Source organism: Castanea sativa, chromosome 3 (genome assembly GCF_040712315.1).
Source record: "Castanea sativa cultivar Marrone di Chiusa Pesio chromosome 3, ASM4071231v1".
NCBI lineage: Eukaryota > Viridiplantae > Streptophyta > Magnoliopsida > Fagales > Fagaceae > Castanea > Castanea sativa.
In genome coordinates, this window is record NC_134015.1 from 58143043 (window position 1) to 58204590 (window position 61548).

The 61548-nt window shown below is 34.5% G+C and overlaps 2 protein-coding genes across 2 annotated transcripts; both read left to right on the forward strand.

Moving 5' to 3' along the window:
• The first annotated feature begins 14052 nt into the window (after positions 1 to 14052).
• LOC142627152 (cytochrome P450 78A5) lies at positions 14053 to 16983 on the forward strand. The gene is made up of 2 exons (XM_075800952.1): positions 14053 to 15108; positions 15847 to 16983. The coding sequence occupies exons 1-2, from the start codon at positions 14140 to 14142 to the stop codon at positions 16453 to 16455; spliced, it is 1578 nt and encodes a 525-aa protein (XP_075657067.1). The 5' UTR covers positions 14053 to 14139; the 3' UTR covers positions 16456 to 16983.
• A 15513-nt stretch (positions 16984 to 32496) lies between these two features.
• On the forward strand, positions 32497 to 60649 carry LOC142627947 (serine/threonine-protein kinase 1-like). The gene is made up of 18 exons (XM_075801847.1): positions 32497 to 33384; positions 34193 to 34281; positions 34374 to 34481; positions 34572 to 34679; positions 34884 to 34974; positions 37027 to 37079; positions 46282 to 46344; positions 47511 to 47555; positions 48686 to 48721; positions 52151 to 52206; positions 55939 to 56020; positions 56608 to 56736; positions 56882 to 57032; positions 58585 to 58738; positions 59161 to 59386; positions 59800 to 59985; positions 60074 to 60159; positions 60295 to 60649. The coding sequence occupies exons 1-18, from the start codon at positions 32586 to 32588 to the stop codon at positions 60392 to 60394; spliced, it is 2562 nt and encodes an 853-aa protein (XP_075657962.1). The 5' UTR covers positions 32497 to 32585; the 3' UTR covers positions 60395 to 60649.
• The last annotated feature ends 899 nt before the right edge of the window (positions 60650 to 61548 follow it).

Genomic DNA, 61548 nt, shown 5'->3' on the forward strand with positions numbered 1-61548 from the left:
AAAAAACTAAAACTACAAACTATCTTATAAACTGTTAATGTAATGTTTTCTCAAAAAAAAAATTGTTAATGTAATAAATAATTATTGATAAGTAAAAATATAATATTTTTATTGGATATACACCACTGTAAATTTATTTTTAAAAAAACCTTATTCTTTATTCTTGTATGTGTGTTAAAAATACTTAGTATTTAAAAAAAAAGATAAAACTAATAATAATATTATAAAGGATTTTGTTAATGTATGTCTTTAAGGCACACAATAATTAATCATTTAAAAAAAATTTGAGAATTAAAAAAGTATTGAAATTTTTTTCAATTTTTAAAATTTTTTTACTAAAAATAGATGATTTAGAGCACACATTAACCGACCCTATTATAAAATAGTCTGTAAATTTAACCGACAACCATTAATGCGTTTGGTTGGATCCTCCATTCATTAAAGTGTCACTAATGAAAAAATATATATCACCTAAAATAGTACTCCTGAAAAAACACGTGTCTTCTATTCTCTTATATCGAAAAAACCCAAACACAAGAACTGCAATTACTCCTTCATGTGCCTTTGTTTTTTTTTTTTATAATTCGCTTCTTCATCTACCTGAAAAGGACTTGTTCATGCATGGTTCGGGGCTAGGGCACTCTCCCAAGTCATAAAAATCTTCCAATGAATGGTCCATTTCACATACTCACATGGTGACATTAGGTTCACCTAGCCTCAAAAAATATGGGGAAATGTTATGCGTGTTAAAGTTTCCCCAATATGGTCTTATGTAATAAAATAAAAAAAGATAAATATAAAAATTTAAAAAAAAACGTAAAAGTACTTATAATTCTAAAAAAATGACATGAAGTTGCAAAAAAAAAAAAATTTGTCAAGAAAGAAGTCGAAAAGTTGTTGTTAACAAACATCTTATGGTACCCGTTAACGCAATCTAAAAAAATATAAACAATGCCATTGGTTCGTGACTATAAAACAAAGCTCTATGTCCCTTTAAAAAAAACAGAGCTGTATGACTATCAATTGATTAAAATAGTACGTAGTGTATAATAGTATACAACTTACATCACCTTCCTTTAAAAACTATTGTGACTTTTGAGTAGGGTAGTGTATAATAGTATAAAACTTACATCTCCTCCTTTAAAAATTATTGTGACTTTTATGTAGTCTTTATAGTGTGTTTTTGTGTTATAACTCATTTTTGTTATTCCATCTATGTGCGTTTCTAAAAGAAAAGAGTTCGGGATAGTTGCTTCAAGGACTAAATTGTAAACAATTGCTTATTACTTTTAAAATAACTCACTATTTTTTAGCCACTACTCATAATATGTTACATTAATTATAGTTGTGGCGTATTAGATTTTTTTGTCTTCATATAAACAATTTATAAAGAGAGACACATCAAGGCTGTATAATAAAAATTTTCGAGTCTTTTGGCTAAAAAATTGGTAAAAATGGAGTTTATTTGTGATATATGTACTATTCAAAGTTATTTAGCTGTTTGAGGAGAGAGATAAATTTCAACAATACCATTGCCAAAATTGTTTTTCTCTCTCCTCTCCCTTCACATTATTTCTCTCTCATCTCTCTTATTTGTTCTCACAATTTTGGCAACACCATTGCCAAAATTCATCTCTCTCCTCAAACAGCTAAATAACTTTGAACAGTACATATATCACAAATAACTCTATTTTTACCAATGATTAGCAAAAATTCTAGGATCATATAAAATACCATAACTTTTGGAGTCTTTTTGTTAAATATTGGTAAAAATAAAGTTTATTTGTGATATTTGTACCGTTTAAAGAGAGATAATTTTTGGCAATGATATTGCTGAAATCATGAGAAAAAGTAAAAGAGATTAAAGATAAATGATATGACAAGGGGGGAGAGAAAAGTAACTTTAGCAATGGTATTGCTGAAATTACTATTTGTTGGTGATATATTAGACATATTTGCCCAATGTAATAGGTCCAAGCTCATACTTACTTGTACTAGTAGTTTAGGGTTTAGTCGTCTATATATATACTCATGTTAGGGTTTATTGTAACGTAGACTTTGTACTATATTCTTACATAATAAGGATGTAGTCCTTAAGAAATTCCTCCGTGGACGTAAGGTCAACAAGGCTGAATCACGTAACCCTCGTGTTCTCAGTGTTCCTATTCTATGTTTCCCCTTCTACATCCACTCTAGCATATACAATATGGTATAACACATTGTGTTGCTAATATATTTATCATGGTATTAGAGACAAACTTTGTTCTTGACATCAAACAAACATCTGTATACAACAAAGAAGTTTCCCACGTGCACAACAAAGTTCCACCACAATGCCATTGCTTGCCCACAGATCTGGACTCCACAGCATCACACTACTCCCAAAGAACCACTGTTGTTGTCTCGCTACCAAGTCTTTGATCTCTCAAGCATGTCGTGCCTCCCCTATCAGATTTGTGCAAATCAAGCTTTCACTCAGGGCCAACCCTTCCACTAGGCGAATTAGGCAATTGTCTAAGGCCCCCAAATAGAAGGGAGGCCCCAAAATTTTAGAAAAGAAGGGGTAGTAGGGAAAAAAAATTTTGGGTTTCTGATGAATCTAAAAAAATCTGGCACATTCTTTTGACCAAAAAATAAAATTTTTGTTATACTGGTTAAACTTTGGTAGCATAAAAAATATTTTTTTGGTCTAAATAAAATCAATTGTCCCAAAAATAACATCATTATCCTCTAGACAAACCAAAATTCAACAAAATAAATTACAAATCCAGTCTAAGAATGTAACCACAAAACAATCAATAATCAAAATAAATAAAAAACCTCAAATCCCTAAAATTTTTAGGGTCTCTTTCTCATTCTTGCTTTGTTTTTTTCTCTCAACTCTTGCTCTCCGCCTCTCTCATTCTTTCTCTCTACTGTTGTTGGGCGCCTGGGCCTGGCTGCCTGGCTCAAGCAATCAAGCTTCCTTTTTTTTCTTTGAGAAGTCTCCATTGTTACTTGCCGAGTTGATTGACTCTTTTTTTCACTGCTGCCATGCCGTGCTGCATTTTGATCCTGGCATTTTGCATATGGGTTTTGACTTTTGAGCTTGAGGAGGTATAACTTTTTTTTTTTTTTAGAGTTTCAACCTATGGCATCCGCTTCTAATATTAGACAAAGACACTAATCAGTTTTTGGTGTAGGCGGGGATTGAACTCCAGATCTCTTATACAACCATCAAAGACTTTACCAACTGAGCTAACTGAAACTTACTGAGGAGGTATAACTTATAAGGCTTGGCATTTTACTTTAAATTTGTTAAGAGGATGGGCTGCGCTGTGGCGGTGTTTCACGTGTGGGCCTTCTTCTTCTTCTTCTTCTTCTTTTTTTTTTGTTAAGCTTGCGTGGGTTTTTATTTTTTTTAATTTTTTTTTGGGTTACAAGTGGTGTAATACAGATACAATAATAGGATTTGTTTTATGTTTATTAGGGGTGGGTCTTGGCAGTTTTTTTTTTTTTTTTTTGTTATAAGTGTAATAGGATTTGTTTTATGTTTTTTGTGGGTGGGTCTTGGCAGGCATCTTCTTGGCTGTGCTAAGCTTGTTTTAGTTATGGTTGTGCTTATTGTTATTATTTTTAAAATTTTAATCTTGTGTTTATATATATATATATATATATATATATTAGTTATTGGTAATATAATGAATAAATCTTTATTTATGCGACTTGAGATTGCTAAAACTTGTTATTATTCGGTGAAACTACAACAATACTTTTTATATAAATCAGGTTCTATTTCTTATTTACTCTACATTTGAAAGTTATTTTTTATTTTAGTCTTTATAAATACATTGTTTGATTAGAAATGTCTTAAACTTGAATATTTTCTCAAACATGAAGTTTGTTATGACATTGATGGTTTAGATTTATTTTCAAAGTTAAAGGATTTAAAAGAAATTTTACAAATAAAAGATTATACTCCAATTGACATACTAAATTATATAAAAAGATTAGATTCATTTCCAAATACATGCATTGCTTATAGGATTTTACTAACACTACCTGTCACAGTAGCTTCTGCAGAGCAAAGTTTTTCAAAATTTAAATTAATAAAATCATATCTAAGATCGACAATGTTCCAAGAAAGATTAAGTGGATTAGCTATATTATCGATTGAAAATGAGATATTAGAAGAACTTGAATACAAAAATTTAATTGATCAATTTGCATCTTAAAAGGCAAGAAAAATATATTTTAAATGAAATATATTATCATTTAAAAATATTAAACAAATATTAATTTAATTAATACACAAGTATAAAAAAGGCCCCATTTTAGCTCTCACCTTAGGCTCCAAAATGTCTAGGGCTGGCCCCGATTTTACTAGATGAAACCAACCATACAGACGTGTTGTATGCCATACAACGAGAAAAACACAGAAGTATGACCTCTACTGAAAGCCGCACGTGCCCCCAAGCGGTGCCGTAGTTTCAGTGGACTTCTCCACGCATTGCCTCATATTCCTCAGGAGCAAATCCTCCTCTAGCAACACGTGCTGCCTTGACGACCTCGTAACCCGCCGATCTGCCAAACCAGCAAAGTCCGAGCATCCATCTCACTCGCACAGGCCTACATGCGCCATCGTGAGTTCCTGCCATGCGCCATTGCCGTCATGCTCCAACCATGCACCGAAGAACTACGTCAGCCTTCCTCTAACGTCATTTGCTGACGTCAGCAAAAGCCATGTCACTGCTACGCAAGCCTCGGCACGTCAACGAATCACGACGTCAACACCACATCATCTTTGACAGCTGATCGAACTGACCCGACCCGAAACACCCAGATTTGACCCGTGGGCACTGACCGTTGACTTTGGCATTCTGTTAACTATGACTTATGTGTTAACCAAAAATCAAAATTTTTGAAAGGGTTTATCCTGCTCAATTTTTCACGTAGATTCCAATTTTGGATTCTGTTTCTTCATTTGAAACTCTAAAATCGGTCAATTGGCACATTCTTCATCATGGTTTCTTCAAAGGCATTCTTCAAGGCATCTTCTCATGCTTATTTTACCTCAAGCCTTCATCAAGCTTCCGCCTTAAGTTTGAGGGAAGATATTAAAGATATATTCGACATATCAGTCCAATGTAATAGGTCCAGACTCATAACTACTTGTACTAGTAGTCTAGGGTTTAATCAACTTAATATACTCATGTTAGGGTTCATTGTAACACAAATTTTATACTACATTGTTACATAATAAAGATGTAGTCCTTAAGAGATTTCTCCGTGAACGTAAGCTGACAAGACTGAACCATGTAACCATCGTGTTCTTGGTACTCGTATTCTATACTTCCCCTTCCCCTTCCCCTTCCACATCCACTCTAGCATATTGAACATGGTATAACACATCGCGTTGCTAATATATTTAACACTATCAACCAATAAATTTGTATTATGGTAATACAATTGCCGAAATATTTGAGAAAAAGAAAAGAAAAGAAAAAGATTATGACAATGCAAGTGCCGGAATAGGAGAAATGAGAGAGGAAACAAATTTTTTTTTTTGGCAATCACAGTGCCGAAATAGGAGAGAAGAAAGATAGTTCATATATCCGAATATTATATACATATTTATATAGTTTCAGCCTAACATTTTTTTTTTGATGACGTAGATTCTAAACCTATTGCCATGATATATATATATATATATATATATATAGAATATAAAAATTGGAATCTCTCTTCGGTAACATTCAATGTGCAGGTAAAGTATCAATATACATTTGTGTGAACTCATATTCAGTTGGAACATGTAATTAACTCTTTACCTCGATGAATGAAAAACATGGGCTATAAACAGGTTTGGACTAAGTCAAGCATTCACATCAGTGGATGCAAAGTCTTGCATAATAGAAAAATTAACTGATTTTATACATTTTGAGTAAAAACACACCTACATCAGAAGGTGTAAAATTGTGCATAAATATACAAGAACTACAGTAATTGTGCATATTTGCACTGTTACTGTAGCTCTTGCATTTTATATTTTTACAATTCCTAATTTGCTCTTTTTTTTTTCTTTCTCCATATGCAAAACTAACATATTCTCTCCCACATCATGTTCTTTCTTCCTCGTACACACACTCCCACAAACACAAAATTAGAAATCAACTACAAAAATAAAAATTTAATCACAAAATCAACCACAAGAACAAAATCGTTGGATCGGCGATCGATGATCTTGGATCATGAATTGGAGAGGCGATTTGGATCGGTGATTTGTAATCGTTGGATCAGTGATCGGTGTTGTGGGTTTTGATCGGTGATGTGGGTTTTGATAGTTGATCTGTGATGTGGGTTTTGATCGGTGATATGAGTTTTGATCGGTGCTTCTGGGTTTTGATGGTTGTGGTGCTTGTGATGGAGTGTTGACGGAGATCAGTGGATTAGAGAGACGTTGTGGTGCTTGTGATGGTTGTGATGTTGATGGAGTGCTAGTGATGGTGCTTTTGGGTTTTGGCTGTGAGAGAAAGAAGACAAAGAAAAGAAAGAGGAAACAACAGATAAATAAGGAAAAGGAAAGAAGAAGAAAGAAAAGGAAGAATAGGAAAAAGAAACTGAAGATAAAATAATATTAAAAAAAGATATAAAAATATTATTTATATAAAATATAGTGTATAATAGATGAACTGATGTAAGTATTTTGTAAAAATAAATACGTAAAATAAAAAAAGTTAATTTTTTAATATATAATAAATGAAAAGTTTGCATGTAGATGCTCTTAGATGAATTTTGTTTTTTTTCTTCTTTTATCGCTCAAAGTTTTTCACATAAATAATTATGTGAAAAGTCAGAGTATTTTACGTGGTTGTGTAATTATTTTTAGGACGGGAACATTGACCCCGACAAGTAATGCGGCGCCGTACTATTCATGGCTGCAATGCTCCTTAATTAATTAACACTAGCCAGAAGTGTACGTAATGTAAATCTACGAAAGATATGATGTTAATGAATTGATTTGCTTCTGACTCTTTCTCTCCCTTTTGAAAAAAAAGCTGTGTATATTGCTAGGCCTATTAGCTGCACGCCTGAACTGCACACAGTGATTAACTTGCTGCATGGGATTGGCCATTGATATATATAATATCGAATCTTCCTGCAGTCTGCACTCTGCAACGCATGCTTCACCCAAATCCTTGGAAAAGGAAATTGCACCATCATATATGATAGTATGTCATTCATTACTGCATAAATTTAATGTCCTACCAAGGGTCCCTCGTTTCTTGACTTTCGAATTCTTGTTTATAATATTTTTTTTGTAAGACATACGTATATGCTTTTGATTTAAGGGTTAATACGTACAGCTTGATGCTAGGAGTTATTATAGGGTCTATTTGGTAATGTTGTTCTAGTAACGTTATATGTATTTTTTAAAAATACCTGTAAGCGAAAAAGTGTGTGAAAATAAGTGTAATTTTGTCTAAAAACTAAAAGCATGTATTTAAATACACGTACCAAACATAACATATTATTATCTTGTTAAATATATTCATAAAATAAAAAATTCATCAATATTATATTGTTTCATATAGTGGGCTTTTAGGTTTATGAGGCCCCTTTACAAATCTTATTTTTTATTCCAACTAACAAAAAATCAAGAGTATATAAATGAATACGTCACATTATTTATACATAAATTTTACAATAAAACCTAGTTGGTAAGCATTCAAGTAGTCACATCGGTTCGTGTATAATAGAGTGTAATAGAAAAATGCATAAAATTTACACTAGAATTTACCCATATTAGTCTATGCATGATTTTGTGAATTTATAAGTTTGCTACAGTAACCGTGTAAATTGACACTGATTTTATTCATTTTCTATTTAGTTGTTTATTCTTTATTTATGTATCTCGAGGATGAAGGAAGAGAGTGGATGGTGGTTGTTGTGTATGAAGAAATAAAAACAATTTAAAAATAAAAAAAATTAATATTTTAATGAAATGTAGTGTAAAAAAGATAATCTGATGTACCAAAAGAAAAAATTCATCAATATTATATTGTTTCATATAGTGGGCTTTTAGGTTTATGAGGCCACTTTAAAAATTTTATTTTTTATTCCAACAAACAAAAAATCAAGAGTATATAAATGAATACGTCACATTATTTATACATAAATTTTACAATAAAACCTAGTTGGCAAGCATTCAAGCAGTCACATCGGTTCGTGTATAATAGAGTATAATAGAAAAATGCATAAAATTTACACTAGAATTTACCCATATTAGTCTATGCATGATTTTGTGAATTTATAAGTTTGCTACAGTAATCGTGTAAATTGACACTGATTTTATTCATTTTCTATTTAGTTGTTTATTCTTTATTTATGTATCTCAAGGATGAAGAAAGAGAGTGGATGGTGGTTGTTGTGTATGAAGAAATAAAAACAATTTTAAAAAAATAATAATAATATTTTAATGAAATGTAGTGTAAAAAAGATAATCTGATGTACCAAAAGAAAAAATTCATCAATATTATATTGTTTCATATAATGGGCTTTTAGGTTTATGAGGCCACTTTAAAAATCTTATTTTTTATTCCAACTAACAAAAAATCAAGAGTATATAAATGAATACGTCACATTATTTATACATAAATTTTACAATAAAACCTAGTTGGTAAGCATTAAAGTAGTCACATCGGTTTGTGTATAATATAGTATAATAGAAAAATGCATAAAATTTACACTAGAATTTACCCATATTAGTCTATGCATGATTTTGTGAATTTATAAGCTTGCTACAGTAATCGTGTAAATTGACACTGATTTTATTCATTTTCTATTTAGTTGTTTATTCTTTATTTATGTATCTCGAGGATGAAGGAAGAGAGTGGATGGTGGTTGTTGTGTATGAAGAAATAAAAACAATTTAAAAATTAAAAAAAATATTTTAATGAAATGTAGTGTAAAAAAGATAATCTGATGTACCAAAAGAAAAAATTCATCAATATTATATTGTTTCATATAGTGGGCTTTTAGGTTTATGAGGCCACTTTAAAAATCTTATTTTTTATTCCAACTAACAAAAAATCAAGAGTATATAAATGAATACGTCACATTATTTATACATAAATTTTACAATAAAACCTAGTTGGTAAGCATTAAAGCAGTCACATCGGTTCGTGTATAATAGAGTATAATAGAAAAATGCATAAAATTTACACTAGAATTTACCCATATTAGTCTATGCATGATTTTGTGAATTTATAAGCTTGCTACAGTAACCGTATAAATTGACACTGATTTTATTCATTTTCTATTTAGTTGTTTATTCTTTATTTATGTATCTCGAGGATGAAGGAAGAGAGTGGATGGTGGTTGTTGTGTATGAAGAAATAAAAACAATTTAAAAATAACAAAAAATTAATATTTTAATGAAATGTAGTGTAAAAAAGATAATCTGATGTACCAAAAGAAAAAATTCATCAATATTATATTGTTTCATATAGTGGGCTTTTAAGTTTATGAGGCCACTTTAAAAATCTTATTTTTTATTCCAACTAACAAAAAATCAAGAGTATATAAATGAATACGTCACATTATTTATACATAAATTTTACAATAAAACCTAGTTGGTAAGCATTAAAGCAGTCACATCGGTTCGTGTATAATAGAGTATAATAGAAAAATGCATAAAATTTACACTAGAATTTACCCATATTAGTCTATGCATGATTTTGTGAATTTATAAGCTTGCTACAGTTACCGTGTAAATTGACACTGATTTTATTCATTTTCTATTTAGTTGTTTATTCTTTATTTATATATCTCGAGGATGAAGGAAGAGAGTGGATGGTGGTTGTTGTGTATGAAGAAATAAAAACAATTTAAAAATAAAAAAATTAATATTTTAATGAAATGTAGTGTAAAAAAGATAATCTGATGTAAGATATTTTGAAAAATAAGTATGTAAAATAGCAAAAATAGGTTATTATGCTGAAATAGTTAAAAAATTTTGCACAGGCTAAAACAAATGCTATTAACATTAGGGATCTAAAACCTCCCAAATTACTATCTTACACCCCATACACTAAAAACATGCTTTACCCAAGTGCATAAATCCAAAAAAATTTCATTGTAGCTAATTTATAAAGGTTTTTCATTCTCAAATATTGTCTCTCTCTCTTCTCTCTTTTGTCACATCATTGTAGAATTGATTTGTTTATATTATTCGTTGGTATAATTTATATTATTTTTTTGGGCAAAACTTAGATACAGTACTTAAGTGATATTCCTTAGATTCCCCTTTTAAGATTCTGTCATATGGTTTTTTTCTCATGGAATGGAAATGTATTTTTTAGTTAAGTAGCCATAAGATAGAATCTTAGAAGGGGAACTGAAGCAACAACACATAAGGTCTTGTATATAAGTTTTATCTTTATTTTAATGAGTTGTATGTAAAAATAGAAACTAAGATGTTGGATAAGTTGTAAAATAGGATAGTAAAATAGATAGAGTAGATTTTGAGAATGTAACTTATATAGTTTTTTTTATACCCCGGATGTTAATGCTCTAAGTTATTAATAGTGAATAAAACGGTTATGTTACTAACGGATCCAAATTAGAACCAATAACAATTTAACATTTAAGTTTTGTTCATATAACAATCTAGCACTTAGGCTTTGTTGTAAAATTATTGTGAATACATTATGTCGGTAGCATATATATTACTCTAGTCATAGTTTATATGAGCATGAAAATAAACCCTACCACTTCCTTTACACTTCAACCTAATTTATATGTTTTGATTTTGCAATAGTATTAATTGGTCTTCATCGTGTTACAAAATGAAGGATGTCTAAGTAGTTTATGATTATTTTGTAATTTGTACTACAATATATTGTTATTCTTGGCTAGTAAAAGATCCTGCCCCATATATATTTGTTTTGGAATTATTTAAATATAGTCTAATTTGAATGTTTTCTTCTAACATTATGGTAACTTGAAAATATTATAGTTTTGCTTTAGCCAAGCTGCATACGAATGCTAATTCTGTTGTTAACAATCCTGCTGTTTATAACTCTGTTGGACCTGTTTCATAGCTTTCCTTCTTCCATAGGCAACCTTGAATCCTTTGTAAGCTTGTGCTTTCTTGTTCTTACTATTTGCTCAAAAAGAAAAATAATTCATGGACAAAATTAATTTTCATAGTATTTGAAACTCATGTCACCAAAAAATAACAAGCAATAATCTGACATGGAATTATATATTTAAGAAAATCGTCAACCAATTCATTTGTTCTATCTGCCTATGTCTACTGCAAGAGCTATTGTTTGGAATCACTTGGATTTGCTTTTAGCTTTCAATTGTGCTCTTCAACAAATCAACAAAAAGTTTATTCAAACAACAATAACAATCAAGTCATAATTCTTATTCACTTTTCACTAGCTACATCTAAAGTTTGATGCAACCCTGCACTAACGAGGGAATTTTACTCTGGTCTTTAATGTAATATAAGTTGGTATCAGCTTTAACTTTTAACTCTTAGCTATAGTTTTTATGGATATCTTTTTAAAACCTTACTTTTTCAGTTTTTTTTTTTTTTTTTTTTTTTCTGTTTTTTTCAAATTTTTTCAATGTACAAGTATATTTTCAGTAAAAAGAATTCAGCAGAAAGCTAAATAAGCTGTTTCCAAATGGATACTAAAACTAATTTAGGATTAGCTTAAAAGTTAGTTTTTTTTATTTTTTTATTTTAGATTTTACGTACAATTTTTTAAATTTTCACTTTTTATTTTTCACTTTTTTTTAGGTAGAAGTATATTTTAACACATTTTTATAAAAAATAAAAAAAAATTCAATTAAAAACTAAATAAGTTATTTCTAAACGGACACTAATAAATATGCCGACACATCATATTTAAAATTGTTCCAGTTCTACCCAAAAATGTTAGAAAAGACACCAAATTAAAAACGACAAAAACACTTTTTGCTAATATTATCTTCTCTAATGATGATAATAATAGACGATATTTAGAAGCACACAAAACAAATTATGCTATAGAAAAGAACAACTATACACTTCCTGAATAAAGTTGACGGTCCTGATTATCCTATCACTATGATCCGATAGCAATAAGTGGGACCCTAATCTCCAAAAACTTTAAATCTTAAATTCTTTATATATACTCACAATATTGCCCACACAAATAGTATCCCAATCAATATCCTTGATAAAACTTTAGCATTTTTTTAGCTGTGGGGATGACAGAAAAGACAGGCTACGATTTAGAAATTGATTCGCATCCCCCAAAATCTGTACTTGTTTTGTTTTCATGTTTCATTTTTTGCAATTTTAACCACGGTTGAAAATCTTCTAAGTTTTAACAAATCTATAACTTTTAGAAATTGGTCTCCATCATGGTTGCAAACAAATTGAGTCGAATAGAATATTCAAGATTTAGACTTTTTTTATTTTGAACACGAGCTAAGCACACGCTTTGTTTCACACTCTCTTTTTCAACTTTTTACCTTAACATGGCCGTCGATTGTCCACGGTCTTTGCGTCTCCTCTATAGTTATTGATCATACGCTTTGTTCCACACTCTTTTTTTCAACTTTCTACCCCAACATGGCCGTCGATTGTCCACGGTCTTTGCGTCTCCTCTATAGTTGTTGATCGTCCCCCTCACTTGAGTCATCATCGATCATTCTCCTTTATCGTCTCGATGAGAGGACTAAAGCGATTATTGGGTTTGATTTGAAGATGGATGAATATTTTGGTTTGGAGGCGGAGGAGGTGGATTTTTAGTTTGATTTGGAGGTGGATTTTTCGGTTTCAATTTTGGGTGAGAATCTCAATGTTTGTTGAGAAAACAAAGGATAGCTAATGGGAACAAATTTTATTAAAAAATAATATAAAATAATGAAAAATGATTATTTAAATTAAATATAACGTATAATAGATAACTTTTTTTAGGTTAATTTTAAAGAAGATGGAATAGATAACCTAACTTGGGTATTTTGGGAAATTTCTTAGGTAATTTTTTTTGGTTCTAAAATAGACATAAAATTTTGCATGAGTTAGTGCGAATTCTATAACAATTAAAATTCAAGTCAGGCTCCAACCGTAACCTCAAATTCATGAATTCATTTTTTCAAGTAAACATTTTCTATCCATTAAAGGATTTGATAAGTTTTTCTTTTTTATTTTATTTAAAAAACATGTTGCTAAAATGAGAACTATATATGTTCCGCTCTTATTAGTTCACTTATACTCCATTAATTACAATATGTATTTAGTAGAATATGCAAAATAGACTAATAAGGGTGAAGCAATAGACTTCTAGACTTTTATCCCATTTTACTCTATATATTTACATTTAATTTGTTTTGAAGTAAAATACTTTTCATAAAATGTTTTCTCATTTTCAAGTGTATGCTTGTAAGTAAAATGTGGTCAAACTTGTAAATATTTGTCTTTGATCATAAAATCATTTATAAAAAATTGTAAAACGTTTTACCTTAAAATTTTTTGTAGGATAATTGGTAAAATATTTTACAAAAACATATAGTGACTTCTCTCATCCCATCTAGTTGCTAGGTCACCAGTTCGGTGAGATGTGCAGCAGAAGCCGCCACTCCGATTACTGGTGCTAACGGTCTAATCATCGAAGACATTGTTTTGACGATCGATGTTAGAGGCTGTTCCAGTGGTTGGAGATGGTTGGAGACACTGTTTTCAGTCACTAGCAATTTGGTCAATAGAGACACTGCTCCAACAGCGGTCACTTGTAATTAGGTTCCAAAGCCCGTTACCATTTCAGGTAGTTTTGTCATCGAACCTTTGGCACTAACGGTTTAGCTTAAGTATCAAATAGTTAAGAATATTTTATTGAAAATGTTTTACGCGTTAAATTTTTTTACCTTGTAAAATTACCAACGTACCCTGCGAGGGTGCAGCTTGAAACAAAGTAGAAGTGGAGGACCAACTATACAATTTTTTAACCTCACCTTTGTGTACCGACTTCCAAGCTCTATTTATTGAACACCATTCCTTACTGTCTACTCGTGCGTCGTCTCAACTTCTCTCTCTCTCTCTCTCTCTCTCTGTGAAGTCTGAACCAAAGACCTTTTCTTGAACGTCTATCGTTGAGAATGTCACTAGAAAACGAGTTTTTGTTACTCATTCCCAGGATGTTTCATTCATCCATTATTAGCTACGAAGCTCTTCTGGGCTTCATGCTTTTCATGGCCATCTTAGCTTTCTGGTTGGCTCCAGGAGGGCTAGCGTGGGCTCTCTCCAAGTCCAAAACTCCTTCTTTCATTCCTGGTCCACCAGGGTTCCCACTCACTGGTTTACTCACTGTTTTCACTGGGCTAACCCCACACCGAGTTCTTGCCAAACTTGCACATCGCTTCAAGGCCACGCCTTTAATGGCTTTCTCTGTGGGGTTCACTCGGTTTGTCATCTCTAGCCACCCTGAGACTGCTAAAGAAATCCTCAATAGCTCTGCTTTTGCTGATAGGCCTGTGAAAGAGTCAGCTTATGAGTTGCTCTTTCATAGGGCTATGGGGTTTGCTCCATATGGTGAGTATTGGAGGAACCTAAGGAGGATCTCAGCTACCCATTTGTTTAGTCCGAAAAGGATTGCTGGGTTTGAGGGTTTTAGAGTTGAAGTAGGTCTTAAAATGGTGGAAGAGACTAAGGCTTTGATGGTTGAGAATGGTGGTGTCGAGGTTAAAAAGGTGCTTCATTTTGGGTCTTTGAATAATGTGATGATGACTGTGTTTGGAAAGTGCTATGAGTTTAAGGAAAAGGGAGATGGGTTTGAGCTTGAGAAGTTGGTGAGTGAAGGGTATGAGTTGCTGGGGATATTCAACTGGAGTGACCATTTTCCTCTCCTGGGTTGGTTGGATTTGCAAGGTGTGAGGAGGAGGTGCAAGACTTTGGTCTCGAAGGTGAATGTTTTTGTTAGAAAGATCATAGAGGAGCATAGGACGAAAAGGGTTGGTGGGAGTGGGACTTTGGCTGATAAGGAAACTGTTGGGGACTTTGTTGATGTGCTGCTTGATTTGGAGAATGATGAAAAACTCAGTGACTCTGACATGATTGCTGTTCTCTGGGTATTTCTCTTTTTCCTTTACAAAGTTTTTACCTTTATACTTAGTTTAGCTTCTAGGACCTTTTCAAATCCAACTTCATATTGAACATTTGAACATATGTTGTCGTTGGTGGTGTTTTTATGCAGATATATTTTTAACATGATAAGGAAAATAGTATCAAAGTTTTCAACTTTATGTTAGTTCTAGCTTTACTTTATGTTAGTTCTAGCTTTCTAAGACCTTTGTCTAATCTAACTTTATGTTGAATATATTGTTGGTGACAGATGTTTCAACAGATAAACATTAGGAGCTATTTTATTCACACTTCATATTTGATAAAACTATGAAAAGTTTTTCCCATCAAAAAAAAAAAAAAACTTTATGTTAGTTTTAGCTTTCTAAGACCTTTTTCTAATCTAACTTTATGTTGAATATATTGTTGGTGCCAGATTTTATTTTTTTAATTTTTTTTTTATGAATAAAGGGGCCAGGGTGGTGGCTTACCTATAGTGCGTGCCCTAATAGGAACCTCTTTAGATAAAAAATGTTAAATTGAATCATAATTACTGTATAAGATGTTTCACCAGATAAACATTAGGAGCTATTTTATTCACACTTCATATTTGATAAAACTATGAAAAGTTTTTCCCATAAAAAAAAAAAAACTATGAAAAGTTTTAAACTTTATGTAACTTTCTAGCTGTCTATTCAAGCTTTCTACGGTCCAATCCCGTACTAAGGTGTATTGTTGTTATGTAGGAAATGATTTTTAGAGGAGCTGATACAGTGGCTATACTCTTGGAATGGATTCTTGCAAGAATGGTTTTACACCCAGAAATCCAGCTGAAGGCTCAGGCTGAAATAGACAACATAGTTGGAAGCTCAAGGGTTGTTTCTGATTCTGACATTCCCAACCTGCCTTATCTGCAAGCCATTGTCAAGGAGTGTCTCAGGGTTCACCCACCAGGGCCTTTGCTCTCATGGGCTCGTCTAGCTATCCATGATGTTCATGTTGGCGACCACTTTGTTCCAGCTGGGACAACAGCCATGGTTAACATGTGGGCTATCACTCATGATGGGAAAGTGTGGTCAGAGCCAGAGATGTTCAAGCCAGAGAGGTTCATTGATGAAGATGTGAGTATCATGGGGTCTAATCTAAAGTTGGCTCCTTTTGGTTCAGGAAGGAGGGTCTGTCCTGGAAAAGCAATGGGTTTGGCCTCTGTGCACCTCTGGTTGGCTATGTTGCTTCAGAGCTTCAAATGGATTCCTTCTGATGACAAAGTTGATGTGGACTTGTCTGAGCGCCTTAAGCTGTCTATGGAAATGAAGAGTCCATTGCTCTGCAAGGCTATTCCTAGGGGTGCTTGACACAGGTTGTTCTGGGGTTGGGTTGTGCTAAAAAAAATTGGGTCTGGTTCTATTTCCTATAAACTAGGTCTAGGTTTTAGTAGTCAGTTATCTTTCTCGGCTTTATATATAGTACGTCAGTATTTATGTATTTCAGATGTATGCATCTTCATACTCACACGAGCGTGAGTCTTCTCAGAGTGAGCCCTATATAAGTATAAGGCTCACTCCCATATAAGTAGGAAGTTGCATGCATTTAAAATACCTTGTAATTTCTCGAGTTTATGGGTCTGAACGTGAAGTTACATGTAACTTCTACAAGTTATACTTTCTTAATGCGGACCTTATTACAGCTGCAGCATGTTTGTTTTGTCTCTTTTTTGGGCTTATGTGTGTAGAAATGGAACTAATGGTGGCCCCAGCACAGCGGTACTTATCATATGGCATTGGCAATTAGGATTACAAGTATGCATGGCTCTGTAGTCTCCAAGTCTGTACACAGTTTCAAATGCTTTGATGTGGAATGACAAACTTATGTATATCAGTCTATTGTCCTATCTAGTGGTAGTTTTATTTTTGTCTCTTTTGTTTTAGTTTTTGGGAAATCTTTAAGATTTCACTTAATGAGTTGCGGTAATAAAAATGATAAAAAATTATTAAAAATGTTGCTAAAAAATATTTTTAAAAAGTTATTGAAAAAGAAAAAAAAGCTGCAAAAAGTATATTAATACTCTAAAAAGCTGTAAAATATTTAAAACAACCCTTAGTTTTTTAGTCTGGTCACTCGAAACAATTGGACTCTGGGAGGTCCAACCCCTAAATGTTAGGAATAGTTTCATCGTATTAAGGTCGTACGCATGGGAAAATAAAGGCAAATTGCGTGTGTTTATTTTGAAGGTACAAATCATAACAATTTAGTACTAACTAATCCATTCCAACAGTAACTCCAACACAGAGAGAGAGAGGTATCTTTCTTATATGGTCCAGATCGAAATTATTAATATTATTTTGTTACTTTATGTAGGTCATATTGTCATAATTTGGCGTGCTAAAGACAGATTTGAAAGAATGAGTACTCTGCGAATGAGAACCTTCATCTACATAAAATGGATGAGAATATAACAAATAAACAAGTCTAGCTTGTAATGAAAACCAAATAAACAATATTGGGGCTGGCCCCAAGAAACACAAAAGAATGTGCTATAAGCAAAAATTAATGGAGAAGAATTGTGTCAAGAAAATTCTCAGCAAAAATATCTTCTTGGTTGCAATTATTTAACTCCTAATAATCTCTCTCCACAAGTTGTTTATAGTGCGTTGTGACTTGTGACTCGTAACCTTTAAGCTTACAGTGATTCAGCCAATTAGAGTGAGTGCCAAACAATTCATATATTTCAAAATTTAGTGCATTCCGTGAGAGTTGCTACACACAATATTAACATTGATATAGTATGTTACTATATACTAATATTGCCAATAGCATTCTCATTAGGCTAGTGAAACTAACTTAATGTTAAAAATATAGTAAACAACCACAAAAATCCTATATATCAAACTAACCCAAAAAACTTAACAATGAATAGTGCTATGCCACATGTAGTGACAAACGGTTCATTTCCAAAGACAAATTTTTTTTTTTTAAATTTTATTATCTCTCTCTCTCTCTCTCTTAGAAAATCAACCCAATAATCCCTCATTGCAGCAACCCAAGCAAAAATCAAGCCCAAAAAAAAAAAAAAAAAACCTAAAAATCCACCACCGATCTAACCCATCACCAATCTCCACCTAAAATGATGGCAACTGCCTATGCCCATGCGCTATGGCCCACTGTTTCCTATATGATCTAGAGTTCTAGACTCCACCCACTCTTCAACCCGCGAGCGACGGCCCCAAGACCGATGGTGACGAGTGGTAATTCACAAGGAGAAATGATATGTCCACAACATTTTTACAACATTTTTACAACAAATCCTAAGTGGCAGGATGTTACTGGTTGTTATTGTTGGGGCAAAAAAGTAATTTTAGTGTTAGATTCAAATTTGAACCAATAACAACTAACCACCTATGATTTGTTGTAAAAATGTTGCGGACGTAGCACCTCTCAATTCACAAGTCGATTTTGGGTTGTTCTATGTTGTGGGTGTACTGAGTCGCAAAAATTTGGAATTAAAAATGCGAACGTACGTAAGGAAATGATATTTGATTGCAATATTTTCGTTATGTAGCTAGTATCAACGTTGATGTATGTGTATGAAAAAAATAATTAGTTAAACTAAAAAAAAAAAAAAAAAGTAGAGTTTCTTGGATTAGTTTAATTAACTAAAATTATGAGAGGGCCGACGTGAGTTCTATAATGACATGGATTTGGACGTAAGGTATCGCTTTCATGAAGGATCTGTAATTTAAATTGATAGCAACATGCATTTACGTTATCCTCAAATTAAAGACCATGGAGCAATGACAAAAGTTGGCTGCCTCTAATATATTGTAAGAAGGACTACAACTAATTATATTAGGACTTTTAAAATACTTACTGGTCAATATAAAATTCATGTCAGATTATTATTATTATTTTTTAAACAATAATTTGTTCAATGAGTATAAAATTCATGTTAGGTTATCTCTTTTGAACATATTTTAAAATTTGCATCCACTAAACAAAGTTCTAACTGGTGACTATTTCTCATTCTACATAATTATGGGATGAGAATTTGGTCCACAACATTCTCTCCTTCTGTTTTTTGGGATCCACTTGAATATATATATGAGAGAGAGAGAGAGAGAGATTCTAAGGTTCAATTAACATAGCTACTTTCTTGTGATTCTTTTTTTTTTTTTTTGATAATTTGATGGTACATGAGGAAGATTTGAACCATAAACTATTTGGTTGAAAAAACTAGAAAGTACCGATTGAGTTGCAAAACTCTTGGCAATTTTTTTCGTGAGTTAAAAGATCAGCTTGTTTGGTATTCCATTTTGGAAATGTGGTACCAGAGAAAGCCATTTTCATCATGTCCACATTAAACAACCTTATCATTCTGTTAGCAAAACAGCTAGCCAAAAGGAATGTCCAATTGTCCATTCCTTGGCATCACATGTGTACTCCCTTTCCTCTGCCTTTATTCTTCTTTTTGGTTCGTGCTATGTATCTTTGTCCTTGGCATAGCATTTTCATGGAAACTAGATGCCAACTACTAATGGTGCATATTCTTTTCAGGAGGACATATTGATTTGCAATCACACAAATAGTATAATGTTACACAAACATAATAATGAATCTTTTTCTTAGTCTTGTAACACTCAATTTTGTTCTTAATTATGGTATAGCTAATGGTAATTTGTAACTCTTAGAAGAATCAATGTCTATATCTTGTGATTTTTTATTAACAAATTGAAAGCAAAGTTGAAATAGTCAATCGGAGATGAGAACAAAAAACTCCACTGGGGGGGTTTAGGAATTAACTAAGTTGAAAAGGAATGATTGACATATGTAATTAAAATCAAAACCAATACTTACCATATAATTAAGTCATTCTCACTTCAAGAATTTGCCTCCAACCATAACAAAAACAACTAGCCTTATGATATGCACTTCAGGCATTTTTAAAGGCTTTTGTTTTATTTTTATTAGAGAAAGATCATTCTCCCTAGTCCCTCCTAAGAAGGAAAGAAATTATAACAAATAAAAATAAAGTTTTAAAATCGCCAATTGAACAATTTAATACATAACAGTGTCACACATTCAGTAGCATAAATAAATAAATAAAACTAACATTTTTTAAAATAATATAACTTTTAGCTTTTCTTGATTTTGTCACACATTTAACATAAAAGCTACCAAAATTTATATCTTTTGATAAATACTATGAAAGTATACTACCAAAAACTACGAGATACCACCACCGCACACCCTTGGTGCAGTGGTCACTCCACAAGTATAAGTGCTTGTGGGGTGTGGGGGGTAAGGGCCGGAGTTCAAGTTTCCAGGAAGGAGTTTCACACACATATACACTTAGATTAGGTTAGAATATAAATTCTATCTTGTATAAAAAAAAAAACTACGGGATACCCAAATGACACTAAATAAGAGAATTAATAGATATAAATTTCATACTATTAAGAGTTTTGGAGAAAAGTTAAACACTGCATGTTATGGTAAAAACATGATCTAAGATCAATATATATTTTTAAATTTTTAAAAGACTTTTTAAATATTTAGTGAAGATAGTTTTGACAAAACAAAACATTGAAAAACAAAGAGTTTTATTCTATTTCAATTATACCTATAAAATAGATAAGGATAATAATGGAATAAATTAAACAAGGACTACAAAGAAAGAGTAGAACCAAGTAAGATTCCTTATAAGTGGCTGTCATTTTTATTAGTTAGAATTAAACCTATTTTAGAAGTTCATTATTAGGCAATGCATGCACTTTATAGTATTGCTGATCAAATGATTAAAAGAATAAGAACCCAAACACATATTGATATAGCTAGTCACAGCCTGCTTTTAAAGGAATATATCTTGGAGGACTTTGTTCCTTGTAAAAGCTTACTACCTTTTTCCCTTAAAGAAGATGCATTTTAGATTTGAGTATCCATTTACGGACCATATCAAACTTTAGGTGCCAAAGAAGTGAAAGCTGCTTTTTTTTTACTCTATTTTGATTGATTCTCATATCTATACATATTATCTATCATATGTTGTGCAGTACAATTCCCGAATCATAGATTTGTTTATTACAATATAATAGGGCTAGAACTGTACCAAACTATTTATAATAACTTGAGCTCAATTTTGGAAAAATGTTTGCTTATGTTTATTTTTTTTAGCAAATAAGTTAAGTTCAAGCTTAAGTTTAGGCTTGACTATTGAATAAGCCAAGCTTAAACATATTCATGTGTTTGTGAACCAACTCATGATGAACATGAGACTTTATTTAATTATATATGATGTTATATTTTTATATGTATATTTGTCTAAAAATATATTTATATAAACTAAAGATTAGACTGTGTAAATTTAAAATTAGGTTCATATGATATCAAATTATGATTAATTAAAAAAAAAAGATATTCATATTGGAATAAATGAGATCAATAAAAAAAAGTCTCAAACGAATAGGACCAAAAAAGAAAAAATATGTCCCTCATTGAGGGAAGCCTTTTCAGTTTATTGATAATATAATTTGTATATTCGTAGTAAAAATCTATTGATTTGTGAAGGGATAAAAAATTTTAATCATAGTTTTATTATATATGGGAAAAACATAAGTTAATTAAGTATGTAGTTCATGAATATGCTCAAGCATGTTTGATAAGAAAATGAACAAAACTTGAACATATAATTTTGGTTGGTGATAAATCGGAGCTTAACTCATTTTCAAAGTAAAATTTAATGAACACGTAAACATTTAATACTTAGCTTATTTATAACTCTATGCAATAGTAAGAGAGAGTAAAGGTTATCTCTACCTAATCCATATATTCTTATTATAGTGTAGTATGATATTGAGCTTTTACATGGTTTGCTTTACTAGCTATAACCATTTATATATGGCATGAGCAGATTTTTTTTTTCTTTCAACCATTACGAGGAAAATAATTAATATCCTTAAGAAGGACGAATAATACTTTAAATGATTAAATTTATTATTTCCAATAATTTAAATTTTTGGGACAAATAGTCGTTTATCAAGTTTTAACTACATTATTAAAATGATTAGTTAATTAAAGGTTAGAACTTGTGAATTCCAGTTAGTTTAATTAGTAAAGTTGATGGTTGAATAAGAGATCTGAGATTCAATTTTCGCCTACACCAAAAATTTATTGATCTTTTGGTCTGATAATAAAGAGCAATCATTGAGAGCAGACGTGATATATTAAAACTTTTTCAAAAAAAAAAAGAAAAAGTTAGAACTTTCACAGTACTGCTAAACATCCTAACGTACCCCCACTTCTTGATGTCATCAAGTTTGACATGCATGTGGAGAATCTTAAATTGTTGATTGGATTTGCTAGCTGAACATTAATATATAGTGAATATTTTTGTTTGGCAAGTAATGAGGACTAACATCAAGATAGTCATTTAATGAGGTTTGTTTTAGTAAATTCTTTATGTGATTACTTGAAAAAGGACTGTATCAAATTGAGAATTGATTTCTCAACAAAAAAAAAAAAAAAAAAATTGAGAATTGGAATGGACTTTCAATTGTAACTACAATAATCTTCTTTAGCAATAATTTTCTTGTGGAGCAACTGTACAACTTTCATAACTCATAGTCACAACTTAAAAAATATATATTTGTAAACTATAAGCATAGCCTAGATTTATAAGCAATTGATTGTTTATGTAGAGCTTTGTAGTTTAGTTGGCACTTCCTCATGTACGAAATGTTTGAAAGTTTAAGGAAAAAAAAAAGTTTGTACTGCAAGAATATAATTTTAAAAATAAAAAATTTATATGGACAATTTAGTGTAAGTTCACGAATTCCTCAATTATATATATATATATAAAATACATATCCAGAATAGACTAAAAAGACATGAATCTAAATGAATACTTTGGTATGTTTCCCCACTTTGAGGTCCATCTGGGAATTAAAAACCAAGATTTGAAGTGACACCACCAAGTTCACATCCTACTTCATAACCATGCATGAATGACTTTTTTTGTGTGGATATGACATCTGTTTGAGCTGCAGAAAATGCATGTTTGGATGAAAACAAATTATGACTCTTGGAGTCCAAGTACTTGACAACATATCACCAGTAAAATTATTGCAGGCTGCTTCAAACTTTTGTTGTTCTGCAATTAGATATATATATATATATATATATATATATATATAATCATCTGATTAGTTGCTTTAATGATTAAAGCTCCTTTTGTTTGGTGCGAATCTATCTGAAGTTGTTAAATAAAAACATTGTGCCAAAATATGGTCTTTTCAAAGAAGATTTGGTGACATACTGGGTATAAATAAAGCTAACAAGGCAATAGTCAGAGGCATATATATATATATATATATATATATATATATATATATATATATATATATCATTATATATAGTTAGAGGCACGTATCATTATGTGAGTGATTTCGAAGGGGGAATATATTTAAGGAAAGGTATTTCTGGAATACTATAAATGCGTAGTCCTCCCTCTCACATGAATGGTGGGTCCACCATGAATTTAATTAGTGGGACCCATTATTCATGTGAGATGAGTGAGTACGCACTTATGGTATTCCGGAATTACATAATAATTACCCTGTATTTAAGCATTTTCTACATCTCATAGGTAGTATAGGCATGTGTTCAAAAGAAGAAGAAGATATATTTCAACAAGGAAAAGTAGTAATACTACAAATAAAATTTTGTAACTATGTACATGAGGATCCGTAATTCTTGAAATATTAGTACATGACATATGGTTGAGATAAGATAATTTTTTTTTTTGCTGAATGTGATAAGATAATTAACAAATTAATTAAAAATCAAATAAATTTTTAAATAAATTTTTTTATCCCCAACCCAATAAGGACATGCATACATGTGTGTCATCGACATGTCCAACACAATCATGATAGGCATAGATGAGTGTTATTGACATGTCCGACACGATCAAGTCGAGGATTTGAAGTTTCATCAGTACTTCTTAGCTTTTGATATTAACTTACAAAACTATTCTTTCAATTTGATTTGTGCAAGTAAAAGCAAAATTTCTTAAGATTGTTTTTCTCAAATGGTAATAGAAATTATGTGATTAAAATTTATATATTGCTTAATTATTTTAGTATAACAAATTTTTCTTGATTTTCAAAGATGGGGGGGCACAAAATATGCTTCTAAATCATCCTATATATATCAGGTCTCTTAAAGCTAGGCATATTGTTAAATGCTACTTGAGAGAAATCTAGCAATAATAGAAAAAATGAGGGCGATTGCATGTAAGAGCAGGACCTAAGAAACTCAAATTAAATTTTGATAACTTTAAAAGAAAAAAAAAGGATAAATTAAAACCATTGGGAGTTAATGGTATTGAGAGATTCTTGTGCTATTGGAATTATATTCAAAACTGTACATTCATAAGGTTGAAATTTACTTTTCCTTAAAATTAAAAAAAAAAAAAGTTGAAATCTACATTCATGTAGTTTTATATCATCTAGTTGCTCGAGCAAAGCTACAAGGTAGGTCGGTATAATATTCCCTTGGTCCATTACTTGCACATATATATGGCAAGATCTCTTGAAAAGCTTTCTGATTTATCTTTGATTTTTTTTGCTTTTGCTTATTTGTTTTTACTTTCTTGAGAATATTTACCTAGTGGAAACTTAAAATCTTAGGGAACCTTTAAGAAGCCAAACAAAAACAGGGAGAGAAAAAAATCAACTAAAAATCTTTGGGGGCGTCTTTAAGAAGGCAAAGAAAATCAGTAATGTCTTTTCTTGTTTTACATGTTAGCATTGTCTTGTGTCACGAGTCACGACTCAAGAGCAAACTTCATAGAGTTAACTTGTAGATTTAGGAAAAATAATCCTATCCCATTTGTTTTTTGAAATGGATAGTTGGTAGAAGTAGGAAAAATAATCCTCTCCATTTTTCTTTTAAATGGACCTTGTCCCCTCCAGTCAAGAATTGGGGTTTGACCTTTAATGTCAATTCTTTTTATATATTATTTAGTTGTGCATGTTAGCATTATTTTCTGTCATGATTGGAGCATATTTCAAATGTTAACCCCTTAAGTCGATGCAAAAGATTCTCATTATTTGTTTTTGAGATGGAGAAGATCCTTAAGTCAATGTACTAATTGTTAGTGGTAGTAGTGTTTCTAAATCAAAGAAGGTAAAACAGATTGAAAATGGTTGAAGGCGCGAGGTTGAAGATGATTAAATTTGAGGGTTACCGTTGTTGTTTTGAATATATGTGCAACGCACCGTTTCACTAAAGCACAACGCATCGTTTTACTAAAGCACAACGCATCGTTTTATGTGTTTTGGTTATTTAAACTTCAATGGATGGAAACGGTGTCGTCTTGCCTGGAGAAGAGTCGTTGATTGTGGTGCAAAGATCAGTTAGTTGAGCAGTTGAATCTGTTTCCTTATTTCACGGAATGAATCCGCATAATTTGGATTAAGTTGTTATTCAGTTTCTTAGATAGATTGTAATATAAATATCTTTTACTCTTTAGTTTATGTTTAACGCTCCGTTTGTTTCAATGGAAAACCTTCTGCAAAGATAGTTTTTCTTGTTTTCCAGTATTTGGTAGCATAAAAAAAGATGAGTCAAAGGAAAACTATCTTTGGTCAACATAAAAAGTATAGCTTATTTTTGGAGATTGTTTTCCATTAAATTTTTTTGAAAAACAACTCTATCTCACAGCAAGCTAAATAAGAGAAGTTATAAGGTTGTTTTTCAACTCATTTAAAGTTGCTACCAAACATTGGAAAATGAGATAGTTTTATAGAAAATGTTTTTTAAAAAATAACTCATTTTATAGAAAACATCATTGCTGAAACAAACAGAGCGTAAACAAGAAATATAATTTCTCTTCAATCACTCTCTATCTTCTCTTTTCTCACTTTCTGTTTCTTTCTCACTTCACAAACAGTTCTTATCTTGCTTTAACTCTAGCTTCAATGCTGAGTTTGTATTACACGACTCTACAAGAAATTCTTCATTGTATCAGAGCCTAAGATTCCCAAGGTTCCTGTACAAACCTCGTCAATGGCAGCCTCAAGCTCAAGTGCTTCATCTTCTTCAACATCTTCAAGTTCTACAATAAATGTAATGAATTAACCATTTCTTCTTCTTTCGAATATGTCAAATATGATGACAGTCAAGCTCAATAACTCCAACTATATTGTGTGGAAACATCATATTTCTATGGTTTTAGAAACCTACTATTTGTTTGAGTTGCTTGAAGAACCACAATTGGTTCTAGAGAAGTTTCTCAAAGATCTTCGTGGTGCTTACACCACAATTGTGAATCCAGATTACACACTCTAGAGGTCAAAGGAGAAGGCTTTGTTGACCTTCATAAGTTCCACTCTCTCACCATCAATCTTGGCTCTCATAGTTGGATGTACTTCTGCCTTGGAGGTCTGGAAGGTTTTGGAAAACAGATTTTCTTCAATCTCTAGGTCTCATGTGATGAATCTTAAGGGTGAGCTTCATAACCTTAAGAATGGAGTAGATTCTGTTGATGTTTACTTGCAAAAGTGGTGAGAAATAAGCTCCTAGCAGTTGGTGTAGCTGTTGATGATGAGGAACTACTTCATATAACCCTTAAAGGGCTTCCTAAAGACTTTAAAGCTTTCAGGTCAGCAATAAGAACTAGGAGCAATAAGCTAAGTTTTAATGAGTTGTCAACTATGCTCAATGCAGAAGAGGATTCCTTAAATGAAGGATTGAATGCTAACGATTCAATCTTTGCAATGGCAGCAACTGCTACTCCAAAGCCAAGTGGTAACTTCAATCAGTTTAATAGAGGAAGGAGCAAAGGAAATTCCAACAATAGAGGTGGAAGAGATGGCAGAGGTGCAGACAATCACTCACCTTAGTACAATCCCTTCACTTCCTTTCAACCACATCAGTCCTATCCCAATTCCTCAACTCCTAGATCAGAAAGACCTACTTGTCCAATTTGTGGCAAGCTTGGTCATATAGCCATAGATTGCTATCATAGGATGGATTATGCCTATCAAGGCAAACATCCACCTACTAAACTTGCTGCAATGGCCACTGCTTCAAATGCTTGTCTTGCACAGGAGCAACCTTGGCTAGTAGATAGTGCAGCCACTGATCATGTCACTGTCAATTTGAATCGACTCAGCTTTGCTCAACCCTATGGAGGTCAAGGTCATCTAACAGTTGGAAATGGACAGAATTTACCCATGACTCACATAGGTAAAACCTTTATTCCTTCCTCTTATTCCACTCTTCACTTAAATAATGTGTCTTATTTGATTGCTGCTCTCAGTTCTATGTTTGAGCTTAAAGACTTGGGTGATCTCAATTATTTCTTGGGTGTTCAAATTTCTAAAACTTAGTTTGGGCTTACACTCACACAATCCAAGTATGCTTCTGATGTCCTTCATCGTTTTCACATGGAAAATTCCAAGCCCACCAAGACTCCTTGTTGCCCTTCTTCCCGTTTGCTTCCTCATGATGGTGTTGCCCTTTCTAATCCTACTGAATTTAGAAGCATGGTTGGTGCTCTTCAATACTTAACCTTCACACGCCCAGACATTGCCTTAAGTGTGCATTAGTTGTGTCAGTTCATGAGCAGACCTACCACAGTTCATCTTGAGATTGCTAAGAGAGTTCTCAGATATATTCATGGCACTCTTTCTTATGGCATTTCCTTTACTCTTGGTCCCCTGACTCTCACTGCTTTCTTTGACATGGACTGGATTAGTGATCCCTTTGATCGTCGTTTCACAATAGGTCTTCTTGTTTTCCTTGGCCCTTCTCCTATTTCTTGGTTATCGAAGAAACAAACTAAGGTTACTCGTTCTTCCATTGAAGCTGAATATCACCCAAGTCTTTAAGCTCAAACATAGAACTAAGAGCAGCAATCAGATAAGACACATTATTTAAGCGAAGAGTGGAATAAGAGGAAGGAATAAAGGTTTTACCTATGTGAGTCATGGGTAAATTTTGTCCATTTCCAACTATTAGATGACCTTGACCTCCATAGGGTTGAGCAAAGCTGAGTCGATTCAAATTGACAGTGACATGATCAGTGGTTGCACTATCTACTAGCCAAGGTTGCTCCTGTGCAAGACAAGCATTTGAAGCAGTGGCCATTGCAGCAAGTTTAGTAGGTGGATGTTTGCCTTGATAGGCATAATCCATCCTTTCGAAGGAGTTGCATATATTTCTCTCTCATGTCCCTGTTCTTTGGTGTGATAATGCCTCTGCCATTGCTCTCTCTGCCAATCCTGTGTTTCATTCTTGCACCAAACACATTAAAGTGGACAGCCATTATGTTCGTGGAAAGGTGTTGCGTCGTGATTTGTGTGTGTGTTTTGTTTCAGGCAAGAATAATCTTGCGGATATCTTCACCAAGCCCTTTCCTTCTCCCTCTTTTCTTCTTTAGCGTCGCAAACTACTGTTGGATACCTCCCCTAGTGGTTTGAGGGGGGATGTTAGTGATAGTAGTGTTTCTAAATCAAAGAAGGTAAAGCAGATTGAAAATGGTTGAAGGTGCAAGGTTGAAGATGATTGAATTTAGGGGCTACCGTTGGTGCTTTGAATATATGTGCAACGCACCGTTTCACTAAAGCACAACGTACCATTTTTTGTGTTTTAGGTATTTAAACTTCAGTGGATGGAAACGGTGTCGTCTTGCCTAGAGAAGAGTCGTTGATTGTGGCACGAAGATTAGTTAGTTGAGCAGTTGAATTTGTTTCCTTATTTCACGGAATGGATCCACATAATTTGGATTAAGTTGTTATTCAGTTTCTTAGATAGATTGTAATATAAATATCCTATATTTATTGATTAAGCAAGAAATATAATTCTCTTCAATCACTCACACGCTCTCTCTCTCTCTCTCTTCTCTTTTCTCACTTTTTGTTTCTTTCTCTCACTCTTTCTCACTTCAAAAATAGTTCTTATCTTGCTTTAACTCTAGCTTCAATACTGAGTTTGTATTACACGAATCTACAAGAAATTCTTCACTAATAACATCATCAAAACCCCTAACCAAGCCCTTCAAGTGGTATGTTTTACTAAAGTGTATTTACAAAAACACATTTTGCCGCCGCCCAAGGGGGGGGGGGGATTTTTTTTTATACATTGATAATTGGGAGTGATACGAATTTAAGCCTTGGAAGTATTTGTTAGAAACACCATAAAGTGCTAATTGAGTTACAAAACTCTTGGTGGTGTTTTTAGTTAATCAGATAAACCTGTTAACTAATCCTTTTTCTAAGAATTACAACAATAGCTAATTAAAGGTAGTCCAAGTTGATTAGATCTATGATAGGTCATAGGACTCAACCCTTCTTCTTTTTATATATAATTATTATATTATTTATAGATCTAATCTGTTCAAATAATTCTATAAAGTATGAGGGTAAATAAATTTCAAAGTTCACATGAATTAGTAAAGCAAAATGATTTATATATTTACTTGTATTTGTTCATTAAATATAATGCTTATATGAGTAAGAGAAAAACATTTATTTTCTAGTAAAAAATATATATATATTTTTAAAATTTTTAGTTGTCATCCTATTATACGTTTATTCCTTCCACTCAAAGTTATTAAAAATTCAGCATGAAAACTGAAATTCGAAAAAAAAAAATCTAAATAGAAGTATGAAGGGTACACTGAATTTGATTAAAAATCAAGACTAGAAGAAAAGAAAAAAAAAATTGGATTATTTATTTTACTATATTCCAATTTAGTAACATATTTATGTTGCTTTCTATAATTTGGTAATAAGAGCACCAATAACTTAAACAATAGAATTCAAAAAATTAAAAATTTACAGTAAACAATAAATATTGGATGAAGAATAGTTATACCTTCTAAAGTTTAAACCCATGTGTAAGCCCAATAAGACCACAATGTCTAGATGTACTATTCCAAGGAATCATAGCTCATGTCATAGAGTGGAATGGGCCGAATCCAACAACAAATTTTTATTTAGAACACAACTTTACAAATTTAAATTGAAGATCTATTTATTTTTATTGATTTAAAGTTGTATATAATACCATGCTAATTGAAGTCTGTTTTTGATCAATTAATATTGGGGATTTTAGCAGACAATCATAGTGCATTTTAATATAATGTTAATTTGGTTATTGAAATGAAATTTAAGTTATGATATTATTTTACGATGTTCTGTGATTATAATTCAAACTACCCATCACTATTTACTTATCTAAAACATAGTTATTAAACTTTTTAATTTGGACATTCAATTTCCGTAGACAATAGATGTCATGTGCCCATTACAACAATAAATTTTCAATATACACATCCCAATTACAGAAGGCTACCCAACGGGTCACATTGTGAGCCAAAAAATTTATAGTTTTAAGAAAATAAATAAATAAATAAATCCCAATAACTTAAAGAGGAAAAAGCTACTTTGAAATCAGAGAAGAATGAAATAAGGAACCAAGGAGGAGAATCATATAGGTTTATTAGGGTTTGAATGACACTTTTGGAATCTCATTAAAAAATTACGTATTAGATCTTATGTGAGATAGCTAGTTTAATGGCTTGGAAGGCTGCTTGGGCTTCTCCTTGAGTTGGATCTTCATATCAGAAACATGGATCCACAATTTCATTAGCTAGCACTTAATGAACACATAAGTATAAAAGGACTTGTTTCAAAATAATATATAACATTATGGTTTAAAATGCTACATAAAGTTAGAGTTTAAAATCCTTTTATTTTTATTTTTAATATAAGGGCACAATATTGAAGTACCAAAAACTTGATTGATGACAATTACAATACAGTAGTACATTTAACAATTTGAAGCCTCGCATTTTTTGATAGTTTATAGGTAGGAATTTAAATTTTAAACCATGGGTCCCAGTCTATTCCTTGAACTTTATAATAAATTGCTATAGAATTTTATAGTTCAATTAGTTAATACTTTCTGGTGTTTCTAATGAAAATATTTAGAAATTAAATCCTCTTCATCCCTATTATTGAATTATTAAGAAAATAAATAATAAATCTAAGAACATAGTAAATATGTATATTTAGTATCCGTTTGGATACATGTCCACGTCCACGTTTTTAGCTCTAGCGTGTTTTCAGCTTCTTCTTTTTTTTTTTCAGCTGCAGTTGTTGACAAATTCTCCCTTGAACAGTGCATCCATGCATTGTTCATGAGACTCATAAATTTCACTTTTCAGTAACTTTTTCATTAAAAATGGTTCTCACAGCACTATTCACACATTTAAAAATTATTTTGCTATAGTGAGTTAAGTGAGTTATTTAAATAATACATGTGGATGATTTTATAAATCATTAGGTAATATGTTGAAGGATATTGTCATATTGCTTTAAATTGGTCTAAAGGAGCATAATTTTTTCACAACTATTAATGAAGTTTAATCCTAGTAATTTTTTTTTTTTTTTTTTGAAGTTGGGGTATTATGGTATTTGAACTCCAAAATTTATCCGTTGTAGACATTAGGGATAAGTTGACACTAGACTAGATACAAGCTCTTGCCCTTAATCAAGGGATTTTTTTTTCCTTCAAAATAACACTAAAACTCAAACAATTTCGTTAGTTAACATGTTTTTAAAATTATTTAGCAAACTAATATTTCGAGTTCAATAAGTGGAAATCGAGCATTACAGACTCGAGTTCCATAAAGAGATCAACTGAAGTTGAAGAAACCCAAACTACACAAAGAAGAAAAGAAGAAAAACAAACTAGAATGAAGAAACCCAGACTAAACGAAGAAGAAAAACATTGAAGAAAAATGAAGAAGAAACCCAAATAACAAACAACAAACCACGAAGAAGGAATAAACTGGAAAGATCAAACCCAAACAGAAACCACGAAGAAGGCAAACCCCACGAACCCAGATATTCCTAACCCAAACCGTTCGGTTCAAACTGAACCCAAGTAGCGATGACGAAGGTTCTAAGAGGTGGCGGCGGCAGTGACAAAGTTTCAAGTGAAGGTTTTCCTCTAATTGGTTGTTTTTTTGTTTGGGTCTTTTGGGTTCGTTGTTTTTCTTGTTTGGGTCTTTAGTTTGATGATGTTTGTTGTTCGTTGCTCTTAGGGAAATTGAATTCATCATACTCGATTTAGCACAACAAAATCAAGTCCCTTACGCTAGAGATGTTAGTTTACTAAATCGTTTTGAAAACGTACTAACAAATGAAATTGTTTGTGATTCAGCGTTATTTTGAAAAAAAATCCTTTAATTACTTTTTATTATTATTTTTGAGAGACAAAATTTTATTTTATTTGAGAAAAGTTTATAAAAAAATTTTACCTTTAACTTTTTCCCAAAAAAATTAAAAATAAAAATAAAAACTATAGCTTTAACGAAAAATGGAACTTGGATATGAATCGGACCCTCATTGGAAACCGATATCCGAGTTCCGAAACTTTGACACCACACTCTCACTCTACTCTCTAGAGAGAGAAAATGGAGCAGAGCTCTACCTACCGCGGGTCCCGCCCGACCCGGCCCCAATCGGAGCCTCTCTACTCCACCGTCGTCATCCACGGCGGCGACTCCGACTCCGACTCCGATCACGACCGAAACTCCCGCAAATCACAACCACAACCACAACCACAAAAGCAAGACCTTTACGCTACAATGGTGTACAAAGATACCGAAGAAGACGAAGACGAAGACGACGATTCGTCTCTGCCTCCACTCCTTAAGCGACTCCCTAAGGACTTCGGCGGCGGAGCTTCGATCGACTACGACAACGACTATGGAGGTGAGTCTAGCAAGACTGAAGATTTCGGTACAATGATCGTGAAGAACGATCTTAGTCTTAACAACCGGTCCTCTTCGTCGTCGTTTTATTACTCGTACTCTTCCTCGAAGCCTCGGAGCTCGCCGATCTCCGATTACGAGTCCGCGAAGAGAGCGCTAGGTCGTCGCGACGGCGACGAGGACGAGGACGAGGACGAGGATGAGGAAGATGAAGGTGATGGGGAGAGAAACTCGACCTTTGTGGTGAAGAAGAGCGAGGGAGGTAAGAGTGTAAAAGGTTTGGGGGATTCGACGATGGGACGCGCGGTGGCGAGTATGCAAGCGGCTGGGGAATTAGAGTTCGTGAAGCAGAGGAAGGCGGCGGCGGCGTCGGCGTCGGAGCAGGGCCGCGAGGAGAGGCGGAACCTTGCGATGAGAAACATTTCGTCGAGTTCGATTCCGGAGAGTGTTGTTATAAGGGAAGATCCTTCTACTAAGTATGAATTGCTCAATGAGCTTGGTAAGAATTCAATTTTTGATCCTTTAATTGCGTAGTGGATGTGAATTTTTTGTTTGATTAATGATATTTGTGGTATTCAATTGTGTTATTTTGATGCATAGTTAGTGAATCAATAATTGGATTGGATTGTAGAATCATGTTCATTTTGTGTTGTTTTGGAGTTAAAAATCTGTTTTTTTTTTTTTGGCTCGAGATCACTACTGATTTTGTGTCGTTTTGGAGTTGAAAATCTGGTTTAGGCAGTGTGCATTGCAATTCTTTTGTGAAATTTGTTAATTTTTTGAACTTTAGAATGTATTTCGTGGAGGAATTCTATACGAATGCTATTGCGACGAACAGTGAGTTGATTTAAGTCGAGAGAATGAAAAAAAAGGTGGAATAAGACTTAAAATGACATTATTAAAAGTAGGAAAAAAGGACATGCCATTTATGGAGGTGGAATAGAGTATGATCCGTGGTTTTCTCCCTAGGGGTGGGTCCAAAGGGAACTCTGCCTTGGTGAGGTTCCACGTCATTTTAAAAAAAAGGAGGCTGCATAGAGTATGAATTTGGATAGGATGAAATAGTGAAAAATAAGTAAAGAATACATGTGGTTGACCCTAATTAGTGTGTTGAGGATCCATAGCCAACTCTATAGTTTTGGTTCTAAAGCTTGGTTGTTGTTGTTATTCATACGCGTGTATGCATTGTTTTCCCCTTTGTCGTGCAATAAGATTGTTATTTGTGTATTACAAGAAAAAGTTGATATAGGTGAGTTTTGTGTGATTATGTTATTGTGCTGAACAAAGTTGGTTTTTGGTTATGGCAGGGAAGGGGTCATATGGGGTTGTTTACAAAGCTAGGGATATAAGAACTTCGGAGCTGGTTGCCGTCAAAGTCATATCATTAAGTGAAGGGGTGTGTTTTTTCTTGCTCGTTCTTGTTTCTAGTGTTGCATTTGGTTTAAGTTTGAACTTTTCAAAATGAATTACAATATTTTCCATGTTTAGGATGAGGGATATGATGAAATCTGTGGTGAGATTGAGACGTTGCAGCGGTGTAGTCATCCAAATGTTGTGCGCTACTTGGGGAGCTACCAAGGAGAAGAGTATCTTTGGGTAGGAAACAGAGAATTTGATTATGTACTTGTGAAATGACTTGTATCAGAAGTTTAAAGTTTGGGACTACTTATTTTAATATCTTGGCAGATAGTTATGGAATACTGTGGAGGTGGAAGTGTTGTTGACTTGATGAACGTTACTGAAGAGCCTTTGGAGGAGTGTCAAATAGCATATATCTGTAGGGAAGCATTGAAGGTATAGTTGATGCTGGTTGGTTTGAAATTGAAAATCATTGACAATAAGCAATTTTAAATATTATGCCTATTTTATAAAAAAATTTCTAATTTTTGTGCAATAAAACTTAAGTTGGACTACTTTTTGCCATTTTTTATGTGAAGTAAATACTTCCTTGCCTTCTATCTGCTCTATACTTAATATGTTTTTTATTTTTATATCTAGGGTCTTGCTTATTTGCACTCGATTCAAAAGGTCCATAGAGATATTAAGGGTGGAAATATTTTGTTAACGGAACAAGGTGATGTCAAATTGGGTGAGTAGACTTCATATAGTAATTGCCAACTTCATGTCTATTTATATCTAAAAAACGTCTTGTTATGGTGATTTATGAATCCAACCCTTTATTTCTGTTTAATGTTTTTGATACTTGTTTTGTTATATATGACCTATTATTTGGATGATGGAATTGGTTTGGGAAGCACTATTTGGATGTTTGGAATCTTACTCCATTATGTTCGATGTGGATAGTGTGGAAGGAATGGAATAGAGATACTTTTGAGGATATTGAGAGACCTCTTGACCAAATCCTTGTTGATTCGTACTTTGTTTGATTGGTCTTGCGTATGGGATTTTACACATTGTAATTCCACTTGAGTTTTGAGACTCACTTTGATTTCTTGTATTATTTTTTGTGTTACTTTGTGCTCATAATTGTGAGCAATAAGTAATCTTATTTTTTAATAAAATATTATTACTTATATATAAAAAAAAATTTGAGTGGTACTCTGTTTAAAGTTACATTAAGTGTAGCCTGAACTCAACTATATATATATATATGAAGTAAAAATCCATTAATGAATTTCAAAGGGTGCTGCCCATGCGCGGTTGTTTTTCGGACTTCCTTGTTTGATTGGCTGCCATCGTTGGGTTCCTTTTCTTTTTCGCCTCTTTGAGATTTTATTGATCATTGTGCTATACAAAATTATAAATATGATAATGGTGGTCTCTAGCATACTCCCTGTATACATTGATTCTTTTCTTCAATAAGATATGCTATTTATCAAAAAAATAAAAAAAAGTGTCACCCATTCATCTCCTGTCAAATGCCCTGCATGAGACAACGGAAGATCATACTCCAAAATTTCAGCATTACTATAACTGTTGAACTTGACTTGTTAACTGGCTAAGAGCTTCACAGCATTTTTTGACATAAACCAGTAAATCCCAAACCTTAAAAATATCAAAGTTCAAAGCTCTCTAGCAAGAAAATGAGAAGCAGATGGTCAATAGTTTGTTTATCTCTCTTACATGTGCAACACCAGTCTATCAAAATTAATTCCGCATCCAGAGGTTCTTGGTAGTTAGGATTTTCTCCAAAGCTATTGTCTAGAGGGAAAAGCTGACATTTGTTGGAACTTTAGGCTTCCACAGGATCTTCCAAGGAAAGGACTGATGAGATGTCAAGTGTAACACTTTATAATAGGATTTGACTTTGAAAACATTTCGTGAAGATGGAGTCCAGCAAAGTGTATCCACTGCATCTCGTCTTATCTTCCCAGAATAAATCAAAATCATAAAGGAAACAATCGATTCCTGTTCCCAGTCCTAGACTGGGAAAACAAACAACATCCCAATGGTAGCTATCCCTTACAAAAGACAAAATGTCTTCCACAGAGGCATCCTTATTGCTTGCAATACGAGCTTCATGCTATTATTTGTACTTTGAAAATAATTACAAAAGCAATTTGAACTTCTAGCTATTAGTCGTACTTTGAAAATAATTACAAAACTTGAGTCCGAACATTGAACCAAAGCTTGAACTGATGATTTATGTCACTTGCTCCGTGTCTGGGTCGATGTTCAATACTGTTCTAAACTTCTAATTACAATTGTTTCTGCTTTTAGCACCTGAGCATGCATTTGTCAATAACTTTGTATATGACAGACTGCAGTAGAGGATTCATCATCCGATCAACTATTTGCAGTAAAACTTTCGAATTTTACTTAAGTCTTGCTATGGTAAAATCTAGTGGATGCCTTTGAAAGTAATTCATCTCCTTCATGTTGTATGAAGCTGATTTTTCTTATTTGAATGGAATATTTTGGTAACACAAGTGACAAAAAACATATAGATAAGTAATAGACAATGAAGAGGGTTTGAGAAGGATTTCATGGGGAAATTTATTTATTTTTGGGTCTTCTCCCCCCTCTTCTTTAAATGGATTGGATACCGAGTCTATGCAATGCCTATAAATTGGGCTGTCTTTTTCCATTTTGGTCATTGAATTTAGAAGTTAAGAAATATAGCGTTTCCTTTTAATAGCACAATAATTCACCACTTGGTGAAATTTTGAAACATGGGCAGGTGATTTTGGAGTTGCAGCCCAGCTTACAAGGACCATGTCAAAGCGCAACACGGTACCAAATTTGTTTGACTTAAATGCAGATACTGTAGTTTGCACACAATTGTTTTTATTTTTTAACCTTCATATTTTCCTTTCTGTTATGCTACATTTAAATTTATGTTTTATGGGCCAGAAGTCGCCACTAGTTCACTTGGGGTTCCTTGGTGATGCCTAGGTGATTTGGTTTCCCTTGATTAAAAGTCTCAGATAAATTTGTATTCATGGTTATATGATAAATGTGAGTTATCAATTTTCAATACCTTGCTATTTCACCAAGGGAAAGTAGAGAGTTCAAGAGAACATAATTTACATCGTGAAATATGAAGAGCAACTTATTGAAGTAAAGAGAAATAGAATGAATGTTTTTACTTATGCTTCAAATCACCTGTTGCTTCCATCTTAATAGAATGTTAAATATACTAAATAAATTTTAATAAATGGTGACAAAGTGGGTTGGGTGACTTCTACTTAGAAATTGAAAAAACTGCTTTACTTTTGACATTAATATCAATGATTAATGAGTTATCAAATAACCTATGTGTGTGTGTATATATACATATAATCAATGGTGTGATGTCAAAGTTGCCTTCACAAAAGTATATAAATTTTGTCAAGATGCCATTGCTGCGAACCAACTTTTTAGGGACATCAGACTGGTTCAATAAACAAATTTTATATGAAGAGTCTCCATATAAAGAAGGCTCCATCTATTTATCTTGACTCCTTGCATTGTCACATTATCATCTATTTATGACCTAATCAGGTCAAATTTGAATTTCTTGATTTTTCAGATCTGAAAGAAATTTATTTGAAAATTTTCTTTTTTCCCCATTGCAAATTTACTTTTAACTTTTAAGACTTCCTTTGTTAAGCAAAACCCCACCCTTCTATGAACCTCAGCTATAAGGAGAGGTTCATACTCCTTTCAAAGGCACTTGTCTGCTATAAATTAAAGTCAAAAGATTGTCTTATATTTGGTGAGATGGTGGGATTTCAATAATTTTTCCTCTATAAAAGTGCCCAACCAAGGAATATTATGTTTGAAATCTTTAGGGATATAATTTTTAGTCATATCTGAAAAAGAGATTGTGAAAGCTGTTCAACAGGATTCTTATAGTCATTAGGAACATCTTTGCTACATTATGGGTGGTGTACGTAGTTTTTTTTTTATTGAATCCAAACTTTTTCAGCTGGTGGTAGAGGAAGGGGGACGGTATTTTTCTTTTAAGGATTTTTGAGCGGAGTAGGTACTTCATGAAGTCGGTCTTCATGGGTAAGACAATGGCACAATGGCTGATGAAGAGTATAGAATAGATAGTTGTTGGGATTAGTCCGAAGTATTTCTTTTCGTTCAGGGAAGGTGATTTCGCATACACCCTCTAACGGAGCTCCAATTCTTTTGACTTGTTCCTACTATTGAGTGAACTTAAAGTTGGCGGGTCTAGGAGGTCCATTATTATTCCTGTTGGCAGAGCAAAGAATGGATGGAGGGTTTTTGGGTTAGAGTTAAGGAAGATGTTGGAACCTAAAAACTATGCGAATGGTGTGACTGGTAGTCGAAATTTGTGGCTCAGCTTCATAAGGATAACTCAAGGATTCAACCATTTAAATCCTTTGCTGATACGGTGCGTGGGCATGAGGTGCAGGTCAAAGAAGCAAAAAGCGCCGGTGAGCTTGCCAGGTCCGACGACTCTAGAAGGTAGAGTTGTGGGTTCTCGGCGCAGTACAGAGGAGTTTAACGTTGGAAAGCCAAATCCGGTAGGATTTCAAAGGAGAGCTCCGTTGAATTTCAAATCAATTGGGATTGAACATGTTTTTGGAAATAATCTTGAACTGGGAATTTCTGACTAGGTAGGAAAAAGCTTGACAGTAGAAGTGAATGGAGAAGGAAAAAGGAGGGTGGTGTGGAATAAAGGTGGTCTGAGGAGTTCCTTATGGGTATCGAGGGATCAGAGGGAGCATGTGCCTAGTGGTTCACGGGTTTACAATGTTTCTGTGGTGGGCTCAGACCAAGATGGTACTCTAGTGGGCTTTCCTGTGATCTCTTATCCAGATCCCACCGGCCCAAGTGGGTTGGAAGTGGGTGAAAGCCCAACTTTGGGGGACCTGAGACCCTTAAGTTAGGAAGCCCACGCCTTGGTGATGTCCAAAGCACCTCACGAAGCTTTGAATGCTCAGGACATCACAAGGGCTGAGCTTGACCTCGCTAAGGAGTCATTGGCGCCACCGGAGAAGGCCGACACAACGCGACAACAAGCCCCGATGACAGCGGTAAGCTCGGCGATCCAAACTGAGATGTTTTGTTGTCTGGCGAAGGTATCGGTGTTGGTTGGTGGCCTTTTTTTCCAATGGGTTTCACGTCGGGGCGTCACTGACAAATTTGGATAAGGCCGTTACAGCTCTACTTCATTCCACGAGGGCTGATTTGGTGTTTGTTCCTCCAACTGAGCACATGGGTTGCCCGACGGAGGCTGAGAGTCTGATTTCTGGGGGGCTTTGCACTGATGAACCTCCGTTCACATTGGGTAAGGCAGAAACAGAGGGTGATAGGGCATTTAAAGGTCTTGAGCTATCCAATTATGTTTTGAGTCCACCGAGAGTTGGGATTGAGGAATGGGTTGTTCTGGGTGGAGACGAAGATGATCGGGTTGAGGGTGCAAGTGATATCCTGGGGATAGACATCTCCCATGAGGCTAAGTAGTTCGTGTTGACATTGACTGAGGTTGAAATAGCTTATGCAGTTGAGGTCCTGGGTGATGTGGAGAGTTCTTCCCCATTGATGTCTATTAATCCTCTGGGGGTGGTTATGCCGGCTGAAACGAATAGTAATGCTGAGGTGAGGAGTTTTGACAACACTTTGAAGGTGTCTAATTGGGTGAAACATAGACTCCCTGGTTTCAGTAAGTTGATGAGGCTTTCTTTGGGTCGACATGAGAAGAAGATATATATTCAAGAGCACTACCTTATGCAGAAAAACATAAGGCAGAGAGAAAAATACAAAGGGAAAAGAAAGAGTAAAAAGAAAAAAAAAGAAAAAGGAACTAAGTTCACAAGAGAGAGCTAAGGAACATAGAGAGAGAATCACTAGAGGTGAGTCCCCAAGCCATAGACCAGTCAAACAAAGTGCCACTAAAAGAGGCCAATAGCTGGTCATCCAAACTTTCCATGTCCTTGAACGTCCTCCTATTTCGTCCCTCCAAAGACACCACATCAAGCATAATGGAGCTAAATTCCAAATACTAGACAAATGCTTTCCGGGCCAATTCCACTAGCCAAAAAGAGTATCCGCAACCGAACTAGGCAAGACCCAAGAAAACCCAAAAGATCTAAATACCAAATTCCACAGCCGATAAGCCTTTCCATAATGTAGTAACAAATGATTCGTCGTCTCCCCATTACTGCGGCAGTTGATACACCAGTCGACAAAATCCAACCCTCTACCCCTCAAATTATCACCTGTAAGGATCTTATCTCATACAGCAGTTCACACAAAGAAGGAAATACGCCAAGTAGCCTTAACCTTCCAAACACCTTTCCAAGGAAACACAATGGGCAAGGGGCTTCTCAGCTTATTGTAAAACGAACGAATATCAAAGTCCCCATTCCTTGTTAACTTCTATCGCATACGATCTCTGTTCTCAATAGGAGGAAGATTAGAGCCCAAGGTATGGAGAAAATCATCCACGCCACCCATTTTCCAATCATTTGGTCTTCGAGTAAAGTGAACATCCCAGCTTCTCCGCTTCTCTATGCCCAACCGTTCAAGAGAAGAGGCCACCGATGCCTCTTTATTGGAAGCAATCCCATACACACTTGGAAAAGTCAATTGAAGAGGAGAATCCCCACACCATTGATCTGTCCATAGTTTCACTCTATCCCCCACCCCTACCTCAAAGCGAATATTCTTGCTAAAATCCTCCTATCCCATGCGGATACTTCTCCACAAGCTACACCCATGCACCCCTCTACCTAGCTTGGACGTCCAGCCCCCCCCCCCCCCCCCCCCCCATTCTTTCCCAAACTTGAGGGCTACCACCCTTCTCCAAAGCCTTGTCTCTTCAATCCCAAACCGCCATAGCCACTTCCCTAGTAAGGCTTTATTAAAAGTAGTTAATTTCCTTACTCCTAACCCACCATTTTTCAAAGGTGCACACACCTTGTCCCATCCCACCAAATGAAACTTGGAGTCCCTCCACAAGAAGTTCCTTTGCAACCTCTCAATTTTATTGGCCACATGCATAGGGATGGTAAAAGGAGACAAATAATAAGTGGGGAGACTAGATAATGTGCTTTTAAGCAACGTTAGTCTTCCACCTTTTGACAAATATATCTTCTTCCAACCGGCCAACTTATGCTCAAATTTCTCCATGATAGGATTCCAAATAGTAGGGGACTTGTAGGTCGCCCCCAATGGCATACCAAGATAGGTCACAGGCAAAGACCCAATCCGGCATCCCAAAATCTTTGCCAGGACATGGACATTAGGAACCTCCCCAATAGAAACCAGCTCACTCTTCAACACATTAACCTTTAAACCTGTCACTGCCTGGAAATAAAGAAGAAGCATCCGAACATGTAGAATTTGCTCCTTATCAGCATCGCAAAACAGAATCGTATCATCCGCGAACAAAAGATGCAATACACATACCCCTCCCCCCTGTCTACCATCGGCCCTAAAGCCTTGAAACAAACCAGCCCCTTCAACTCTTTTCATCATCTTATTGAGGACCTCCATCATAACCAGAAACAACATGGGGGAAAACGGGTCCCCTTGTCTCAATCCCCTCGATCTCTCAAAAAAATCAGCTGGAGACCCATTAAACAAGACAGAGAAATGGGTTGTAGATATGCATGTGCGGATCCACCTACACTACCTCTCCCCAAATCCCATTCTCTTCAACAAATCAAGAAGAGCCTCCCAGTTCACATGATCGTAAGCTTTCTCAATATCTAATTTACAAATAACCCCCGAAAGTTTACTCTTCACCCTACTATCAACACACTCATTAGCAATGAGAACTAAATCAAGAATTTGTCTACCACCCACAAAGCAGTTTTGAGACTCAGATATCAGCTGATCCAAAACCTCTTTCAGGTGGTTTGCTAACACCTTGGCCAAAATCTTGTCAACACTCCCCACCAAACTAACAGGTCTAAAATCTCGAATATTGGAAGCACCATTCTTCTTAGGGATTAAGGCTATGAAAGTTGCATTAAGAGATTTTTTAAACTTATTATGTTGATAAAACTCTTCAAATACGGCTAAGACATCTCTTTCCACAACTCCCCAACAATGGTGATAGAAAGCCAAAGAGAACCATCAGGACTTGGTGATTAAGAACTGAGTCTTCCAGAATTTGCTGATCACCATCAAAAGCATATGTGACTCAGATATGAGTTTATCCAACATAATTCATGGTCTGTTAGCCACACCTTTGCCGGTAACTTATACACACTAGTCACAACACTGCTGGGCCAAAAATCTCTAATATTGGTGGTATTATTATTTTTGGGAATTAATAGAAACAAAGTATTAGGCAATTTCTCTATGATAATCTGCAAAGAATGCCATAACATTTATTTCAACAACCCTCCAACAATGTTGGGGGAAAAAAAACAAAATTGTTTACTTTAATGCCAGCTGCAGTTAGGACGGAAATTGTTAACATAAAACAAAATCTTTTCCACCCAGGCATACCTAAGACTGAGGCTTTAAATGCAGTGTATTGTCGAGGATGCCTTGCATTAAGGAAGGAGATAACAATACCAAATTTTTCCACAAGATGGCCAATTCTCGGAGAAGGTATAACCATATTAGTATGTTGGAGGTGAATGGGGTTATCTATGAGGACGAATCTGAGATGGTAGACCAAGTTGTACAGTTTTATAAAGAATTGTACAAGGAGACAGAGGAGTGGAGGCCTTTTGTGGAAGGTTTGGAGTTCAATCAGATAGAGGGGTTGGAGAGGGACTGGCTTGAACGGAGGTTAGAACAGGAGGAGGTTCTTCGAGTTGTCAAAGTAACTGTGACTTAGGACATGATACTTTACCTTTTGAGTAGAATGGGGTGTGGTGATAAGTGGAGGAGATAGATACATTCTTGTATTTCTATGGTCCTTTTCTCAGTTCTGGTTGGCAGATCCCCTGCTGCTTTTTTTTGTAGTTCTCTGGGGCTAAGGCTGGCGGACCCATTTTGACCACCATTATTTATATTGGTCATAGAGGTGTGGAGCCGGATGCTAAAGAAAGTTGCGGGGGGGTTTTATTCGGGAATTCAGAGTAGGGCCTGATCTAGTTGGGGGGTTAAGTATCTCTCATCTTTTATTTACGGAGGATACCAACTTATTTTGTGATGCAAATAGAGACCAACTTCTTTATATCAGAATGGTGTTGACCTGTTTTGAAGCTGTTACAGGTCTGAAAGTCAGTTTGGGTAAGAGTGAAGTGGTTCCAATAGGTTATTTGGGTAACATGGCTGATCTGGTGGAAGTATTATGTTGTAAAATTGGGAGATTGCCTATGACCTGCTTGGGAATTCCTATAGGGCTCCCTTTAAGGCACTTTCTGTGTGGAATTCTCACATTGGAAAAATTCTATAATAGAAAAGATGGAACAGAGATTAATTGGTTGAAAGATTATAGTGTCATAGGGAGGGAGGCTAACTTTGTTGAAGAGTACGCTTTTGAGTTTACCAACATATTATCTCTCCATATGTACAGTTCACATGTCTTAGGCAAATAGGCTAGAGAGGCTCCAAAGACATTTCTTGTGTGGTGCCTCAGAAGAGGAGTTCAAATACTCTTTGGTGGCTTGGGATAAGCTATGTTCACTTTTTGAGGTAGGCAGTTTGGGCTTACTGCTAGGGGCCAGTTATAGGTCCAAAGCTATATGGGATCCAATTTTAGAGAAGATGGAAGGAACTTGGCTGGTTGGAAAGAGCTTTACTCACTTATTTCCTCTCATTGTTCCCTATTCAAGTTAGTGTTGCTCAAAGGATTGAGAAGATTCAAAAGGATTTCCAATGAGGGGGTTTAGGAGATGAGTGTAACTTTCACCTAGTGAATTAGAAGAGACTATATGTGAACTGATTCAGTATGGTATTTTGGGGTTTGAAGTGTAGGGCGCTTTAATGGTGCATTGTTGGGAAAGTGGCTCTGACGCTTTGTTGTTGAAGGTGGCGCTCAATGGAGATCCGTTGTGGCTACCAAATATGGAATTGGGTTAGGTGGGTGGACTTTGGGGATGTTAAGGGAGCCTTATGGCGTATCTTTATGGAAGGATAATCGGAATGCATGGGAGAGATTTGCTTCTTTTGTTCAATATGAGGTTGGCAGTGGTACCTGTGTTTGATTTTTGGCTTGATTTATGGTGTGGGGATCCTATTCTTAAGGAGGCTGTTCCTGTTCTTTATGGTATAGCATGGAATAAGGAGGCGCTAGTGGCTGATTATTTGGGCTGGACAAATGGTGTAATGCATTGGGATGTTTTTAATAGGTCTGTTCAGGATTGGGAAGTGGGGACTCTTCATTCTTTTATGGGTCTTCTTTATTCCTCAAAGATTGTGAGGGGTAAGGAAGATTGCATGCGTTGGACCCTACCAAGACAGCTGTCTTCTCTGTTAGTTTGTATTATTGGGTTCTTTCTCCCACTAATGTGCAGAGCTTTCCTTTGAGAAGTATTTGGAGTGTCAAGGCCCCTTTGAGAGTGGCCTTTTTCTTGTGGACAGCAACTAGGGGGCAAATTCTAACTTTGGATAATAGTCACAAGTGTCAGATATGTATTGTTGAGTGGTGTTACATGTGTAAGATGAATGGGGAGTCTATGGATCATCTATTCCGTTGTGCTTATGTGCACAATCTTTGGTCCCTAGTGTTTTGCATGTTTGGAGTTCATTGGGTCATGCCATGGAGGGTGGTGGACTAGCTGGCTTGTTGGAAAGGGGACTTTGGTGGAGGCCGAACCATAGGTATGTGGGAGGCTATTCCTGCTTGTATTATGCGGATTATATGGCAAGAAAGAAACATGTGAACATTCAAGGGGACTGAATGTACGTTGCTAGAGCTGAAACTGTTTTTCTTGAGGTTATGGGCATGTTTGGCAGACTGTAATAGGTGCTGTAATGTAATAGTTATTCCTATGGTTTAGTTATTGTTTAGTTTGGTTATGTTTTTATTACAAGGAATAATCATTCCTTATGAATAGCTATTCTTCAACATGAAGAATAACTATTCCTCTTTAAAAGGTTGTATTAACTATCCTTTAGTAAGTGCAATAATTTAAAACTTAATATACTTCCAAATAAACAACCTTTTCATATGTATCTAATAATTATAAAACTGAAAAATCATAAAAAATAACACATCTCTCTTAAATTTAAAAATAACAATAAAGATTATAATTCATGTCGTAATTCTCATTTAGTGTACCAAACGTACCCTAATTGTATGATTGGATGGCTGCCTTGAGTAGGCATTCTTTTTTGTCCTTGTAGGAATTTCTGGACTCAATGTAATTTTTGTTAGCTTTACTCTTTGGTACACTACTTGTGTACAGGGGAGTCTGTTTTGCTGTTTTGTTCTTTGAGTATGCAATAAAATTTCTTATTTATGATAACAAAAAAAAGTCTCAAAACTCACTTCGATTTTCTGTTTGATTCTTTGTAATTTTTAAAGATACTGTCTGTTCAACATTGTGAACTTGAAGTAATCTTTCTCTTTCAATAAATATATTACTTTTAAAAAAAAAGTTTGGCTCCCAGGATGGGGAATGGGTGATTCAAGCTAGTGACCTCTGATTCATGAAGCATGGTCTCAACTGGTTGTGTTATCCATGGGGTGAACAATTTTGGTGAATATTTTTTATTTGATTTGATTAGTAAGTTACACATGCACCCAGTGGGTCTTGAACTTATTACTTCACCCTCCAAACAATTATATAATGGGAGAAGGAAGTGCCAGTTGAGCTATAGCTCATTAGCAACAGTTTTGGTGAATTGATAAAGAAAATTTATTAATAAGTAATCTGATTACCAATTGGCTGCCTTTTGTTCAAGGTATCTAATTATTGATCCGCCTTTGTTCCATTTTAGGCTTACTGATTTTCATCTATCTTAATGCTTATTCCACTGTTAATATTATTCTATTTTTCCTTTTCATTTTTCTGTGTCTGTACTTGATGATTGGAAATATTTTCACTATCTTTTGTCTTGTTCTCAGTTCATTGGCACTCCACATTGGATGGCTCCAGAAGTTATTCAAGAAAGTCGCTATAATGAAAAGGTATCATATTCTCGGTCTTGGTGGATTTAATTTTCTTTTGGGCTTCTCTTCTTGTTTTTTTGCCCACTAGGATGCCTTCTACATCATTGGATTACTCATTCTTTAACAAAACATTAGAACACCTGAAAAAGAAGGTAAAGATTTATTAAAGTTCCTTGGAATTTTTGATGAAGCAATGAATAATTTTCCATTCTCTCTTCAGAGTTGCATTACTTGCCGTATTTAGAGAAAACCCTGATAAACAGCCCCCATCCCCATCAATCGCATTGGCCAGCAACCTACCTAAGGCTTCCATGGCAAGGAAAAATAAAAATGGGGAAAGAGGATCCCTCTGCCTCAAACCACAAATCCTGGCAATGAAACCACTAGGACTGCCATTCACCACCACAGAAAAGCGGACAGTGGAAAAACAAGAGGCAATCTATGACCTTCCTTTCTCTCCAGAGCTGCACCTTCCCTGCATATATAGAAGGAAAGTCCTATTGACATGGGCATAAGCTTTTTCAATGCCTAACATGCAAAACACCCCAGGAATCCCATCCTTCAATCTGTCATCTAAACACTGTCTAGCTATAATGACGGAATTGTATTGATAATGTTGAAAGGAATTGTATTGATATTGGGATATGGTGAATTTAATCATTTAACCATGTACTTCTAACACTTCCCCTCACATGTGAGCTGAAACTGCCTTTTAATAGGTGAGGCCCAATACGTGAGAATTTAAATGGGAGATAGAGTGGAGGAGATAGGGATTGAACTCAAGATCTCCCGCTCTGATACCATGTTAAATTACTGATTTTCCCAAAAGTTTAAACTTTTGGGACTGTCGGTAATTTAATAGATATCGCATTTTATCATGTTGCTAATGTTGAAGGAATTGTATTGATAATGACTAGCTGAAAAAATAATCTAAAAATTTGGGATGATAACTATATCAATTTGAAGTGAAGGTCCTTCACTTATTTGAAAAGAGAAAGCATGCAAGCAAAGTTGTTTGATTCATCATAGCAGCTGGAACATTACACTCTTATTCAGTTCAGGTGTTTGGTAACATTTTTGGTGTAACTGTTTGGAGACATTACTGTTTGTTTAATTATGATTGTTCTAGTTAATTTTTTTGTAGCTCTTAACGACATGGTACAATTAAATATTCCTCTTTTCAGGTGGATGTATGGGCTCTTGGCGTGACTGCAATTGAAATGGCAGAGGTATATCTTCCAAGTGCATATTTTGTTCTACAATTAACTGGAAAAATATGAAAGCTCAGCCATCTCTTTAAAGTTTTAGTTATAAGCTGCTTGCAAGTGAATTTAAAAAAAAAAAAAAAAAAACAAGAAAGCTCAAAAAAAGATGTTGGGGGTTACTTCCTCCTAAACTAAAAAAATTGACCGAAGCCCCCCGGGAACTATTGGGAATAGGCAAATAGCCCCTTGCCGCTACCAATTTCTATTAACTTTGCAAATGTTAACGATATATGTATATTCCTTTGTACTAGATATACCCTTAGTGAAAAAAATTAATCACATCTTCTCTCTCTCCTCTGGGGTTTCTTCTTCAATCCTTCCCCTTCTCTCTCTCTCTCTCTCTCTCTCTAAAAATTATGGTTTATAGATCTTCACAGTTATACACATATGGTTTACATATCTACTACCCATAAATACAAAGAAATTCTCCAGAAAACCCACTGTCTACATACCCAAATCCCCCATCAGCAGAACCAAAATCAACCAATGCAAACCCCCTTGTTGACCTCTGATTGCCAATATGAGAAGTGGTGTTTTAATACAACAGCAACAACGGAGCAAGCACATTGAAAAGACTTGACCCATGAAGACAATGAGAGTTCCATGCCTGATCTCAAGCTTCTATTTTTCCAAACCTTACTTGACTGGTTCTCTGTGTGGAGAAACCAACATTTTTCTTCTATTTTGGATTTACTTGACTTTTGTAATGTTCGTTTTTGATTTGTTCCCCCTTGTATACTCCTTGTGTAGTTGGGTGTCTTTCTCTTTTTAATATCAATGAACCTTTATTACTTATCAAAAAAGACTTGACCCATGAAATTTCAATTTGTGAGAGAGAAAGAGAGAGAGAGGTGAGACGGGTTCAATAGATGAATTATTGGCGAGGACCACTGGTAGTGGGTGGAGCAAAGGAGGACTGGCTTGAACTTAGATTAGCATGGTCTGTGGTGAGAAGTTTCACACACACATATACAGAGAGAGAGAGAGAGAGAGAGAGCTCAGGGTGACATTGGTCAATCTCATAGTCATTAATCCCTTTTCCTCTATTTTTCACTTATATAAAAAAAATTCCTCTTTTTTTTTTTTTTTTTCAGGGACTTCCTCCTAGATCAGCAGTACATCCAATGAGGGTTAGTGCCGCAATTTTGATTTATTATTTATACTGTAATTTATATTTTCATTTGTCACACATTAATCCATGTTTGTGCATTGGTCTCCTTGGAATGTGGTTGTTACATGATGATGTCTTGTGTTGTGCTTATATGCATTCAATAGTGTAGGACATCTTGGAAAATGAATGCAACTGGGAGATAGTCCCCCAAAACTTATATGTAGGAATGTTGCCTATCTTTTTCTTAGGTTAAAAAGGCCTTCCTATATTTTGATGTGTACTATGTTTGCATGGGTATGATCTAAGGCCACCTAGTTATTCTACAAGTTCTGCCTCTTGTCCACAAACTGCTTTGAAATTAGCTTCTGCAATCTGTTATAAAGTGTCTATATGCTTTCTCTTTCCATTATCAAAAAAAGAAATATTTCATCTTTCAACACTAATAGGACTAATAGTTGCACTTTTTAGACACTGTCTAATGAACCTTTTTTTTTGGTTAGGTAATTGGAAGTTTTATTGAATAAAAGTGCATCTTGGTCATGATGGTGAACAAACTGTACTTGAAACAACTAGAAACAATCTAATGAACTCAATGAAAGAAGCTCTCAAGAGTCTTATTGGTGTTTCATTTTTTTTTTCTTATAAAAAAAAATGAAACACCAATAAGACTCTTGAGAGCTTCTCAAAACGCTAGACCCAGCTTAACTGGAGTGAGACTCTGAAATATACTTTTTTGATAAGTACTAAGTAGTTTCTTTACCAAAGAGCAAAAAGGGTGTATCCCCTAGTACACAAAAAGTATACAAAGGAAGTGCCAAAAATAATAGAGAGAAACTGGATCAAGGTCAGATACTTTGACATATACTGAAAGGAAAATTGTGAACTTGGCAGATGCTTACAGTTCTGCTACTGCACAAAAGAAGTTTTATAACTCTCATACCGAAGATTAAAAACTGAATATTTATAAAAAAAATGGATCTTTGAAATAAGGTAAGACTTGTCTCCGTTGGATGTTTGTTGGCCCTACATACTTCCTGTCAAAACTTGAGTCTTTCTTAAAGATATGCTTTGGCTTGGGAAACATTTTTCAAATGTTTGGAATATGGTACTAGCGTGTCTAATGTGGTTAATTTGGCAGGAACGTACACACTTACTTTTGAAGATATTGAGAGACCCTTAGATTTGTTGAAGTCTATGCTAGTTGGGACTTTGTTTGAGTGGTCTTGTATTTGGGGTTTTACTCTTATGTATTTCTATTTAAGATTTCCTACATTCTGTTAGCATTTCTTATTGATTTGTTTGTAATTGTTTCAAGTATAGTGCGTTCATCGTTGTGAACACAACATACTTTTTTATTCAATAAAACTTATATTACCTATAAAAAAAAAAGTGTTTGATCTTTGTCCTATTTTGAATATAGTTATTTTTGCTCCTCAAAGAAAGGAAACAAAACTGGAATCTACAGAAAGAAGCAACTAAATCCTTTTACATATGGCTGAATGAGTTTTTATATCATCTTTATTATGTACTTGAATATTATAAGTTTTAGCTAATTTCTTGAAGAGTATCTAAAGTGAGGAGACCTCATGGTTGTAGCATGTGGAAGTAGCATATGGAAAGGCATTTGAGGCTGGTCAGTTTAGATTTTTCTGATTTTGTGTCTATTAGGGTGGGGAATGGCAGGAGAATCAGGTTTTGGCATGATGTGGTGTGGTGATCAGTCTTTGCAGGTCTTGTTTCAAGACTTATACTTGCAGTGGAGAAGGATGCATCTGTGCATTCATTGATTACGTTTGGAGAGGATGGTAGAAGCGGCTGTTGAAATCTTAGATTCCTTATGGATTTTTGTGATTGGGAGCTAGAAGTGATGAAAGATCTGATGGATTTTCTTTACTCCAAACAATTAGTAGAAAGGAATGATGATTATTTACTTTGAATCCAGATGGGAAAGGGCAGTTCAATGTTCAGTCCTATTACCCATGCTTGTGATGTACACCTCCATGTTTCCTTAGAAAGGTGTTTGGGGTAGTAAGGTTCCATGTAAGGTAGCTTTTTGCATATGGACAGTAGCTTTGAATTCCATATTGGGCATAGATAACTGTGTTAAATGGAAGCTATTGATTGTTAATAGGTGTGTTATATGTAAGTGCACTAGTGCCTAAAAAAGAAGTGTTAGTGCAGTAGTGAAACAGTTGATGACTTGTTGCACTGCACCATTGCTAAGGAGATGTGGTCTTTTGAAATCTTAGATTCCTTATGGATTTTTGTGATTGGGAGCTAGAAGTGATGAAAGATCTGATGGATTTTCTTTACTCCAAACAATTAGTAGAAAGGAATGATGATTATTTACTTTGAATCCAGATGGGAAAGGGCAGTTCAATGTTCAGTCCTATTACCCATGCTTGTGATGTACACCTCCATGTTTCCTTAGAAAGGTGTTTGGGGTAGTAAGGTTCCATGTAAGGTAGCTTTTTGCATATGGACAGTAGCTTTGAATTCCATATTGGGCATAGATAACTGTGTTAAATGGAAGCTATTGATTGTTAATAGGTGTGTTATATGTAAGTGCACTAGTGCCTAAAAAAGAAGTGTTAGTGCAGTAGTGAAACAGTTGATGACTTGTTGCACTGCACCATTGCTAAGGAGATGTGGTCTTTTGCATATATAGTTTTTGGAGTACTGTGGATAATGCTAGGCCAAGTCACTGATTTGTTGATGATTTGTAGAGGGGTGTTTGGATGTCATTGTAATAGGGTTGTGTGGAAAGCTACACCAGATTGCATTATGTGGACCATTGGGAGAGAAAGGAATCGCTGGATTTTTGAGAATGAAGAGCAATCTATGCAAGATATGAAGAATATGTTTTTAAGATCTTTGTTTGAATATTTTACTTCAATTGGGGGGTGTCTTGTGGTTCTATTGTTGATATTTTGGACCATATGAGTGTCTGCTTGTAATTCTCTAAGGTGCTTGCATTTGAGCATTTTCTAATAAATTATTCTCTTGTCAAAAAAAATATGTATGATGTCCAAGGAAAAATGAAGGATCATGGTATTATTGTTTGTTACTTTATAGTGCAGCGATAGAATTGATTTTTAAATTGGTATACCATTGTTGACAGGATCTAGTGCATTAGTATTGTTATGATCGCACCCAAAATTGGTATACAATTTAGATCACTGAAAACAAATTCTATGTGTTTTTCACCTTATGTAGCTCCTCTAATCACTAAATGTCAGTATTATGGTCTTTACAGTTTAGAATAATGTTATTTTCTACCTTGCTTGCTGATGCATGCTGCATAATAAGTGAACCTGTGACATCTATTTGTTATGCAGTGATGAGGGAATATATGAATTATTTATTTTCTGATGATAGGTTTTATTCATGGTATCCAGTGTTATGCAGTGATGAGGAAATATATGACTTATTTATTTTCTGTTGATAGGTTTTATTCATGATATCCAGGGAGCCAGCTCCAATGCTTGAGGATAAAGAAAAATGGTTTGTTTTTAAGTCCATTATATCTACATATTCTATTAACAGTTATTGTCAGTGCTAACATGTAAGTTAGATTGTGATGAATAAAATTTTGAATTGGAAAATTTCATTTGTTGGGTGTTGATTCCTAAGTTTTCTCTACTTGGTGCTGATTTCAGACAATCCCCTAAGTGCTCAGTTCATCCTTTTGTTCAGTTTTCCCCTTATCCTCCATTTGATACAGTCTGGCATCACTTATATCTATAATTTCCTTTAAATTTGGTAGGCACTTGTATGATAATATAATGATCCTTGTACGATCACCTTTTGGTCTCTCCTTCCCGTCAAATTGCTTTATATGCTCATTTGTATTTACACGTTATATAGGCTGTTTTTGTATCGAATCTGTTGGTATGTAGGATAAATTGGGGAATTTGTAGGGTCTTAATAAAAAGAGGAAGGTCTTGATTTTGGGTTGTAAGGAAGAAGGGAAAAAAGAAATATATGGTGTATAGGGCAGTATGAACAATACCTGTGAATAGTTGCGCAAGAAAGAGAAGAAGAAAAGAGGAGAAAGGGAGAAAAAAAACACAAAAAGTCAAAATACCTTAATGCTCAAAACACTATTTTTATTAATCCACCCTATTTATTCTTCGAGTACATTGAGCATAAATATTCTTTTTAGCACTAGTACTAGTAGTATTAGGACTCCTAGTTTGACTAATAACCTAAAACCTAAGAAAGTACTAACTAATAAATGAATAACTTAGACTCAGAAAATAAATCCTAAGAAAATAAATTTTGGACTCAACTATACTACTAAAAATAAAATACCCTTAATTCGCATCGCAAAGGTTACAGAAAATACCCTTCAATTTATTTGGTGTTCAGTGGGTTATGCCACTAAGAATTTTGGATCTGTTATCTTCTTGGCAAGGCTGGTTTGGGCATCACCATAACAGAAGAATTTGGGAAGCAGTTCCTCATTGCTTATTGTGGTGTTTATGGCAGGAACATAATGCTCGAAGTTTTGAGGACTGTGAAAGGACCATCCCTGAACTGATTTTTTTTTTAAAAATTATTTATTATTATTTCTTTTTGTCCTTATTTCACTGGCTGCCATCTTCGAGTTCCTTTACCTTCTCTTCTATTTTAGATTTTATTGATTATTGTAATTCACGTTTTTGACTTTTATGGTCTGCTATACTCCCTGTGTAGAGTGTTTTTCCTCTTCGATAAAGTACATTATTTTTTTTTAAGAAAAAGGGTTATAGAAATTACAGTTTTGCCCTTGAATACAAAATTTACCAAAACTTGTGAAATAAAAACCTAAATTAAAAATTGTTTTTAACCTTAGGACACATACATCTAGACCTCTAAAGCCACACAATTTTTACTTCAATTGGATTTCACATGTGGGCCTCATGAAGTAAATCTTGAATAGACGAATTTGTAAAATAGTAAAAAATTAATCTTCCGGCTACATCAGTAATGTACCTAATCCCTTATCCCAAAATGAGCCTCCTGCTCTCCTTTGGAGGATGTTCCATAATAGTGTCAACTTACGGTGGCGCATTTTTGGTAAGACTTTGAACTTGTTCTACTTCATTAGACATTGTGCCATTTCAAACGGAGATGCAAAATAAAATTTTCATGATTCTTACAGCAATAAGGCTTCTATGACCGCTTTTTGCCGAGTGAAAATTACTAGTTTGTATTCAGAAGTAGTGGGACAAACTTACACATTGTTTATAATTCATCTCAAGTCTTAAGAGAATACATTCTTAACCTATACTCTTTCTATTTTAAATGTTGGCTGAATTGGGTGGTTAGGTATCTACAGGTTGAGTTGTGTTCATTCCAGTAATGTTATAAAGATCAGGAAACAGTGGGTGAGAGAGAGGCAATGGTCTTCCTCTCCTGCAGCAACGTAGAGAAGAGTTCATGTAGGCCATCTCTAGGCTATCTTTTTTAGAAATATCTTAAGTGCTCATAGTTCATAAGAATGATAACTTCCCAAAGCAACTGTCTTGACTGTCATTGGAATAATTATTTGTTTTTGTGATTTCTCTCATATGTCCAATTTGGACCTTACCTCTCTAGATGCAGTGCTAATTCTTTCCTCATATAATGGTACGCTTGTCCTAAAGAAAAGAACTAGAGCATCTTTTCTTGGTAATGTTAATGTGCAATTTTTATTTTATTAAATTTCTGATTGTCGCAAAAGTTTAAGCTATCAGAAAATGGTGAATTTAATCAATTAACCATAATTCTAACACTCCCCCTCACTTGTGGGCCTAAACTTCCCCTTAATAAGTGGGGGGCCAATAAGTGGGAATTTAACATTTTAAATAGGAGTTAGAGTTAAGTTAGAGATCGAACTCAAGATCTTCTTCTCTGATACCATGTTAAATTACCGATTGTCCCAACACATCTTTGTGTGTGCTCTATCCAAGACTTGTTTCTTCAAGTCGAAAAAAGGAAGCCTCGGTGACTGAGGTGATGAAGTTCCCGAATGGTGTTCTCTTTTGGGATCTAACTTTTAGAAGATACAGCAAAGATTGGGATTTGGAGTCCTTCTACAGTTTAATGTCTAGAATTTATGGAGCTTCTTTGAAAGGAATTGGGGAAGATAAGATGTGTTGGAAACCTGCTATGGGAAAAGGTTTTGCTGTTCATTCTTACTACCAGGTGCTGACTAGAAGTTCCGATCAGTCCTTCCCTTGGAAGACTATTTGGAAGTCTAAGGTCCCCTCTAGATTTGCTTTTTTTGTGTGGACTGCAGCTTTGGGGAATATCTTGACTATTGATAATCTTAGGAAGCGGCGGATTTTGATTTTGGATTGGTGTTGTATGTGTAAAAGAAATGGGGAATCAATTGACCACCTCCTCATCCATTGCTCTATTGCTTTTGATTTATGGTCTATGGTGTTTACTCTGTTTGGCATTCATTGGGTTATGCCGAAATCAGTGGTGGAGTTGTTGGCTTGTTGGCAAGGAAAGTTTGGGAGGCATCGGAACTCTGCTATTTGGATGGCTGTGCCCCATTGTTTGATGTGGAGCATTTGGAGGGAGAGGAATAACCGGCTTTTTGAGGATTTAGAGAGATCTGTTTCAGATCTTAAACTCTTCTTCCTTAAGTCTCTTCTGGATTGGGTTACAGTTTTTGGCTTTCGTTTTTTTTTTTTCTGTCCATGGTTTCATGGACTTTTGTACTTTATGTACTTGATTTGTTTTTGTCCTTGATGTATACTTCCTGTATACTCAGGTGACACCCCCCTTCTTTCAATATATTTTTATTACTTATCAAAAAAAAAAATTTAATTAAAAAGGACAAAAAAAATTTGATGAGAGAGAGAGTGATCTAATATTGCAATTGAACAATGGAAGCAGTGGATTGGGTTGCGAAGTGTGGAGCCTTTCGTCTGCAATCTCACTACTAACCCAAACCCAACCTGAATCATGATCAGTAGCTTTCCTAAGCAATTATTTATAAAGGTAACAGTTAAATCAACAAAGTTGTAATCCTATAATAATTCTTGATGATTTAAGTTTTGTAATTTATATTGTTGTCACTGGCTGAAGCAATATAAGCTCACAATGGTTTTATGTTCTACTTCAAGCTCTAGCAAGCAGAACCTTCTGAATTCATGGTGGTTCTTTTAACTTTCATTGCATACATGCCCAAATATTTCTGCTGTTTGTTATGACATTTCTTACTTAAAAAAATGATAAACATGTTATCTCCTTTGGCAGGTCTCTTTTGTTCCATGATTTTGTTGCGAAGTGCCTAACGAAAGAACCTCGTCTACGCCCTACTACATCTGAGATGTTGAAAGTACGTTAAGTAACATGCCTATTTGTATGATTAAACAATCAAATTTTAGAGAAATTTTGGTCCTACAAAGTTTTATGTTACACGTACTCCTTTAAGGCCTTGCATGTTTAAAATAATAGAAGAGCTCAAAGTATTTCCTCATATTATTGTCTATGCTGAGAAAGTGATCCAGATATTATTTAAAATTGTTTCTGTTTTGTCATGCACATGTATCTTGCTTGGTTTTGATATATAACTTATGGCTTGGTTATTAATGATATAATGCCTCAGTTGTGTAGAAGAATTTTACAAATTTACACTGGTTCAGTGTAGGCTATATGGTGTAATCTATTTATGACCATGAGAAACACTGATCTAGCATTACTAGCATTATGTATAGGCTAGAAACTGGTTCATTATTATGTCTTTGAATAAAATTTTCTTTACTTATAAAAAAAAGCATTAAGTATAGGCTAATGTTCCATAGAGCTAAGGGATCTTATTCATTTCTTTTGCCATTAAGCATTGATGATTAAGAAATTGTATGCATATTTTGTTAAGTTTGCATGTGTTCATTCTGGTTTGACCTATGTTTTCTCTATTTATAGCACAAATTCATCGAGAAATGCAAAAGTGGACCCTCTGCAATGTTCTCAAAGATTAAAACAGCAAAGGAATATAGGGCTTCCATGGCTCTTCAAGCACAAAATCTTGCTCCAACTTTGCCTGGAGATGATGTACGTTGACATTTCTTGATTTTAGTCTCTCCCCCAATTCATCCACACCTCTCTTTCTCCTTCTGTTCCACCCTCTCCTCCTGAGGTGTCTCCTTTTACAAGAAATTTTTTTAATCTTAGTTTTACCGTTTTGAATTTGAAACAGCCACTGGAAGCTTCAAACGAGAATGATGATTACAGAGGTACTGTTCCATCAAGGCCTAGCAATATTGGGATTAAAGTTGCAAATGAAGTACCTGCACGTAGCACTTTGACGAAACAGCACATATTGGATGGTACAGAACAAGATGGAGAAGGTATGCATGTCTTACATTTTTTGTCATTGAGCACATATTCTAGCTTGACGTTAGGCTATGATTCAAGCAGTGAAGCTAAGTTCTGTCACAATATCTTCTGAAATTAAGTGGCTGATTTCCGCTTGTAATTCTTAAGGCTTCCTTGTGTTTTTTATACATGAAGTAGTCTCTTTTCAATAAAATTATTCTTACCTATACAAAAAGGGTCCAGTTAATGTATGCCCTTAGGGCACACATTAATCATCCATTTTAGGAAACTTTTTATGGGAAATTTAAAAAGCTGTCAAAAAAGTTACTCTTTTTTTTTTTTTCCATAAAAAATTTCCTAAAATGGTTTACTAACATATGCTCTAAGGGCATTCATTAGTAAAACCCTAAAAAAAATTGGCTGATTTTTACCTTTCAAAAAAAAAAAAAAAATTGGCTGATGTTTTATTCAGTTGACCATTCATGTTAATTAACATCATCATCAACTTGAATCTAACCATTTGTGAGAAAATTAAAAATGTGAACCTAATTTATAATTTAAACTCATGATATGAACTCACGCACACATTTGAGAATATTTCAACTTATTTTTTGATAAATTAAGGTCGTACCTAACGCATGAAATTCCCACTTATACGGGGTCTAGGAGAGGTCATGGTAGACAATTATACGCCCAATTTTTTTGAAGAAGCTAATTCCTGGACTCGAACTTGTGACCTGTTGGTGGAAGGCAATTGCCATCCTAGAAATGACCTTACCTCTTCAACTTATTTTTTGATACTAGTAGAAAATCAAGAGGTCCCCCGTGTTTGGGTCATATGCTTTAACTTGCCTGTATAAGGCATCGATTACGAGTAATTGCTAGCATGTGGTAGGATGGTAATGTCACCAGTGATGTTGTCCTGACTTCTTTTTATAAGGAAAAAATCCCTAAAAAGATCAAAGATACAGCAACAACAACCAAGCCTTACTTCTAGAACTTTGGGGTTGGTTATGGATCGTTAACAGGCTAATCAGGGTTGGCCGCATGAATTCTTTTTCGCCATTCTATCCTATCCAAAATCATGCCTTCTCTCAACTCCTTAATTGACTTGTCTCAATGCCATTGTAACAATCTATCTTGTATGATTTTTTTTTTGTTGGTAATTTGATAATTGGGGAGGGGGGTTTCAAACCCTGGATGTCTCATTTGGAAACATTTGGAGGTGCCAACTAGTTGAGCTACAGGACTCTTAGCCTATCTTGTATGATTTATTCCCACAGAATCTGGTTAAAGAGGCCATGGTCATGTCATCTTATCTCCGTTGTTTGTTAGGTGATCATTATAGCTGTAATTTACATCTTAGAGATCACTTGAAGATCTTTTAACTGTTTGTACAGAGATAACTTAATACAAGTTATAGGAGGCAAATAAGTCATTTGTTTTTAAGAGAGGAAATCCTTTTAGGGTTTCTCAATTTTCCATGCATATTTAAGAGCCAGCAGGTTATAAAATATTGCTGGACAATACTGTTCTTACCTGAGCACTGTGTCTTCTAACGTATGTGAATTCCATGTATGACAGGTAATTTTGGCACTGTAATAGTTCATGGGGAAGATGAGGTAGATACAACGGCCACTCAGATGCTAATTTCCAGTGCTAAAGAACACTCACCTGCTCTTGAACATGTTGAAAACCTATCTGCTAGTGGCATGGGAGGCAAATCAGCTTCACCCCAGTACTCCCCTCATTATTTATATCTGATGTTAATTTAGGCACCTATATCTCGCTTTGTCATCCCTGCCTTTTTTAGGTTGATTTTCAGTCAATTATATAAATGGTTATTTTTTAGTATATATGATTGCAGGCAGTGATTTTGCAAATTTTGTCAAAGTTGATTTCAATTTGCTAAAGACAGAAATATATATTACAGTATATATGGCTGTAGACCAGGATTTTTGCAGATTTCCTAAAATGTGGTTAGTTTATAGTTTATTTGGTTATGCAAATGCTCTTGATATGTATCTCTACTTAATCTGTCATACTTTGATGTTAATTCTTCGCTTGTGTAGTACTTAGAACTGTGATTTCATTTTCAATTTAAAAAGTTTGTTTTTGAAACTTAGAGGGTGCACCAATTTTATTCTGATGGTTTCTCAGGGTGGAGAGTATAAGAGGTGTTGATGCAAACAACACATTGGTTGGAGAATCAAATTCTGTTACACAGACCATACGGGCATCTTCTGACTCCGTTTCTAGCTCTACTGAACAGAACCTCAAGACAACGGGTATTACTCATGTGGAAGTTGGGGGTGGCAGTGGTATAAACAGTAGCACATTGAAGAATGATACTGTTAGCCGCAAAGCTTTTGCATTGCAGGATAAGGTAATTTCATATGGAATTCTATATTCACCAAATGATAAATGAATTGTATATGTATACTGCATACTGCTTCAGAAGTAAGCAATTAAAAGGTCAGTCAGGGTGGGGATCCTTTTGTAGAGTTTTGGATATTCAGTTATGAACATTAGATTTGGATTATTTGCATATAGAATGTAGAGCATGGGTAGCTTAGGATTTATTGACTGGAGATTCAGGATGGCTTGCTAGTCTATTATTTTTTGTATTATTTGTTTCTCAAAGAACTTACTTTTCATGCGGTTGGATTCTGATCTTTTGTTTGACTTCTTGCCATTTTGATATTTTTCACTCTTCCTAGGAGCCTCTGAAATTGCTTATTTCTGTGGCTGAATATGGGGCCCTGCTAACCCAGGTTTCAATGTCAATGTCATTTGCAGCTTTGGTCCATATATGCAGCAGGTAATACAGTACCAATTCCATTCTTGAGGGCAACTGATATATCCCCCATTGCTCTCTTGTCAGACAATGTGCTTGGTAACAGTGAAACTGTAGATGTTGAGGCATTGCAGGAGCTCTTTACTGGTGATGGACAGTCGAAAAAGGGTCGAAGAGGACAAAATGAGGTCACACCTTGTCTCTTTGTGTGTGCCTGTGCACGCGCTCATATGCCATTTGATAATATGGGTTTCTTATCTGTTTGTTGTGTTGCAGATGCCCCTTCGTCCAAGCGTGTGCCAGAGACTCACTTTAAGTTCTACCCAATTGAATTTGGCACAGGCTTTAGCATACCACAAAATGTTGGGCTTCTTTACTTGTCTAATTATGGGTTTTGTTGTCTGTAACATTATTGACCTTACATAAATGTCTACATTCTTGTTGAGGTATGTTGCTTGATTTTTTTTTTTCTTCCTTTCGTTATTCATTTTTTGCAGGTGTTATGAAGATATGCCACTCCAGGAGTTGCAAGCAACACAGGAGCAACAGACCATTCAAAATCTTTGTGATACACTTAGAACTATTCTTCGGTTGTAGATAGGCAAATGCTGCTGCTTATGTAATTTTTCTTAATCTTAGTCTGTTTAGGTTATGGAAAGGCGAAGGGTGGCACTAGTTGTAGTCTTAACATTTATTGCCGCAGCTTATACATATATAATATATGTAAATTTTAAAGTAGGGCTTTTCCCAAGAGAGGATTTGTAAATTCTCAAATACCTTTCTCATCTCTAATTATTTGAATTTTTAAAGAAAAAATTGTCATGAAATCCCGAAGAACAAGGTCTATTGCCACTACTGTCTTCCTCACTTGTTTCTTCCATTTTCCCTTGATCATCTTCACTTGTCTCTTACTATTTTCCCCAGTTTCAATAAGGATCCGCCACATCAGAGACTTTGCTACTAGATGGGATACACAATTACATTATTTGGCACTTAATGGACACATAAACATCCATGGACAAAAGAATTTGTTTCAAACGCCATATGACGTTAGAGTTCAAAATAAATAATAAATAAAATAAATGGAAAATTACACTTTGTCCACATTGGTTTGCCCCAAAAACAGTTTACCCACCTGTGGCCTCATTTAACTTTAAAACATAGTAGAAATTAAATCAAAACGCCAAACAAATCTGCCTTAGAATGAACACCCTTTCTCTTCGATTTTGGTCCACTCCATCAAGATCAACACATGAAATTCCCATCATCAAGTTCAATTGTCATTCCGATCAAAACCCATGTGAAGGATCTTGAAGATTTTATCTCTTGGGTTAAACCACAGGTATGATCTTGAATCTTAAGGTTCTTAATTTTTTTTTTTTTTTTTGAAATTGCAGAAATTTCTGGTAGACTACGAATTGATGATTTCACTTGTTTCTTTCTTATCAATTCATAGAGAAAGAAGAAAAAGTATGGTTGGTTGGTTTGGTTAAACTCTGTTTTATTGAGTGAATGGTTTAATTAAATTTTTGAAGGATTCATATTTGTATATTTGAGTTTGGTCTCCTATTAAATCCCATAAATTGAAATGGTCTCTAGGTGGATTTTTTAAATCCTTGAATGATGTATGGTAATCATAATCACAGTCAAGTTAATGTATGGTACAGGAAAAACAGAAATTATATAAATAAAGTTGCAATACCTGGGATGATGATGGTCTAGAATCTTGTCTCTCTAGGTGCATGAAAGTT

Excerpts from the sequence above, each read along its gene's own strand:
- LOC142627947 (XM_075801847.1), top strand. The coding sequence starts at position 32,586 with ATGGAGCAGAGCTCTACCTACCGCGGGTCCCGCCCGACCCGGCCCCAA. Across the intron at positions 34,482-34,571 it reads AAGGAGAAGAGTATCTTTGG|ATAGTTATGGAATACTGTGG; the intron begins GTAGGAAACAGA and ends ATATCTTGGCAG. Across the intron at positions 60,160-60,294 it reads GCTTTAGCATACCACAAAAT|GTGTTATGAAGATATGCCAC; the intron begins GTTGGGCTTCTT and ends CATTTTTTGCAG.
- LOC142627152 (XM_075800952.1), top strand. The coding sequence starts at position 14,140 with ATGTCACTAGAAAACGAGTTTTTGTTACTCATTCCCAGGATGTTTCAT. Across the intron at positions 15,109-15,846 it reads ACATGATTGCTGTTCTCTGG|GAAATGATTTTTAGAGGAGC; the intron begins GTATTTCTCTTT and ends GTTGTTATGTAG.